Here is a 72,089-nt window from a genome sequence, read left to right on the forward strand (position 1 = left end):
ATGGTGTCAAATTTCTTTTGCTTCCAATCTGATTTTGAATTTGAGCTCAGGCCATGAGAAGAAACAGGCTTGTAATTGAGGCTTAACAACATGCAATCTCAACAGAATAATTAAAACACGATAAGTAGAAATGATGCAAGCATCTCAAAGCATAAAGAGTAACAATTTTAACAGTAAAAGAGCACAAAATAAGATTGCTTTAATTTTCCTGCGACTTGCAAAGTAAAATGAAAGGCGTTACTTTCTTGTGATCTTTATGGAGAATGACTGCAAATGAAACGGAAAACCACCGTCCTGTTATGAGAATATATAGTGCTGTAGGTTTCCTTGACATTGTGTTGTTCAATGTAATAACACTTACCATGACCCCTATCATTTTGTCCAGCCTCATCAACACCAAGCCTTTTGGTGCCTGTCATCCTCCATTTACATCAATGGGGAACTGCATTCAGGGAGATATGACATAGCTGTAAAGCAATCTGCCTGACTGAAGGAATTAATTTGAAAAAGCTGTCCAATGAATCAAATTCAAATGTATACAGACGCATGTTCACATGCTTCATTGTATGTTGCCCCTGGCCTCCTTTAAAAGGTGGCATTTGAATTTAATGCTTCAGATGAGTTTTTGCACTCCAACCTTACATATGCAAAACACAGCGGATTTATTCATGGCCACAGACACATCAAGACACAATACAGGTTCTGCAATCAAAAATGTCATTTGCCTTGTAAGCTAGGGGCCTTTTCTCGTTTCATTTTCAGACATCAGGAATGTACAGTTGTGGACAGCAATTGCAGCATCTTCACAGAATATGCAAACTTCTGTCTTTTTTTAAAAAAATGTGTGTTTATTTTCATGTAGATTTTATCCAACTAAGAAGATACAAAAGGGAATGATCATCGGTTTTCAAAAACAAGGCCCAAGTAATAATTCTGCAAAATCTATTTTAAACACAAATGACTAGCATTTATTTTTTTCCCACACCAGCGCAGGTACTTGCTTGATTTGTACCTTCTTTTATAATAATGCAATTCCATTTACAAGTACAACCTTAAAAGTGCTGACATATTTTATCCAAATCAGAATTAATGAAATTAATGTACAAATGAAAGCCATCATCACTGTTTGAAAATGAGGCTCAAATTTGAATAGCATTAAACACTCTGTTCTCTAATCTACTTCTTTAGTATAATCAATTTCTTTATTTTTAAATTAATAATGTGTAGTTTTTTAATCTAGATACTTTTCATCCTCCATTTACTGTGGGAGAACATGGTCTTTGGAGCAAAATCAACTTGAAAATTTGTGATGTTCAATTCCTTAATGAATATAAGATGGATTGCAGATGTTTTAACATACTTAGTGTCCAGTGATTGGCTTTTTAAAAATTGTGTGTATGATGTATAAGTAAACACACCATACAGTCTTGATGAAGAATTATTTGTTGATAGGGGGATAATGGTTTTGTTTAATACTAAAAAGAGTTTGCATAACAGTTAATAAAACAGGCCTTGATGTAAAAAGAAATATATTTATTTTTTAAGGATCTTGTGCAGTAAAATGCCGCTTGACCTTCGTAGTTTTTTCATTAAACATCTTGTATGGACCAAACACAAGTTATTTCACCAGTCAGAGGCAAAAACCTAAAGGCTTCAAGATCAGGTAGGGCAGATCTTCCTCCCCGGAGAAAGGTATTGTCATGTTAATAGAGACATGAAAAAGAACAGCCTTTATTTGCCTCCTGCGCCCTTCGTTGGAGGGTTCATCGACATTGCTCCTTGGGAGTTTTTACTTCTTTTCTTTAGAAAATGAAAGCCTCACAAAGTGCTCCAGGACTCTATTTACAGCATCTACCATGGTCCCTTCTTAGCCTTCTGAACGTTAAGTGTTCTGATGCAGGAGCTGCTCTGCATTTATAAAAAATGTACTTGGAAATAAAAGAGACAAAAGAGCACAGACACAGTCAAATTGAGACGTACCACAGGACAGATGGGTCCTGCTGTTTATTGTAACTTGGTCTATTCATACATTCCTTCCTTTCTTGTGGAGGCGAAGAAGGAGATATAGCTTGTTCTGAAATTATTTTTTTATTGACTCACGTTTTATATGCATCATCCTTTTGTTTTCATTGAGCACTTTTATTTATCAGGAATGCTGTTAGTGTAATTACTATTTATGATTTTGCATGTGCTCAACTAATATAAAAAACACAACAAAATACTTAAATAAAAAGTACAACAAAAACATAACAATTGCCTGCCAAGACGTGTTATTTTTATGAATACATTACTTTAGAGTGACATTTAATTAAGTAAAAAGAACCATGATTTTGCCCTGGTTGTTTAGATTTACATCTTTAGATTTATTGAATAGTCAGCTCAATACTATAGTATTCATAATGGGATTTACGATAGATAAAAATGTACAAAGAATTAATAAAGTTAAAATACTGTAGGAAGATGACTTTCAGGTCAAAGGACAACTTTCAGATTGGTTTTCTCTGTTGATAGCAATATTATCAATAATATCTTGTAACCTAATATTGTCAGATATTGGAATCTAAACAGTGGTACCCCTGCTCTGCACAGAAGATGACCTTTAAGGATAATGGGGTTGCTACAATAAGTGGTGATGGTGCGCCAGTAGGTGGCAGTCTTTTTTGTGCCAGAATTTCCAAATCTACAGTATGCTTCAGTAAAGTGAAAGGGGACGCCACGACGTATAAGACTCCTCTTCAGATGAGATGTTAAACCAAAGGTTTGTTGATTTGGCCCTCTGGAGCTGGTTGTTACAATAGAGGGTATGTAGCTTATGACAGAACCACAACCATTACACAGAATTACATCCAAGCATCCACTAGAGATTGCTAAAGACCTCTAATTCCTGTAAATAGTCACATTACAGGTGAAGTTGGCAATCAGTTAATTGGTAGTTAATTGAAACAAAAAGTGATGGTGCAGTAGTTAGCATTGCTGCCTTGCAGAGCCAGGGCCAGGGGTTCAATTTCAGACTTGCTGTGCTATTTGCAAGGAGTTTGTTTGTTCTCCCAGTGTTCACATGTGTTTCCTCTGGGTGCCCCGGGTTTCCCTCCATAGGTCAAAGACGTACTGGTATTTTAATTGGGGGTGTGTGTTGGGGTCTGAGGAAGAATTTTAGCATTTATTAAGTATACATGATAGTAACTATTATTCTTCGCTAACATGCCTTTTTACCTAACAACAGTATGAAAGAATTATTGCAGGCACATTATTTGATCTTTTGATGCTAATGCTATAACCACAGAATGTTTACACACCTTCTTTTTCACCTTCCTTTTCACCAAATAAAAGATGAATTTATTTCTTAAGAATACAGTGGTCATTCACAAAGAAGTATTTGTAGAGAAAAACAACTCCTAATATGGAAATTTAGAATGAGCTACTGTATGTGACACTTAGTCTGCTGTATAAAACCCATTACCTTTGCTATCATCATTGAGAGGCTGCTTTCAGATCTGTATGATTGTATCCTCTCCATGCACATGAATAAAGGACTCTGCTGAACCACACCTAACCTGAGTGAAGACTTTTCTTCGACAAGTCTCATCCAGGGTGGATCCTGCTATGTGCCCGTTGCTTGCCAAGTCACTTGTGTAGGAAATAGTTTTTATATCAGAGTTTTAGAGTAAAAGCTGTTTGTCAGAAAAATACGAAATAGTTTTGTCAGTAATTTTAAAATTTTCAGAAGAATACAATATATTTTGAATTGTTTAACCCTTCTTAAACATACATGACGAAACCCTCACTTAAGTGTAGATTTTTTATTTCAGTGTCTTCTACCCAGTGAAAAACCAATTACAGGGTTTGTAATTTTCAGTTTCTGAATGAGCGAGAGTATTAGTTTAATCTTAAACACAGAGATAAGGCGGTGGATGCAGATTAGGAAGAGCTCCTAATTAATTTGGAAAAATAGACATCAAATGTGCATCAAATTAATATTTATTTTACATTATAAGGCTAGTACGTGACTATTTCACTAAATTGGCAACACCAAAATTGTCAAGTCAAATGGTAACAAAGTAATCCTTTGGTAAACTTTATACATTCACAAGCCTACATATAGTAATGTTTTCACTTATGTTAAGATCTACATTTGGCCATGGAAGAGCATTCTACTGATGAGTTTATAAATCAAACAGGCAAAGAAATGTTTTCTGAAACTTTTTTAAAAGTCTTTTTTGGTATCTTTTGCCCATTATATTACAAAGTGAGAGAAATATCTCAATTCTGCTTCTGTGGAAAAGCAAATGATTCCAGAGTCACAATAGTTTCAAACAAAATTCACACTGAAAAATATGCAAATGGAATCTCAGTTGATTAATTGCATGGCTATTTAATTACAACATTGTAGTTCAAAGCAACTTGAAAGGCACTTTATCTTGTTTATTGTCAGAAGCCTCATCAGTCTGCCATTTGTGTGACACTTTTCTTCTTTTTTAATTAGGCAAAATCTGTCAACTCTCTGCTGCTCAGTGGTAGAACCTGATATTTAAACACAGTGCACTTATGCATCTGGGACCCATGTGGTTTTATATTCAATGCACACTACTCAAGAGTAGGACCTGAAGCACTATTGATGTAGCATCCACAAGCAGCACACAGAGATGCTGAAAGACCTAAAAACAGCCAGTGCTAAGAAGCATATGCAGGACTTTACAGCTCTTTTCTTTCCTTCTTTCACTTTGACTGATTTCCGTATTTCTTGCAAGATGAAAAACTGTTCATTTTCAGTATGAATGAATACAAAAGAATATCATGCACTTAGGGCCTAATTTTCTTAAGTCAAGCAAGAGCTTGCTAATGAGCAAGGAAGGTAATATGCTCATAAAAATTGCCTGAAAATTGAAATTAAAAGCTTTTAAAAGCAATGAGCACATTCACTGAAGTGTGTAATCTTTCTAAAGAAACACAAAATTAATTTAGTCTGGTAATGATTGTAAAATATAATTTATCTTTGAAGGCTGCATAAGACGAGCATCTGACTCATTTTTAAAATGTATATTAAATTATTTTTTATGATTAATACATTAATTAAAAGAAAAAAAGCAAAATACCACCAATATGCAGTCATTTTGCATTGTTCATGACATGTTTAATGTTGACTGTAATGCCATGCACATTGCATCTACAGTGCATTGTGTGGATATAGAACATGCAAATCTACAACATTGTCTTCGTACTGTATGACAAAATCTCTGATCTTCTTGTTATCTTGTCATTAAAATTGTATGTTTATCCAGATAATGTTGATCCAGGCTCTGGGTTCAACAACCCAGAAATCAGTAAACACACTTTATAACATCTGTCACAGAAGAAATGTTGATGTACATTGTTAAGCATCATCCTAAAATGTTTTCATGGTGTCCTGCAAGGAAGATTGTAATGGCTTATAAACAAAAGAACATTTTCAGTTTATCTCAATATTTAGACCTATAGAAACAAAATATATCAACTGTAAAATTAACAGGACTAGTTTCAAATTTCCACTTTTCTAATGTTGAAGAGTTTATTTTTTGTTATATCTATGCTTCCTCTTGCTAGAATTTATTTATTGCAGTTGATGTTATAACATGGGAAGGATGTATTTTTTATTGAATAAAAAGCAATTTGAATATACCAGCACAATGAATGATTTGGTGATACAACTATAATTTAGATCTAATGATACCTTTTAACATAATTATAAAAGCAAAGAACTAATCTTATATATTGACTTACCTGCTCGTCACCAGATATTACATTCTCAAGCTCAATCTGCTAATTAAACAGATTTCAATGTTATACATTAATTTATGCTTTGATTTTTTATATTGCATTAAGATGATTTGAACATTTGAACAAGTATCCATTGTTGTATTGTATTTTTTTATTATATATATGTGTAGTATTGTATTTTTGGTGTGTGTTACCTGTTGTGAATCTTGTGCCAGTCTTGTGCCTGTCTGTTCAGGTTACAGAGCTTGTGAACCGACCCCTCTAAAATGGAGGTTAACCTATCCATCAAGAGGACCAGAGGTAGGGGATATGGTATATAGTCTGGCCTAGATGGCATAGCAGGATTTTGTTTTGAGTCTTGTCCTTTTTTTATTTACACATTTATTAAATCCACACTTATTTGGCTCCTTATTTGATGATATACTGTAGTCTTTTTATGACTTGGCTGACTACTTCTGATGGGTAGCCGGTCATGCAGCTATTGATTCTGGCTGTGGTAAAAATAAGATACTGTATGTGATGTGCAATGCCATTTTCCTGCTCTATTACAGATTATACTGTACAGTTGTCATGGCTATTTCAAGTACTTCTCTCTTGGCTATAAGAGAATTAAAGTATTTGTATTTTCCTCGTTTTATAATTTTTTCATGAGATTGTGAAGGGGAGAGTTTCTAACACATATTGCAAGGGGTTTCATTGTGTTCCTTTTAGGTGAAAAGGGGAGATTGGATAGAGCTACTGCAGGTACAGATCACTTTGCATTGGAGAGAAATAAAATAAATGATGTTAAGTTACACTGGGTTCACTACTTTTAATAGCAGATTGTGGGCTTTTAGTAGATGGACGGATGACGATTGCAGATGAAAGATGGATCAAGAGAAACAAAGCAAAGTTTAAGAAGATAAACAGATAATGGAGGTTAACAGTTGGGGAGAAAAAAAATCAGAACATTAACTGTGCTTTTACTTAGGTCGAGTGAAAGAAAGTCTATTGGCCTTTGTTTGATCTGTTCCTCACTCAAAATGATTAAATCTCAAAATTATGTGAAAACTATCCATCTTACAAATTAGGATTTTCTGATGCCCTCGGCAAACATTTTGGGTTAATTCAGACCTTTTTAATGGTTAGTCTAATTTCTAGCAATTTAATTTGAGTAGAGCAAGAAACAAATAGCATCCAACAAGCCAGTTAACCTACCACTATGCCTTTTGACTGTGGGAGGAAACCAGAGCACATGAAGGAAACCCAAATGAACACAGAGAGAACACACAAACTATACACAGATAGCACCCCAGGTCTGGAATTGAAACCAATGCCCCAGCACTGCAAGACTATGCAAGCAATGCTAACCACTTCACCACCATGCCACCCTGATGAACAGCAATGGAATTAAAAATATTTATCAGCAATAACAGGGTGCTGGCCAGATAGAAATACTCTCATTATTTGGTCTACTGGAGTGATAAAGGAGTGTTCATAGCAACAGGAACTTGTAGTTACAAATGGAAAGAGACCATTCAACCCATTTAACTTATTTGGTAGTTAGTACCTAATTGATCCAAGGACCTCATCCAGCCATTTAAACAGAAATTTCAATAATTCAGTATTGAGAATTTCAATAGAAGTAGAAACCCATTTCTCGATAGAAGCCAGGTGACCAGCTTCAGCAACATGGCTGGGCAGATTGTTCCATACTCCCACAACTCTAAATAAAAATAAATGTGTGATGGATATAATGACAATTATCCTAGTAATGTGTTACAATGTCCCCTTTTAGACTGATCAAGAATGAGAACTTTTTTTTGTCTGTTTTTTTATCACCCACCTTTTCTCTTCTAGTTTATTGATGAGCAGGTCTTCAGCTGATAGTAGCTAGTGACTACTGAATTTGTTTCATAAATTCAAGTAACTGAGATAGGAAAAAAACCCAAATTGAACACCATTAGATCTGCCGCCATCCTGAGACATTTTAAAATATTTCAGGTCATTACACTTCACTTGTTCCTCAAGAGAAAAACAAGATCTGTGTTTTCGTTTACACTCTTTGATACCAGCCTCATACTGTACCTCACCTGCTCCTCTGACTGCACCTGTAGATCCTGCTGTTCCTCTGTGTGCTCTCATGCCACACACGGCCACTGTGGTGCTTCTCTGGGCCTCCTACACCTGTGACAGCTCTGAACTGTACTCTGTGCTACTAGACATACATCACGTCTGTTACAGTACGTGCCATTTATTGTATCTGAACATTATTTTCTTTTATCTTCTGAAGTGCACTGTAGAATACTGAATTTTGAATCCTGCTATTCTGCTATGTTTTCATTCCATGTTCTGTTTACGAACAGCAAAGGCATGGATTTGAACTTAAAAAGGGATCTCGGCTTTGTTAATAAGGTCTTAACTTCCTGTAAAAAAAGGCAAATAAATTCTGGCAGCAGTGGCAATGAATCCTGTAGTGCCTATTACACAAACAACACAGCTGAATCTGAATGGAAAAAAACTCCCTTTAAAGGTATTGAGAGAAACTCCTTCAACAGCATGTGAATGAGTGGTGTGTCAGATTGGTGACAGTGCATTGCAGTTAAGAGCCCTATCACACATAAAAAATTAATACTGTGTACGAATCAGTTCTGCTTTATTAAGTCCCATCAGCAGAGCTATAAAGGAGTGCAGGCAACAGTGGGGGGTGGTGAGGGAGGTCTGTCCACCCATCTGGCAATTATTCACTCTTCAGTGCATTTACTCCTAAACTACAAATCATGTCAACATGCAATGTGGTGGTATGTCATGCTAAAGACAGTAATTAAGTGAAAAGGATATAAGCTGAATTTTAAACTTTAAGGTACCAGTTGTCTCTTTCATGAGTCTGGGAAGTGTTTTTAAAGCTGCCGAGAGACAATATACATTCTGAGTTTGAAACTACTCTGTCAGTGTGATGCTGATGTTCAAAGATTATAGGCTTTTTATACATATACCATGGTGATTAAAATTAAATGAACACAACTAAGAGAGGAAGAAAAACCATCAATATTGATTTGTAGGTCAATTTATAAATTGGGTTAAAAGGAAATGGGCATATTTTGCTATCATTCTGCTGCTAACATTTCTCATCAACGTAACTCCCTTGTTGGCTTTAGTATCAGCACAACCTCTGGGCCATGAGCCACACAACCTCATCTTTTACTGTTAACACATTGCTTACGTTGTTAAAAAATAACTCACTTGTGATCTTTCGACTTTGGTTTTTCGGCTCCCTGTAAGCTCATTATCTAGATTTTCAAAGAAGGACATTCTGGAGAGAACCAGGACAGCAGCTTCAAAACCTTTTCAGAAACAATTATTATTATATCATTTTACACCCACCTAATCTAAAATTGCCTATTGGTTTCTAATGTTAGTGACCCTCTTGGATTTACCCTGGGAAAATGAGTCAGACAAGCTCCTCTGACCTTCCAACTTGTAACAGCCATTCATTGTTTGACAAACTGAGAACAAACTCCTCAGTGCCTTACAGGAGTGTTAACACTGACTGAAAGAAAGTCCCATTTCACTCTGAGGTCATTGTAAGTCTGCAGGTACTCAGGAAATTGCAGGAGTCATTGTTGTGCTACTTTGCTAAAATAACCTAGAAAAGAACCTTGGCTGTTTAACCCCAGCCTTACCTCAGGCAACAGCTTAGGGAATTTTGGAACATGTTGGTCCAAAACATGACTTTGTCTCATATTTGGTGATGTCTGAACCACTACATTCCACTGTGCATGGAGCAAACAGTTTTTAGTCAGTGTCTTAGTGTGTTTTAGGGTCATCTACATAATGAAAAGCAAACACTGATCTTTTCGATTTTCTTTCCTAAGGGTGTCTCATAAAAACAAAGGAAAGGTTACGAATGAATGTTACAAATGTATTCAGTTGGTGGTACATTATTAACCCCTGGATCTCTTTAAACCATCTCTTGAAATAAAACAAATTATCAGCTTCAACGACATGGGCAGGTGGCTTGTTCCAGACACCTACAACCCTGTTTGTTAAAAAGTGTTTCCTTTTCTTAGACTTAGAAGAATATGATGGTACAGGTATATACAATGTACTGCACTGCTCCTACTACTCTGATTTCAACAAATGCAAATTTCTTACAGGTTTTCTCACAAAAAGTATATGATGCTTGAATTTTACATGGTGGTGATAAAAAACATAACAAATGTGGAAGATGATGAATTGCTTGTTTAAAATATATAAATTATTTACAGTATATATTTATTAATATAACATTTTCATTTCAGTTGTGATTCATGAGAAACATCATATAGAATCACCGCAATGTTTTTATTCCCATATAATTAGACACATTAAAAGATCTTGTCACAAACAGCTTTCAGCATAATGCTTAATTACCAGTGCTAATTGGAATACATCATTTGAATTATACTCATGAGTCATTTAGAGTAAAACATAACCCTTTTCTTGTGGAGTTTCAAACGAAACCATTCCTTTATCAAGTACATCTATGGGAAAAGATTACTTTTTACCTATAGAATATTCTGCTCATAAAAATGAAACCGGAAATTGCTCCACGGCTTTGTTAATAAGATCTCATTACTCTAATGAGTCAAATCAGCTACACATGAAATAATGTAGTTTGGTTTAATTTTGTTTTACTATAACACAGACAGGCCTTCCTCTGATCAGACCCCTTTTGATTTTTTTAATTTTCTTGCATTGTATCCAAAAACATTATGAGCAATGGAGATGAGAGACTTTACAATGGCACAGAATGATTCATCTGTATGCTTAAGCAAATCATTTGGCTTGTGTTGCTTTTATTTTGTCTGTATTATTGTCAACTAATGGAGCTATTTGGCTGATGGATAAGAATTCTTAAAACCATTATGGTAATTACATTGGGCTTTTCTTCCCCACAGGTGAAACTGGAGACAGATGTATCATTTTATGTTATTTTTTAGATCTTAAGGGTTAAAGTTTCCAGAAGCAGGCAAAAGGCAGGTTCATCCCAGATTTTCTTAAACCTCTTAATGGGGAAAAGTGTGATGCATGTTATAGACAGCCTCAAGACGTCTTGCAGGTGAAATACTGATAACACATTTCCCTAGCAAAAGCACAGCAAGCAAATAAAAAGCCTGAGGAAGAGGCAGAAAACAAGTTGCCTCGCTCTCTCTGCTGTTTCCTTTTCCTTGGTAAGAACTTTATTAAAGAAAAGGAAATAGAATTATGCTTTTTTATGTTTGACAGCTTAGAATTACAACGCAGGCCATTCAGGTTAAAAGGATCTATTTATTTATGCCACAGAAGTGACAGTCAGAGAATGGGGCAGAAAAAAAAGAGAAAAAACTCAAGGCCTTTGAATGGATGAGCAGAGAAACACTCACCCCAAGTACCCAGAGGGATAAACCCAGTGATAGCCCTTTTTCAGCTGCTTAGCAGATAATGCATGTGCTGTTGGGATGCTTGTAATGTGTTTTTTACTTCTTTTTATCTGGAGGAATGAATCAAATATAAGAAGAGCTGAAACAAGATTTTCGAGCCATTGCCTTTGATTAAGTGATTTAACATGCTGGTCCTGGGACCAGCAATAACACTAATGGAGTGGAAAGTAAAGGGTGAGAGAGAGGGGGGAAAATCTGTGGTCAGCCTTTCCCCAGCAACATTATCCCTGGTTAAGGGAGAAAGTGATTATAAACTTTAGAAAGCCCCCCTCTTAGCTCTCTGCAGAGGAAGTTTAGTCAGAGAATTATGTTTAAGCCCGCTTTACATTCACGCAAGAGCTTTCTTTTAACAGGAGCCATAAAAAAGCTTTTTCAAAGTAAATGAACTAGGACAAACAATGCACTTGCGTGTGGCAAAGTAGAAGCTAAAAAATCCTTTTTTCATCTTTATGTTAAATCATTCATTAATATTCATTGGACACGTAGCTTTAAAACATTGAGAACACAAAATCTGTGGCAAAGAAGGTTTTTAATCCTTAGAGTGTATTTCGTACAAATGCATTTGAAGATCTTTAAAAACGCTGTCTTCATTAAAAATATTACAGTATGTGATGCTCAGTCCAGACATAACATTGCAGGAAATCAGTGGCATTGCTGGAAAGGAACAAAGAAACACAACTGAAATGATCAAAGTGCAAATATTTTAAAGTGTTGATTGTTTAATTAAAAATAAAATATTAAATGTTATCATCAAAGAACCATGATTTCAGACAATATGGAAGATGATGCTTGTTGCTATCTTTTGTCGACATTCTTATTTTTTATTTCTCCAAATAGTATTAAATATCATTTCGGAATGACCAAGGATCAGTGAATGTATTTCTTCTATGTAAGGGCTTACCTCCTTTGACTACTATTAACTTATAATAAATTTATATAAAATTATACAAACACATGGTTTTGAAAACATACAATTTGTGATCATGCAGGGAAAAGAAAAAAAATGGTTGATACAAAATTAGGAGTTATAGTATTAACAGAATGATTTTAATGTTTTTTACATTGCTGTGTTTTTGTAAACTCCAGTTTTGTTTCCTTTATTTGTATTTGATTGAGTGATTTTATGTCATTATGATAGCTACGTGAGCAGATAACTTTATAAAAAGGAATTATTTTTATTTGTCTTTTAAAATTAAACACTAGATTTAAATGTTATGTCTTAAGTTGCTTTATAAATTTGATGAATAACAAGAAGATCCCTTTCCCCAGATGGTTATTACTACTTTTATCCCGATTAATTTCATTGCCCACCATATGTCGCTATTATATATATTATGCTCTCTGGATTAAATAATGAGCAGTAGAGTTGTGGGGCATCACAGACAGTGTTTTCAAACAGCTTTCTGATGTAAGATCCAGTTATAACATAAAGCATATGCAATGAAGGAAATGTTGATTTAATTCTTTAATGACTTTGTGGGTCCACAGTATTAGCACCTTCCACATGATTTTGTATAAAATTTTGGTTTCCAGTCTATTTGTCTTTGTTGTCCACTATGCACATACCCATATGTTATGCACATGTTATGTGAGGTTTCAGATGTGAATTGGGTAGAACAGAATTAAGTATAGCACAAGTGGGCAATTGCGTTTAAATGTTGCTCCCGAAAGCATAAAAATCTGGAAATATAATTTAGAACATGTATTATATAATTACAACAATAATACTACTAATAATAATTCTTAACAGTTATGTACAGTAATGCTTTTCTGGACACTCCACTCAAAGAGCATTACAGGTAACGGGGGCTCCCCTCCACCACCACCATTGTGCAGCATCCACCTGGTGGATGTACAGTATGTGACTGTGTGGCAGTATATTCGTTTTCCAAAATGACCATATAATGAGAAACAAAGGGTTTAAAACATACTATTCAAAGTCAGGTACTTTTTATTAGCAAAAACTATCCAAATTTGATAGAAATACAATATTAGGATTTACTATGAAAAGCTCGAGTGTTCCAGTGTTCTTGAAGAATGCCCCTTTCTGGTTTTGCAAAGAGTTTGGGTAGAGTCAGTTGTTGTTTTTTTTCTTTGGCACATGGATGTATAGTACCAGTCTGGTACAGTCATGCCTATTTACAGATATTCTTAACAAACATCATAGACCCCCTAGTGTGGATATCTAAAAGTATGTCTTCAATACAGCTGGATAGGTCTCCAAGTGGTAATGAAATGGACAGCAATGACAAATTACCCATGAACCTCAATCTCTGTATGCTTTGCTATTCCACCTCAGAACTTACCTGCTAAAATGGAACTTGTAGATAGTAAAATAAGATAAGATCACTTTATTAGCCATATACAATTTCGTGCATTAGGCATTTGTTTTTTCACATACCCCAGCTTGCTCTCCATGAGACACACAGGCAGGGAGAGAGAAGCTTGGGCTCAGAGTACAAAGTCAGCTATTTATATGGCACCCCTGGAGCAACTGAAGTTAAGGGCCTTGCTCAGGGGCTCAACATAGTAGGATTCCTCTGCCATCCACAGGATTTGAACCAGCAACCTTCCAGCCACAGGCTCAGATCCTTAGCCACAGTGCCACCACTCTGCCCCTCATTGGTCTTATTTCTTACCTTTTCTGGCTTGTATTGCTGCTATTGTTAGGAACTGACAGGTTGTTTCCGAGGATCCTGTACATAGCCATGAATTCTGTGGGATGCAAAGGCACTCAAACCAAAATCGTAATCCAGTAGTAAGGTCGACAGGAGAAGCTATAGATCAGATAACCTGATAGATCCGAGACAAACCAAGAAGACAATCCAAAAGGCTAAATCCAAGAGACAAGATCGAAGAGGAAAAAGTTAGGTCCAAAAAACTGGGAAATCCAACGAGACGAAAAAAGACGTGCACCAGAGAACTCTAATGGAGGCTTCTCAATAGTGAGCATGGGCCGGTGGGTGAGGGAACTTTAAATACTGAAGGGAGAAGGACGTGGTTGGATAATTGGTCCAGGAGTGAGGATTTGTGGAATCTGGTGCCTGTGAGAATGTGATGGGTTCAGTAGGAATGAGATCGGGAAACATTGGGTTCGGGAATGTAACGGCATTTGCAAGGGAGAGTGCGGGGCGTGACAGCGATCCCATTTAACTCCTCAAATTCACTGAGTCTAAATTCTGTGACAATTCTGTCATGCATGTTGCATAGTACAATTCAGTTCTTTTTACGCCATGTATAGTTCATCTGTCATAGAGATGGAGAATGGTTAGCCATACTGATCACTGATAGTTTCAGAGCACTAATTAAGCCATGTTTCATAGTATCCACTAAGTATAAGGGCTTGAACATCACACATTTCTCATGTTAGTCTCTACACAATAGGAGGCAGTGAGGAAAAGCACTTGTAGCTCCCTGGATGTGCCTTGGTGAGTATGCAGTTGTCTTAATTGCTTGAGGACAAGCTTTGCTTAATTGGAGGAAGCATGAAACTCCCCAGCAGAAGAGTAAAATGTAATGATATCAGTTGCTGAGGCTCAAAGGGCCTTGACTCGTTAATCTAAACTGATTTGATGATACTAAGTTCAATTTGTGCTTCAAAATAAGGCTGAACATGTTGAGGCAGTGATGAACCTCGTTTTAAGGCTATGAAATTCCTTGGCTTGAAATCACAAAGGTAGCTATACACAAAAGGAAATAATGCAGGAGACACACTGTGTATGTGTATTTGATTAAAACTAAAATTGTATCTATCTTATGAATTATAAATGATATTAATCCAATTACAAAAATCATATTTTATGTTGGAGGTTTCTGTTCTATCAGTGGCACTGTTTAAATTTCTCTAAGGAAAGAGAAAAGTAGATCTACTGTTACATCAGATTGAAGGTATAGAACTGTCACTCTAATTATATTCTTAATTAAATTAATTTAATTAAACTGGTACTGCAGAAGTATGTTAGACATGGATGGAATTTCAGTATAATAAATGTCTGAACATTTTGTCTTTTATTATTTGTTAACTGACTGAGTTTCTTTAGAGGCACTTTTAAAAATATTTAAAGCAGTGAAGAGAGCTCATTTTGACATCTTCTGGAATGCTCAAGAGGTCAGTAATGTCCAACTGTCCATCATCCATAACTGTTCCTTCATAAGGACGGTAACAGTGAGTTGGCAGATACAGGGCACAAAGCAGGACACCACACACACAACCACACGGGTGTGATTTAAATACACCAATTAACCCAGCCAGAATATCCCTTAATTCAAATTGTTTCTGAGCATTAACCATAAAACATTTTCCTTGTATTTGCCTATGGTAGAGTGTAAAGCTACCTACTTATCCCTAGCAAAAAAGAAAATATTGAATTGAGATTTAAATTAAAGTGTTTTGTCAATAGCCTTTGTTAGCCTCATGTAACTTGTATTAGACAACCATGTTGATACCTTCCAGATACATTGTTTTTCTACAGGCTATTATGTTATCGTGAAAGTGTCTTGAAAAGAACATTACCGGTAATTATAGCAGGCAATAACTGTAATGATCAAACAGGGACCATTAACACTTAGAGGAACAATTAGAAGTTAATCAACTAAAAGGGAGAGAATAATTATAAAGGCATCAAGAGGGGTTTTCTGGAATACTTTTATCATTTTGCATCCAGACCTCTCAAGCATTTCTACCCTGTATTACGACACTCAATTCTCAGTTTAATTTTGAAATTGTTTATCTGAGTTTCCCACAATGGTGAATGCTCAGACCAGTGGAAGTCTCTTTATCTCTTTTTTATCTAATAAATGAAAAGTTTCGTGATACTTTTCCTCTTGTCAGTCAACAAATTTGTCACCATAAGTTGGTGATCTGCCAAACTAATATACTAGTAGAGCACCAGAGCACCAACTTATAATATATGTTACTGTACATACTAACATATAATATATGTTAGTATCTAATACACAGTCTAATCTGTATTTTTATTGTGTTGTTACATTGAGACAAGGCATTAATGTTAATATAATGAAAGTTATTTAAAATACATGTATCTTCATGAAATAATATTGCATATATATTAGTCAATGTAGTACATATATATTAAAATAAAGGACTTTAATTGTAAAATGTTAGAAATATGCTTTGAAGAAAATACTATGGATGGTGTTATTGTGAGTACATATTTTGTCAGCAGATATTCATAATTTAAGTGATTATAAATGTTGTGTTTGCACCCACAGAGGTAATAATATGAAATATTTAATTGCACCGTGTGAAAAAACTATTTGCTTAATTAAGAAGAAATAATTTGCATTGCATTAAAAAGGAAGACCTCATCTATAATTAAAGAATAGGTTATGCAAAGTAGACAGTGCTCAGCTGGTTAATGAGGGCCTACCTGTTTTGTGCAAATCTTTGATTACATCCACTTCAAAGTCTGACAGAGAGGAAAATATTCCTTTAGGGAAGTAAAAGTCAGCAAGGCATACTATACAAGATACTGTATTTAATGAAATGGAAGTAAGCTGTCTACAGTATGTTAATCTATGTTAATAATCACAAACCATGATGTACAGAAGGAGAGGTGAAAGAATTCAAAACTCCCTTTGATCATTTTTCATTATTTACTCCATTCATACACCCAATGTAACAGAAAAAAAACTTAGAAACTCATGCTGAATAAGCTTGACCCTTCATGGCAAATGACCTAAGGGTACATTTCCACAAAACATGAAGAACTCATAGCACTTTTCTATTTCTAGGTGTGAATAGTTGCTATGGAAGACATTTACTGGTGAGCTACAGGATCTTCCGAGATTTTAACTGTTTGATGAATTAAAGTTTTTAAAGCTCACTGACTTGGAGTATCTGTAAAACTCTAAGCACTGGGATTGTCTTGGAACAGGGGAGAAGACAACTGCTTTGAAAAATGTAATTATTAGAACTACTATATATCTACTATTACTATATATAGAACTACTGTATATCATCTAAGCTCTGACCAATACTGCAGAGCAATTTTCAGATACATTATGGTATGGGTCTGAATGGCTCAGAACAGCTCAATAAATGGAACAGCAGTGCTTTGACAGCCCTTTGCAGACGGTTATCACCTATTGTGACTTTGATACCACCTGTAATTTCATACTGTACCACAGATTCATTTCAGAGCTCCTTATTGTATTATGTCATGTCATTTACCAAACTGCTTTATACCATACAGTGTCAATGGAAGCCAGAGCCTACCCGGCAAGCAACGAGTGCAAGGCAGGGTACACCCTGGATGGGGCACCAGTCCATCACAGGGCAAGTACAAGCCAATCATACATGGGGACAATTTGGAGGCCATAGTCAAGGCAGAGGGGGGTAATTTGGCCCAGACACTAGGATAACTCCCTACGCTTATTGAGAAATGCCCGGGGATCTTTAATGACCACTGAGAGTCAGGACCTTGGTTTAATGTCTCATCCAAAAGATGGTGTCCACTACAGTATACTGTCCCCACCACTATACTGGGGCATTAGGACCCACACAGACCATAAGTGGGCACCTTATGCTGGTACAACTAACACCACTTCCAGCAACAACAATAGCTTCCCAGGAGGTCTCTCATCCAGGTATTGACCAAGCTCAGCCCTGCTTAGCTTCAGTGGGTAGCCAGTTGGCTAATGATTTTATCTCAAATTAGATACATTTATACAGATTTATTCAGTCAGGCTTTCTACTGAAGGAGTTTGAGTGAAGTACTATAGCTTGCTCAAGGGTACAGCAGCACTGCCTCACTCAGAACATTAACCAAACAACTGTCTACAAGTGCAAAACCCTATCCACTACTCCCATATACTGTAGTGTCAATGTACTATTTCAATAAGTGGGATTACACCTTATGGCCTGTATTGCAGCTAATTGGAATCAGACACAAGATAAATTTTAAGAAAGGCTCCCTTTACACTTTTGTAATGAAACCCCCTCTAAAGACAAGTGGCTTTTGATCAACATCCTATGAACAAAAATCATTGTGTGATGTTTTAGAAAACAACTGTGTGGAGCAGATGTTGAAGGCATATTTAGGATACTGAACAATGAGTTGTCAAAACTCAGCATGCTCTTTGAACATAACTCTACAATGTAAGACAGCAACAAAACATGGTATATATTATATATATACAAGTAGAGTCTTTTTCTAAGATCAGATTCATGACAGAAGAGAAAGGAAAAACACATGCAGCCACTTTTGTGACATTACTAAATCCATCCATATAAGTAGTCAGGTTCTATAACTTCAAAAAAAAATCTGTCAAAAACAAAACTGATCAAAAAAAGAAACTCTGCCATTATAAAATGGTACTGTATAAGCAGCAGTCAAGGACTTTTTTATTATTCTTTCAGAGTTAAACTGTGTCTTCATTGTCTTCATTGTGTCTTCTTGCAGTTTGTGGAAGGACGAAACCAGCCATTGACCATTGTCTTTAATAAGCCAAACTCAATAACTGTGTCTACTGTTTGAGTGATCATTAACCACCTTGTTTGCATTGTGGTTAACAAAAAGAGGATGGACACTAATGGCATGTAGGCATAGGAAAGCAAGGCTGACAAGCATTCTGATTCTTGTCACACAAGGTGCTTTCCAGCCTCTGATCAATAGCAAATTGTCACCCCAGTTTTCAGGAGTACTTTTTTCCTCCTCTTACAACCCCTTTTAAAAGTAGTTTATGAGCCTGCTCCATGTGAGCTGCAGGCTGAGGCCTAATAAATCTGTCACCTGCTGTATTGACTGACATGCCAGCGTAAGTGATACATGTGATTCCGATTGACTCCCTAATTACTGCTGCTGTGATGTCTCTGAGACTGCAAGGGCAAGGGTTAATAGTCTTGATGTTCAGCTATTGCCGTCTCTGGAAGCCTGAGTTAAACTAGCTCCTCAGAAGTCGATATTTGAATCAAGTTCTCAAGGCTACAGCAGAAGCTGATCAATTAGGCTCTTGTTTCTCCTAGAGCTACCTGACAAGAGACTTGATGTGCAAGCCTGTGAGAAACTCAGCACTTAAGGTAGCACACTTTCCAAAGCACACAAGATGGACCTTGGTTTATCAGGCCGAATTGCTATTGTATGGTTAATAAAAAAGTAGGATACATTTTATTAAGTGAAACTGATTTTTTGTAAATGTATGGAGAAATGCCTACCACTGTATATACTGTGATCAGTCAGGGACAGTGTTTAAATAAATAAGAAAAATAAACATACCATTGTATGAATTAGTGTTTGAGATATAAACACTTTTTATATTGCAAAATTATTAATCCATATTTGAAGGCACCAATGGACTCTTGCAGGTTTTAAATCAGATAGACTATAATAATAAAAGATTAATCACCATCACTTATTTAAAAAAATGCTTTATATTCATAAACCCTCAGAATTCTATTGCCATGATGATGCCATACATAATCTTACTCCCTGAAAATAAAATATATCCTAATAAGGCTATATACCTTTCATGACACTGATAAACATTCAATATGCAGAAAAAGAAAACAAATATTCAGTATTTATTTGTAGCAATATTAGTAGCATCAGAAGACAGCAATTTCAAGAAAAATACTTGGTTTTCTAATTTCTGACAACTAAATAGTTGTAACTTATGAAACCTTTATAAGGCTTGTCAAGTTCTAACAATGGAGCACAGCAGAGGTCATGTTTCAGTTAATCCTAATAACACTTTAACATTAAAGCAGAGGTTATATGTTTTCTGAGAAAAAGAGAGAGAAAACAATGAAGAAACAGGTATTGAACCAACAGAAATGTTCTGAATCAAAAAGGGCAATTTTCTTTCAACAAAAAAACAAGAGACATATTGCCTGTGAGACACAATGTTTTGACCTTCAGCATGAGAATCATCTGTCAGAATTGTCTTGATTTTTTTTGCTCATAATTGAATGCCGGGCAAGAAATGATCTTAAAGGTTTATGTGCCAATCAAGACAAAAAAAACCCCGATGATGGCTGTATCTGAAGCAAATGGCTAATCATGTTCTCTTTTGACAGCCCAAGCCCTCTCACCCCTCTTCATTTGGAAGTTATTCTCCATTACCTTGTTTCCAGAATCAGTTTATACTGTGTTTGCAGCTTTGGATACAGGGTTTAATTTTCTTCTCTGGACAAACAGGCCATTTGATTTGTTTCCTGTGGTGAAGTCAGGATCCTACAGTTGGCCTGCAGTGGACAACCATAGTTGCACCAAGCACCATAGTTCTTCAAAATAGGATATGGCTACTGCTTTGTTTATTCCATGGAATAGTTCCTATTGATCTCTCATTTGTGACTATTTAGTTTGTGAGTGGAACATTATAATCAATAATAAAACACATAAATATATTTTAAACTGAATGGCATGTGGAGAAAGTGAAAATGCACAAAGAGGTACAAAAAGGTACCTGCTGGTGTGCAGAAATAAGTTGAAGTAGACTGCAATCATTTGCCCATCCAAAACACTGTCCTTTTTATAGCACATTAAATAATTGTGCAATTTGCCCACAGTTTGCTTAGCATGAAAACTGGGTTGAGAATCCTGCAAAGTGACAGTATAACAATGTATTAACTTTTCTTTTTACTTTTCTTATTACTCTTCTATCTTTCATCTCTTTACTGGTCCAGAAGTATTAATTACATTTATTGAAAACATAATTTCTCTGCAAACTTTGTGCAAATGTGCAGAGTACAACTCCATGTTAAATCTGCCTCTGCCTGCATTGTAGGTGTGATAATTTGGCATGTTACTTGACTTTAAGGATGAGTGTAAGGAATGTAATTAATGCAGTGCATTACAACTCTTGAAATCTTACATTTCCTCACTGTAGACCAACTTTGGGAATGTCTTCTTCAAGATTTCAAAGCAGCAAACATATTACCAAAAAAACTTATGAACATAAATCATCTGTTATTTATTCTATGTATTATCATATACTCCCTACCTCCTACTCTGTGTATGCTACAGTTAATAAAAGGTATTTTATGTAATAAAAACCATTATAAATCATTATATACTGTATATAATTTTTGCATAACATCTGAAGCTGCCAAACATTAAACATTTTGTTATGTCTATACTTTTTGCTTTACATTGATTTTTTTTATGCCAGGTATAATATTCATTCTTTCTTATGTCATGCAATTGTCTGTCTCTGCCTTCAAAGCTTGTGTTAACTTTCCAGCACTTGGATCTAATGCTAACCTGACTACACCCACCTGAAAAAAATCTAATAACACTTAGCAGATTTTGTCATACCAAGTAGGACTCTTATTAATAAATGAAAAATATTACAGAAACATATTGTATATGTAAGGAGATCCTTATTTTCTCTTATGTACTGTATATGGAACATGGATAAGCTATTACAAAATTAATCAGGATATGTCTTTTTCAAAGAAATTCTACATGCATGACCAGGAATCACTTTGTAGACTACAGTAAGCCAAGAGGGGAAAACCATTTTTTTGCCTTTTTTTTCAAACTTTACATATTTAAGAACTGAGTTCAGGAATGTGTATTAAATAGTGTATGGCCATATGGGTGATGTGCAAAGCTGCATTTGCTTTAGTGTTAATGAATGGGTGCCTGGTTATTGTTTGTAAAGTCTAAATATGTACGGATGTGCATTGAGAAGACACAGATGTTATCTGTAAGGGTTTGACATGAAACAAACACCAAACGAACACCCCCTTCATTAGGGGTAAGCCTCTTCACCCTAATCCAATTAACTTATTGTAAAGACCAAGTAATTGTTTTCAAAACTATATCTACAAAAAGGGTGTATTACCACTTCAAACTAGACATGGAAATTCCATAAGTCACACATACTGCTGTCCCCTTGACTTTGAGTCAGGTGTTTTGGTGAAACAGCATCGGGACCTTGCAAAAAAATAAATAAATAATTGATTCTAAGAAGAATCCAGACTCATTTTTGTTTTCGTTTAAGAAGGAGCCACTTTACACATTTCACTTGTCCATTAATCGAGATGCAAAAACTCCGAAAACAAAAAAAGACTTTTAACATTTTGGGCACAAGAAATTGTTATTAATCAATTTTCATTTGGTTTATTGGCAGCTCATTTATTGCTCTGGTGCACAGTGTATTTGAAAACTACAACACAGTAATTAGAAAAATTATATTTCATGTGTCAAATAACTTGCTTTCTAACAAAAAAGCACACATTGCACACATTGTAAATCGCTCAAAGCATTACTGTATGTTAACCTGAAATATACAACAAATACTTTCAGCTTCTGTTTAACTAAAAATAACAACAAATAATTCTATTTGGAGGATTTAAGGCTCAATCATTAGCCTTTGCATACTGTCTGTGCTGCATGTCAAAAAGCAACAGCTACATGGCTTATCATTTCCAATCTCTTAATATTTCAATATTTATTAATATTAATCTCTTAATATTGAATTTTGCAAGTAATCTATGAAATTTCTTCTGAAAGCAAGACATCTATTGTCTCATACAGATTCACATTTGTCATATTAATTGAAAGAGTGCTACTGTATAAAGGATTTATAGTTGAAACTGGAAGTTGAATTCCCTCGAGTTTTCTTGGCTCAAGGGAAGCTGTATCCATATTAGTCAGAAAGGACTGTCAAGCATTACAAAGAAAATGCCTGCATTGTCATAAAAGAAACAAACTATTCTTCTGTCACTGCACAAATAGAAAATGAGACACTGAACACTCAACAAAACATGAAAACAAGAACACAAGAAAGCCAAAATATGTTTGAAAGATTAGTTTCAGATTCTCATGGCAGTGGGTCTTGCTGCCTAATCTCATTTGGTCACTGCAATCTACCGCAAAACATATGGAGCAATATCCAGTGGAAGCTGTCTCTTTCATTTATAATATAAATGTCATATTAACATTATAATAAATATATGTAATTCAGCATAAAATATGAATATGTACTGTTAGTGTGAGGACAAAATGTGTTTCAGGTGACAAAATCAAATTCGCAACAAAATATAATAAGAAGCTCCAGCTACTTTTGTGCAGCATTTCTGATTCTGTTGTGTTTTCCTTTATTATTGCAGGAATTTGTGTTCTCCTTTCATTTCATTGAGTAACATTTCCTTCCTTCATGTGAATTCATCATTTAAATGTTTGATTTTCTTGAAGTGGTAATTGCAATTAAAAGAAAACAAACATGCGCACACAACACTTGCCTTCCTGTTAGGCAGATCTGAAATGTTTCTGGTGAGTGTAGCTCCTGTTTTGTGTGATTTATTGTAAGTGTGGCTGCCAGTTCCATGACCCCACGGTTGTGTGCAGCGGTTACCTCTCACTTTACTCGAACCACTGGCTCTCAGCAGCCCATCACACAGGAGGTTATGAGTTACCTTACCGCGAGGGCCCTTGTCCTTGGGTTTATAGGCAGGGAGTTGTCAAACACCACTTCCAGCATCTAAAATCAATTTCAATCAGCATGGAGTGTAATATTATCAAATGTCAACTGCTACAGCCGCACACTTTGAAAATTATCCTTGACAGCTTCTTGTCGACTTAATTAAGTGCTCAAAAAAGAACGAAAAAAATCAAAATATCTCAATCGCTTGCTCTTTTTCTGTGCTTCGTCGGTTCTATTGACATCTCATGGAATGATTGCCTTTGGGGCTTTTTTATTGATAGGTCTTGCCGGCCAGGCTAGCCTGATATTGAAATGATTCCTGGGCAGATAAATCACATTTAGATTTGTTTGTAATTGAGGAGAATTGATCTAGTTCTTGGGATGGTCTCGGTGGGAGGTTTCGCTACTCTAAGGAAGGTGGGGGTGGAACAGGAGATTCTGGCTAAAGAATCTGCTAGGGGGAGAAGGATGAAGAACTAATTGCTTTTATAACTATAGACACTTCAAGGAAGAGAACTCTGACGAGACTCTCTCATAGAAAACTGTGATGAGGAGGACCACCAACAACAGGGTTAAGGAAGCGATAGCTGCACTTGAAAATGACAAGTCATATCAAAGGAAGCATACCTAACAAGGAGGAGCTGCAGGCAGGGTTAATTGACTAGTTATCTGTCAGGAATTTTCATTATTAAAGTCTTGCAAGGTGTCAATGTCAAATAACTATTGGCAACATTCTAAAGGTTAAGTGCAAGTAAGTATAAACATAACAACATTCACATGTGATCAATTACTGACGATGAATGTTCAGACCATGTTTGATCTAAGCAGAACCCACAAATTAGCTAGTTTAGGACTGTGGTTGAAAGTATAGGGACTGCATCAATGAATTTTCATCAGCCTGGCTTTACTGCTGAAGGAGCATGATATGCTAAATTCAGATCTCCCACACATCTTGTAATTCGTGCAACACAAAGATAATTAACTTCATAAATCGTAAATGCAAGGTATTCACAGAAAGATCTGACTTTGTAACTGCTTTTGTAAATAGCAAAAGATGGGCTAGATTAAATTTCCCTCTGAGTGTACGTGGGATTCTCTATCTTGAGCTCATACATCAATTAATCAATTCCCAACGGGATTAATAAAGTATTATCTATCTATACTGTATACCATAGGTGATCTTGACTAAACACAAATGGTGGCTTCTAACGTGTTTGCAGTTTACTAATTCTTGTTGTCAGTCAACATACAAGTTGAAACATTCCTTTGTTGTCCAAGTTGTATCTCCTGCTGTATTATGAGTCCTTTGGGATTGGAATCACAATGTGGAAAAGTTAATGTTACATCAAGCACATACTGTAAAAGCTCACTATTTTCAATTGACCAGATGGCATTTGTGCTCATAGTATATTCATTTTTATGGAGTTCTTTGTAGTGAGCCAGCCACATTTTTATTCAATTATATATAATATGTTATTCAGATTGAGAGTCTCCATGCTAACACAGCCCAATTTAAAGAAATAAATAATGTTCTTTTAAAGTGGTAATTTGCTTAATTAGATCTTTTTGGTTGTTTCTTATCTCCTAAAAGCTGGTGATTTCAAGCTACTTATACAATTCACAGCAACCTTAAATTTTCCAAGTGTTCAAGAATAATTAAACACAAAAACAATAATAAAAGACCAATTGAACTGTTTTGCTTATTTAAAGTTTAAGGGTAACAGACTTTCTTTGGAAGGCAAATCTGCAAGTCCTGGATTAGATGTTGAAAACCCTTGACTTTGCATTGAGGAAAGTAATGGGCTATGGTGGACTGAGGTAACTTTTATTACCATAAAAACTATGGAATGTACATCTGTGCAACACATTTTTCTGTGTCATTCCTTCTCATTCAGTTTTTTTTTCAGAAACCATTGCTGGCAGTTGTCTGAGTAACATGGCTGTTGTCAAGGAGAGCACAATTATAGACACAAAAAAAGTAGTAAAAAGGGAGCCTGAATTACATTTGCCCCTACTGGTAGGAAGCAGAAGTGCAAGTAGGCAAGGTAATTAGGGGAAATCTTTCTACAGAGCTCGCAGATGAGACAGACCCTCTATGTTTGGAAAGCAGGATCTGACTCAAGAAAAGAATTTCTGCTCACTGCTATTCTTCTACCAATCATTCTCATTTACACAGAGTTACAATAGAAATAGAAACAAAAACATGAAGTATGACTCACGTAATAGAAAATACACAGTGCAACAGATGAAGAAACAGGACAAGTTCAAGTATATGTGCCGATTCTTGGAGGGTCTACAGTGTAATTCCACCCACATAATGAAATAAGTTGACACCTAAAGAAGTGATGTTTTTCTTCAACTGTTTAAAATATACGTAGTTCATAATTGTTATTTAATGACTGTTGTAAAACTGTGAAATTCCCCCACAGTTCTAGTGTCTGATTTAACTGTTCAGATAAGCAAAAAATGTTGTGAAATACAACTTTGTCTTATTGAAATTACATTGTAATTTCCAAGATAATAGTGAATCTGCTAGTTAGAATGAAAAGTAAATCATTAATTGCACATTATGTTTCTTATTTTTTCTCTGGTGGAGTTATCTAAATGTGAAATAAATAAACTAATTAAAAAGATGCACATTTGAAGACTAATCGCACATTTCTGGCAGAACAATTTGCATTCAAATTCTCTTATAAAATGTCATTGCCTATTTAAAAGACTCCCAAAATACTCTCTTTGGGTGATTACTTACTTTTCCATTTGATAATGCTAATCTAAAATTGAGCAATTTAGCAATTAAGAGGTTAGAGAGCTTCACAACTTCACTAATATTACTTTAAATTTAAAAAAATCTCTTGATGGTGTCGTAATGATGTGATAAGTAAGAATAGAAAAAGTTACAAAAGTGTGAAAAACATTTCTTCAGCAACACTGAAGGTCTTTTGAAATTGGTCCCATTATCTGAAGGATGGGTTTAATAACAAGTAATTATGGTTTGCCAAAATGGACATGTCTACTAAATATTAAGTAGCTTCTTGAAAGGCTTTGTTTGTAGCAGAATCAACTACCTGTTAACATTTTGATTGTGTATGTCCACAGCCTCATTATCATGACTCATACCAATCCAAGTCTGCTATTCAAATGGTCTGTCAATTCTCAGATCATGCACATTCTGTATGTTGATCACAGCAAAATCAGTTGCTTGCATGTTGGTATAAAAAATGTATGAGAATCAGTTTTAATAGGTACTTTATTCTGTACCAATCATATTGTACTGACCACATTAAGACTAAAGAATGTAGTTTAATGTATATTCAGCACATAAAAAACACAGACCCCCTAAGACTATGAAAATACAATATATAACTGTTCAACAGGTCAGCTTTGAATCACACTGACATTGCAGCTATTTCTCTTCATTAATTCTGGAGTCCATTCTCTAAACCCTATTAAAATGAAACACAGTAGTAAAACACCGGATTAAAACAATAAATTGATAGAAGGCTTCACAGCCATCAGAGACTATCTCTTTTTAAAAACTCTCACATTTGTTAATTGACTTTCCTTCCACTAGGAGCATAGGGATTATATTAAAGATTCATGGTAGAAAGGTCTCTGGTTTGTGTGCCTTTTTTATCATTACTTTTTTATATTAAGCAACAGCTGTGAATCAAACTCATTGAACATTTACAATTCAGTACATTTTGTGCCTACACTATCTCACATTCAGCTTAGGCTGTCCAGTGTACTGTATGTTTCCCCCTGAGAACATCCGGCACTTCTTTACACAAAGAGTTGCAAGAGGAAAAAACAAGTTGTCCAGTGATGTTATTCACCCTTACCCCCCTGAGATCATCAAGTCAATTAGGTACTAAAATCCAAACAAGTTTAATTTCTTGTGTTTTCTTAAATAATCCTATTAACATAATACTGTACATGTCTGATGTGACATATTGGTTCCTTTCAATAGTAATTATAATTTTTTCATGCATAACAAAACGCCAAACTTAGCTGAAACCGTGTGTGGATACTTGTGCCAGAAGCAAACTCAGAACTCCTATCACTCACTTTGCAAGAATGGCCGGTAGAAATTATGGATTTAACTATTTTATCTATTGCAATTTGTTTTGTAAAAAAAAACAACCAATCGGTTTAGGTCTGGTGTAACGATCTACTGAATGATGTGTTGGTGTTTTAATAAGTGATTAGCATTTTAATAATCTGTTACTGTTTCTTTAACGAAACAAAAGTCTAAATTAAAAAAAATGGAAAATTCATTGTTTTTTATATTTTGATGCAAAGATGTTGAGCAAATGTAACTTATTAACGCAAACAGTACAAGTTGGTATTTGTGGTTGTTGAGTTCAACTATTTTCCCTCTGTTGCATACATGAGCATTGAGGCTGAGGATAGCAAGGATACCAGGGATAACAAAGTAGTAGGTTCTATTTTAATGAAAGACTTTTTTAATTACTATTTTAATGTATATACCCAATAATTACTGCACATGCCCATTTTGGCAAACCCTAATTAAGGCAGAGAAGAGGAGTGATAGAAAAATTGAGTTTTACTGGGGTAAATAACATATTTACTGAGGAGAATGACAACCCATCTGTAAAGACTGGGCTGTCAGAACCTCCCATGTAACGAAGATGAGCCAGGATGGCACTGCAAGAGCAAAAATGGGGTGGAGAGAAGGATGTGTTAAAGAAACACACGAGCAAGTCACCAAGAAACATTTATACAGTACATACAGTAGGCAGCTGAAACTGGGTGAGATTAGTGTGTGACCTCCTCCGCAAAGTTTGTTTGAATCTCCATTTATTCGGTTAACATGTTGACCTTTGCTAGAAAAAAGCAGAATTCTGATAATGGTTGGATAGATGGATATCTTCTAACCCATGATACTCTACACATGAATAGGAGGTTAGTTCTCCCTTGGGGGCAATTTTCAGCGTCTTACAGCTGTGTGTATAGTAGGTACAATAGAAATCTGTTTAAATCAATGAGAGTGACAATTGGTGAAAATTTTAAACTCTCCACAATTTTATTTTCCTTCACCATTAAGTGATGTTGGTCCAGAGAATGACTTTTTACCGTTTTAAAGTCAAGCAGACCATTAACTAATAATTACTGCAAATAGAAATGCATAGTATGATGTATATATTCATTAACTGACAACTGACAAGCTGACCCAGTTTATGCCTTCTTTTAGTTAACTAAGAATGGTGCCACTGAACTGTGATTCAGCGTAGTCATTCCCGGGCAATCTTATTTCCTGGGAACAAGGTCATACGTACCCACATTGATAGTGTCGTCAGGTTTGACTGCTGCCTGCTGAGCTGACAAGATATCAATGAGAAGGGGTGAGTGCTTCTTCGTCTCACGGTCTGAAGCAGGAGTTTCTCATTGAAGTTACATAATCTCGTTCTCCCCACGCCCTGCTGAGGGAGACAGAGTCAGAAAGAGATCATTAGGACTCTCTGGTTCTTCTCTTGCCTTCACGGCACCACACAAACCCCAGTCCATCTGTATGCCGTGTACCTTTTTAAAAAAAAGTCAACTGGGTTTTTTTTTAATACAGGGACATTTCAAACAATAAATGTACTACAAAAGTCTTATACATTAGAGTGAATGTATTAAGTAAACATGTATGCTAAAAATAAATGTAAGCTTGCATATAATTTATGTCAGGTTGGACAGCTCCTTTATATGACCATAGGGATCAGGCAATAAATCCACATGCCTTATGCCTTATGCCTTATGATTTCAGAAATGTCCATTCTAATCATTGAAAGAATAGACAGGTTTTTCTGGTTTAGAGTAAGAATAAAATTATCCTTTGACATATACTGTACTGCACATAGGGTGTCCAACCCTGGTCTTGGAGAGCTCCAGTCTAGGAGGTTTTATGTCACTGTTTCTTAAGACCTGAAACAATCTCATTGCAATCAATCAAGCATGTGATCTGTTAAGTTATTAAGGAATCATCATGGATCACAATATAAACACACTTAATTTCTCAAGGACAAGAGTTCACTTAATTTAAGCAGGTTACTTACAGCTATTTCCAATCTTTATAAATATGTGACTTTATAACTTTAGAACACCTTAATAACATAGACCTGTTTTTCTAATTCAGTCCAATCAAACCCAATCAAGACTAACTTGATTGTGACTCACACAAGGTTGAAGACCAATTTCAATTTTGTGTGTGATTTGGAGATGGACATGATAAAAAAACAATAGCATATTCTTTTAGTGTTGTTTTTAGGTGTGGTGGAAGGTTTATCATTTTAAATGGCCTTTTCAATCTGTACCTCAGCTATAATAGACATGCAGACAAATCAAGGAAAGAATTTCAATATTAGAAATTCAATCTTACAAGTATAAGCTGTGGTTAAAACAATATCAATACCTTTTTATTTATGTTGCTGATATAATGTTGGTACATAGAATGGATGCAGACATGTTGGTAAACGTTAGGGAACTGGACAGCCTCGAATCAGAGCTGACAGGTACAGATATATACATTTGTGCATTTAGATTGCAGCAGCTATGAGCGCTATTTGAGCACCCTAATTGCTGAGGAGGTATTTGCATTGATTATCCAGGGAAGTTATCTTATTTAATTAACTGTTTGCAAAGACAATTTATCACAGCTGTTGTGTAACTAGAGTATTATTAAAAAAAAACAGAACCCTTGATTTTTTCAAATAAATTCTGTTTCATTATTACTATAATAGTGGCCACTGGAGGCAATCAAACACAGATCTTACTTGAAAATGGATGATACATATATAATATAACATATACAGTATGTATATACAGTATGTTTTACAAGGAATACTTTTCAAGGTAGAAAAGCAGAATTATGAGAATGTGAATATTTGTTAGTTCTAAATTTTTCACAATGCTATGAAGCAGAACCATCTAAACATACTTATAATTCTATCCATCTGAATAATTAATTTAACACTTTGATTAAATGCTTTGATTATATTAATATGTATACAACATTTGTAATTCAATAAAATAGGATATCATTTGATGGTAAATTATTTTGCAAAGCACTGCATGTGATGTTTTGTGTTCTTATTTTGTCAGAGATAAGAATAAATCTAGAAGGCTCTGTAGACATTTACATTTGAATGAATTGTGTATTTCTTATCTCTTTATACTGTATATTACTCATCTCTCCAAGGCTCTTTATATATTTACTGTGGTACTCCACTGTGTGTATGATTCCTAACTTCTAATTTCATACATAAGGTTTTGAGTGCTTATATTGGATGAGTACATACTATAACTTAAACTTCTACCTGTTATAGGAGCTCCTGAATTGCATGCTCAGAGCACGCACATCAGAGGCTCAAGCCATTGACATATTGACACATGAATGGCAGCAAGGCTTCCCCAAGTATCATCATATAGTTGCCCAGTGTCCGCCAGCCTCTGGAGGAGATTGGTGTTGGTGCCCTCAACTTTGGAAACTGGGACTTTGGAAATTGCTAGCACTGAACTTATTTAAAGCAAACTGATTATAAAAGGCTCCTAATGTGCGAGCTCCATTATCAGTGGACTACTAAAGAAAACAAGAAACAATGCAGATGAGAGGATGTGTTTCAGTCAGTTGTGATGTTAATTACTTGATGATGACATAACCTCATCAACCCTGTGCTCTATACATGTATATTGTAAATGCCCACAAGATGACTTGGCAGTTTGTTCCATTTACCTTCCTTCATTGAATAAATGGTTCCTTTGTTTTCGGTTCAATCTTTGTGCTCATCTGCTCCCATTTAACTTGCTACCATTCTATTTTACAGAAATTTCATTTCTACTCTTTTCACCTTTTATCCCTCTAAAACATCTCATAATGTATTAACCCCTCTAAGTATTAGCTTCTGATTTGTTTTCTTATTGTGTGTGAGGGTTGGGCTGGAGATCAATGCATTTTCTTGTTGGTCTGAAGTGGAACCAAAAGGCCAGATTTGAGAGCAGATCATTCTAAATGAAAAGCATGAAGGGAATCCTGGTAGATCATGTGAATGGCACTAGGAGTTTTCGTAACCCAGGGGTTGTCTGTGTAAATAAGCATGCTTGCTATCCCACAGGCAAAGAAGAACAAATATATATCATGCCCTGCTTTAGGTCATCGCAAGGGACAGAATTTACAGTTGCCTGTGTAGCCCATAGCTAGTAATTTAGTAAATGCTCTGCAGAGTGTTTTTCAAATGTGTAACAGTAGCCTGGACTACCCTGGGTTTTGACAAGACAAAACAGTTGCCATGAGTATACTATGAAAAGGTTTCTGAATTTGTTTCAACAGCATAAAACATGTTTTGCTTTCCCAACCATACTATGATTTCTGTTCCTTTATTTTTTATTTACTTTTCTTTGAGAAAAAAAGTTTGACTTAAAATGCAAGTACTGTAGAGTGAGCACATTTTATGGTTTTATATAAAATGAAGAGAAGGACATTTTTCATCATAAAGTAATGCGCATTAGGTTCAGAAAGAGGTAAACACAATAAATTCAGAGATGCACCAGAAAAGGAAAACAAAGTAAAGAGGATTTCTATAAAGAGCTGTTAATTCTGTCACCATTATAGGGGAATTCATTGCTGCTGGCAGTCCTAGGGGGTCGTGCCACCGTAACTGGCTCTTGAATGGACAGCAGCAGATTAGCACATGCAATATATACACACATTTCCAAAACTCTGAACATTTCTGCTGAATGACATCAAATTTATACAATGATAGTGCAAGTTCACGAGGGCCAAGTAAGCTGAGGAAGATCTTGTTAACCTCAATTAAGCTTCATCCTAACAGCTTTCAGCCAATTGTGTGCAAACCCTTTCAGAATTCCAGCTGCAGCCACTGAAAAAATGGTTTCTTAATTAAGTAAATAGATTGCGAACCTACGGTATACATAAACATTATTGCACTAATTTGCAAAGGTTGAACACAGTTGGTAAAATTAAGGCTTAGAAATAGTTTACAATGACCAGCAATTGAATGAATACCTTGTAAAAAAACTATTTTGCAGCCTAGGCAGATGTGCCATATACAAAAGTGTAAATGAATGAAATGAAAAAGTATTTTTCTTTTTTTTACTATTTCTAAAAGAATGTGCTCATATAATAGGAATTTTAAGATACAATAAAGTGCTTTTATCTTTGTTTTAAATTTCTTTTTTGTTCAATTCAGTCTCCATTGCTATTGAATTTTTTACACCCTTGGTAACTAGGAATTCTTATTCTAATTTGACCAGGCGTTTCATCTTTCAATTGACAGGAATTTAGACACTGAAATAAAAATAAGGTAACAGAGATAAGGTATTTGATGTTTTTGAAAATACTTTTAATAAAAACAACTAGTGTTCAACTACTGTACTCTGTAGAACTCTGAGAAAAAAGTCTGGGATTTCACATGAGTTCTACATTTATTCCTTCTAAAGTTAAGAAAACACAGCAATTTACTGTACTTCATTTGAAGTAAAATGCATAACCTTACTTGTTTTGTTATGAAATAAGTAATTACATCTAAAAGTGTCCAGGTTGCTCCTTTCACTAATGGTGTTGATGTATTTTGTATATGTGTCCTCTAAACACTTTTTACACATAGTGGGCTAGCAGTCTAATTGTTCTGTGGTCTTAGCTCATACAGTACGTTACCCGTTACCCACAGTGACATTTGCCCTCCATGTATTTCTCCAGACTCATTAGGATCGTTAGCCACTGGTTGCTTACTTTACTGTGCATCATCATAATCTCCATACAGCAACCTTTTCAAGTGTGAAATGGCCATCTTTCACTGACCCACACCCATGAAAGAAATCCCTCAGTGTCCACAGGCCTTCTGCTCACTGTGGGATTTTAGCACTTACAGCATCCATTTTAGCACCAGGGCTTTCAGTGCCTTGCCACTAATGGATTACTGTGCATTATCTCCTTCGTTTGTGCTTAAAAATTTATCAGGCCATTAGACAGGGGAAGGGGCAGCAGTCTTTTCCTTAGTGTGCAAAAGGGTTAATTACACATGGGGTAAATCTGTGATTTAAAGTTCTTAATTGTTGATTGTCTGATTAACAGGCCTCATATTACTGTCGTTAAAAGTATCTGTTAAGGGACAATTTTATATTGACAGGAAACATTCAAAAGACTGCACTTTATTTCTGTTGTATGCTTTCCTTTGCTTGTTTAATTCTATCCCATTAAAAGTGCAGGCTTCATTAAAGTAAACATCTATTGCTCGCATATCTGTGAGTGGTGCTCAGAAATGCATTTCTTTAAACAGATGCCATATTTATGGTAATGTGTTCATCATATTAATTGCTCCTATGGCCCTCCTTTTACAAATCCTTATTCGGTAAATGGATTCAATTTCCCACAGATATACATGAGCTGTATGTCATAATTTCATACAGGTATAGGGACATTTTATTCACCAAGCACTGCCCAGGAGCCCACAAAAGTCAATGACTTTGTCATGTCATGTGAAATGAATGCTTGCTATGTCTGTAACATGTACATTACTATTACATGATAATCACTTTGGGGTTTTCAGGAATCTGTCTTTTCGGAGGTCCTCTGGCCACTTTAGAGAAAAGTTAATGGTATAATTGCTTTGTGTGCAATTTAAAAATAACTTGATTTGCCATATTGCTTTTAACACTTTTAACATTGCTTTTAACACTTACATTTGCAAGCTAAACTAGGTAACATGAGAAATAACAATCAATCTAAATACCTTGCTACTGTATATTAACAAATTTGTGTCAGAGGAGTGAGTTGACCTTAAGTCAGATCACATTGTTTGCATTCCCTCATCCAATGGGTGTGAAATTCATGTGAATGTTTGTGTATGGTATGACATTAATGTTTGCCTATTAAAAAAGTGTAATAAGAAAGTTCCTATCATATGCTATGCTACCTAATAAAATATTGTGCTCTTGGGTGCAATTTTATATTTTTTTAAAATAATATAATTGTGTTTGTTTCACGAACTGCAATTAAAAGGATCACCACTGAGCAATGTCAGTCAATTGCTTAATGTCATGTCAGCTCTGGTCCTTACACTAGCTTGTCTGAGGGAGAACCTTTCTACAGCTTGAAGGGCACCAAGCAAAAACAAACAATAGTGCTGTCAGCATTTTACTGTGAGATGTGACTGTCATTGTTATTGTACTTCTCAAGAAAATGTATTCACATTTTACGAAATTAACACAGGATATGGAAGCAGGCACAGAAACCTGCAAAAATAATCCATGCATTTCTTTGTTAAAGTTTTTTTCTCCTCCTTTAAGTGATTAAGTGTTAAATCCACTTCTGAATCCTGAAACTAACTCTGTACAGTGAAATGCAGTTTGCTGTAACCTCTCTGTGAGCATCTTTGCAAACAAGTTGACTAATCTGACCATGTTTGAGGTTACATTCTCAATCTTTCATGTGCATTTAACGTTACTATAGCACTCATCTAAAATATAACTTGTCACAAATTCTTACTTGCTTTTCTAGAGCATAACATACAATTTGTGTATTATACTAAAGTCATCAGAAGATCTTTTTTTATAAATGTTTCCCAGTTTCTTTTTTGTATTCTTGTCAGGATTACATAATAGCAGTTTATCACATAAATCTGAACCCTCTGCCATTACTTCAATTTGTTTTTGAGTGCCACTGTTTAAATCAACTGACTGTGTAAATGATACGGTTAGTATTGTGCATGGTTGTGGGCTGTTTGTATTATGCATGCAACATTACATTTAAATGTCTGGTGACATGGTTACCTGAGGAATCTCAACAGAAATATTCTGGAATTTCTCTGTCTTGTATTGCATTGCTGAAAGAAACTTCTATATACTGTATATATCATGATCTCATAATATTTTTGAAAATTATTGACTTTTTAATTTTTGAACTTATTTAACCTATTTATAACTTGCAATATAAAGGATAAATGTGAGATTCACACCCTATCAATCCCACAAATAAGGACACCCTTGAATTACTAAATCCTGAAGATGTAGAATAGTTTTGACTACCTAAGTAAGAAATTTCTTTGAGCTTGTCTTTTACTTATTTGGAATAAAAACAGGAATAAGCAGGAATTTTTCAGGATAAGAATGGCAACTCCTAACATGGTCCTGAATTTTAAAATTAATCCAAAATTTAGCTTTGAGGTAAAGTTCTGGAAAATGATAATTGTGCTAAAAGTTCTCTGACAATGGATTTTAACACTGCAACTTTACATTATGTGATTTCCTCTCACAAGAATGTTTTACAGACTGTGTCACTTGATCTGGTCTGGGTTCACAAGGATATATAGTTTTATATATATATACTGTATATAGTAGTTAACGTATTTGTAAATGAAATGTATTTGTAGGTGAATGTACTTGCATTTATGTTTGGCAAGTACATCATACTGGATACAAAAAATCCTTACATGAAAACTGTTATCTGCTATCTGCTCTTTGCATGCTCTTCTGTTTACCTCTTCATTAGCATAACATTCTATGAGTACTATACATGTTCTACAATAATATCAAGTAAATGCAAATGCTTAATATAGTGCTTTTAAAAATCACATAATTTATGTTTCTCAGTGCTGATATGGCTAAATACAAACCTGGAGCAAGCAGTGACAACACTGTGTTTCACTACACTGGTTTTTCTTGCTTGTGCCAAATGCATCTGATTAGAAAATGGTCCTATTGTTCTATTTACACCAGAAAGCATTACTTAGAAGAAGCTTTTAAACAGCAACCCTGAGGTTTGTACACCATAAACACTCTGATTGTTTCTATCATGTTTAAATCTGTCGGAGACGTCAAGAGCTGCCTTCTTAAGTGGACTCCACTGTATTACAGGGGCTTCAGCGGTTAGACCAAGCAGAAGTCTATCTCCCTTTTATGTTCTTAAATATTCATAAGTAGCTTTGCAACATTAATATCTTAGATGGCTTACAAGAACACTTAAATAATATTCAGGCTCCCCTGTTTTTTTTTTTTCATTTGCGTAATGCATTTGGCCGTTTTAAAAATTGTTTGGGGATTAATTCGGTGGCTCTATAGTTTAGGCATACCGTGTGTAATTATTATTAAGAATGCTCTTATCTCACACTAATCCTGGCTGTTTCACAAGCAGAAATGATAAGATTGGTAAGACTGTGCACAGACATGGGGTTAATGCACAGGGATTTCTGCCCATGTAGGCCCCACTTCTCCACTGGGTCTGTCTTTGTCTTTTTACCATTTTTGCTGGGAATGTTTTGACATTAAGAGAGATTACTGGGGTTTTCTACTCTATAATATGCTTTATTTCAAAATAAACCTAACCTCAAATAGATTTTACATTTACAAGAAATATGAATACCCATATATATTTATTTCCATATGAAGATGTGATAGGGATTCCTTTGGGGCAACATAGACTGTACTTGTGTGTGTGACCTTTATTTTATGTACAGACTACACGTCAGAAAAATAGCAACATCCTTCATTTTTCCACTGAGTGACACATCAATCGGCCCTTTTGTGTCAAATTCTCAACACCTCCTTTTCAGTTTCCTTGTAAATCTTCATTCATGTACATGTTGAATACCCACATTTAGGTCAGTACCAGGCTTGAAGACACCTGTTTGTATTTTCTATAAAGCAGAGGTATACTGTAGACCAAAATATATAATAAAATATAATAAAAGTAACAAACAACGAGTAAGGTTTATCACTATTTATTGTTTTGTTGTTAGTTTGAATTACTAATTTTAATTAGATAAATTACAAAGATACCATCAGACCATGTTAAACTGCAAGGTGTAGCACATTTACAAGGGGGCAGAATGAAAACCTATGCTTTTTACATCAGTGATGCACTATTGAGGTGAAAATGTTTCTAATTGCAATTATTAGTTAAAATCTACTGTATGTCATATAATAAAATGTGGCCCATTTATAAAAGAAACAGTTGCAGTCATATTCGTCATCTGTATATCTTTTAAAGTTCATTTTCTTTTCATGGAAATACAATTCAGCCATGAGAAATTGATGGATTCGTTTTGTCACAGTAGATGGTACAGTTGCATGCCTAATCTGCCTAAACCAAGTTTCACATATTAACTGATATATATTCAGGCAATGTTAAAGATAGTCTTTATTATTTGTGTAATGTAGAACTAAATGACCCCCCAAAAACTTTATAAGGAAAAGCTTAAATAAGGCTACTGACTTTAAACTGACCCCATCACAAAAAAAGGACAGCACAGCACAACCACCCCACAAGCTCACATTTGTCTTATAATTCCACATACCCCACAAACGTAAGACCAAATAAGGGTAAAAAATCTGTTGAAACATCCATCAATATTAAATAATATGACCAAGAGAAATCTGCATTGTTTTGATCATTTAAGTAGATAAGGATGGATAAAATACAGTTGTTACAGGTATGTCACTAATTTAAAAGCTGTATATTTACTGTATGCATTGAACTGATGTGATTTTGAATGGAATGTGACTAAAATATAATTTGTTGCATGATGGTGAATAGCTTCCACTTTTTTAACTCTTGAATTGTGAAGGTCAAACCCTCACCAGGCCGTACAGTATGAACAGGTGTCTTTTGAGGTTGAGGTCACTATTTGTTAACAAGAATGCTGTCTCATCTTGTATCACATGACAAGAAGGAACGCTATGACACGATAAGATTTTTTTTACAATAAGCTGGAGTAGTGTGCATTAAAGCAGGTAATTAAGAGTGAATTGTTTCTTTGGGCAAATGCAGTACATCAAATTTAATATTAGTAAAAGCCTTTATTAGATACAATTAAGGGCAATTTTGTACAGTCAACAACAGCAGTTTAAAGACCACAGAGTTTAAGAAAAGAATAGAATAGTAATGTGTCCATTTCGAATCCTTATGTTGTGTTTCTTTTATTAAACTCTAATGTGTTTCAGTATTGCTTAATGGAACTAAAGAAAATATTTATTTTTCAGTAGAAGTACTCAGTATCAGTACATTTGTTTTAATATCAGCTCTATCACTAATTATAATGCACTTCAGTATATAATCCTACAAAATAAATAAATGCTATGTTTAAGATAAAGATTAAAGCACAAGTCTATTCTTTTTTACTCCTTATTTGCTCTAATTCTCCATGTGCCTTTGAATTAAGTACTGCACATTGTGTACTTCAACACAATAGGTCAATGCTACATCCTGCAGTTTGTAACTTCTGGCTATTATTATTATTATTATTATTATTATTATTATTATTATTTGTATCGTTTCTGAAAAAAGTACATCTAGACTAGGAATGTTACAAAACTAATAAATAATCATCAATTAAATTATTTTTAAGGTGCAGTTTTGATATAGTAATTGCTCTGGAACTTCCTCTTAAATGGTTTGCAAAGTAAGCTTTCTGTAGCAAATGCAAGTTGATCCTTTGATAATACTGAAGCCTAAATCTCCTTTTCTTTGGGAAGTAGAACAAGCTGTGAATATGAGTTTATAATACCCAGATTATAATATCTTCCTTGCATAGCTGCTGACACACTTCTTTGAGCGATTAGGCAATAATAACCCATATTTATTAGTTAAGAAGACAAAGACTTTCACTTGCTTGGTCGATAAAGCCATGAATCTCCACTGAATCTCCGCACAAGGTCAAACACTACTTATCCAGATTATTTCGAGTCTCGGAGCTAAAGCCCTCGCTGAAGATCACAACATCTTAATCACATCCTTCTTGCGTTCAATATGGGTACCAGAGCTTACATGATTTGAACTCTAAAAGGTTGAACTAAGCCAGCCTGGAGGCACCTTTAATGGCATTTTGTCTAAGTAGGGATATCAGTTGCTTATCTTACTTGGACATTAGTTGAAATAAGCAGTTTTTAGTAGCAAGAAATAATGCTCATTCAGTGACCAGCACTGATGACTACTATTCATCATTTTTATGATACGTTGTTATGATAATGAAAAGTACAGGGTTCTAATTCCAAACATCGTTTGTTATTTGTTTATTTTGATTAAAAGAAAAGCAGTTTTCTTTCAGTCTTGCATTAAAGATACATAGTAACTAGTAAATCTGTATTTTTTTTTAAGCAGGTTATTTAATGCTTTCAAGTTTTTACCTCTGCTCCTTGTCTAATTGTTCGTTGCTTCAGGGATGATTAAGGATTACCCAACAAGAAATTGAAGTAGATCCTGCTAATTTAGGCTTTGCATATCTCCCTCAAGAAATTAGAGAAATATGTTTTTTTATAGAAATTAATGTCTATTGTAAGGGATATAAAGCCCCAAACAAACAGAGCAAGGATATTGCAGAAGCTGTGATCTTGGAGATGTTTTTACATTATTACATTAAAAGGTGTACTCCCTTTAACATCTTACAGGAAAAATAAAGGTGAAAGTATAGGTGAAATATAATATGTACTTAGCTTCTCTTTTGCCCATAATGTCTTTAGTTGCACCTGCATCATTTTGTTTTATCAAAATATATAAATCTTCCTCTGCTACATACTGTGAATGAATGATCTGGATTTCCTATTAAAATTCCAGTCACATATTTATTTACAAATTTTAAATTTATTTTCTCTCTGCTTAAAGGAATGAATGGGGAAAGGGCTTGCCTGACCTTTCAGTCTCCCATTCACACTTAGTGGGTGAATCAGCTTTTTATGCTCTCGTAATAAGTCCGCATTCAGATTCATACATATCCCAATAAAGGATACAAACAAGCAGATCTACCCAACCCATCTTGCTTCCTTTGGCTACTAGTAGCTAATGGATTCTAGGACCTCATCCAGGTGTTTCATGAAACCAATGGAATCAGCTTCATCAGCGTGACCTGGATATTTGTTCTATACATCCACAATCCCTTGTGAGGGGGTATGCTCCTTGTTCTTACAAGCACCCCCTCTTGTCTGGATATACTGTAGTTGTATCTTCATTCTAGAAACCCTCTCATATCAAATGTCCATTTGCACTCAAGCCAGACAAAAGGCAGGCAAAAGTAAGATGGATATTAATACACAGTACAAATGGCTAAAGTTAGGTGTGTGCTGATAGATAATAATGGGTATGTAGATAATTAAATCCACTTTCAACTGTTTGCTTTTGAATGGGCGTACCAGAACTGTAGCTAAGCTGCTCATTGCATCTATTGTGCTGAGAAGCCACCAATATGCCGGAGTCATTTAAGCTGTATTTAAAATGTAACTTTATAACCTTTTGGCAAAGTGGTTTTAATGCACCTATTTTTAATTTTTTTATCTCAATCAGTGAAGGGAGCACAATGAGTTACAGTGCATCCCTGCTGAATAATTGATACACTTTAAGAAGCATATGAAGTGGCGATGACAGCGTTGTCAATTATAGTTTTATAACTATTATGGAACAGGGAGTTAAGTGAACTCTAGGCAAGGAGGGGGGCAATTATTAGAATGATATGTATTAGAGCGCAACTTCCTTCAATAAGACAAATTTGTGTTGGAGTGGCCATGCTTAGCTGGAGAAGCCAGATGGAAAAGAATGATAGGGCAGCCCCAGTGAGGTTCATCAAAGTCAGTCCTTTCAGCACAGCTCATTTTTCAGCAGCTGAGGGGATACGCACCTGGAGTACACCTGTAAGGTATATTGGACAAATTGAACGACAAGTCTCTCTATCATATTTCACACCTCAATGATTTAGCATGATGGTGGGGGTCTTTGGATGGTGTGTGTGGGGGGGTTGGACCCTTGTTTTCCAGATAAAAATACATTTACAATGGTGTTTTAACACACACCCCCCCTCCTTCCCCACCTCCTAATCTTTTATTTACTTTTGAGAGTATGTTCTTCCACATTGTACACAGCTCAATACAAGAGGAATCAATGCAAAGTTTTCTTAGATTTGCACTTGTTAATGCACCATTAAAAAATTTGGGTACAAAGTGGATAATATTGAGATACTGAGCCTCTTCTGGGTTTTTTAAACACCTTTGAAATGTGAGTAATGAGGCTTTCTCTTGCTACATTGAAGTGGTCACATTCTCAAGGGAAAGCGTTCAATAAAAGGACAGCATCCACAGAAAGCCAATCTTTCTACATCACTCAATTCAATTTTGTACAGATTTAGTACAAATTAAGGATACACAAAGAACTTGTTGCAATTATGGTACAGGCATTTTTTTTCAGTTTCACAGTCGTGTTCTGTGACTTTAATCTATCTACAAACCATGCTTTGTGTTTTCATATGTAGACAAAATGCGTCAAAAAATGAGCATTAAGTGTCTATCTCACAGCTCTTGCTTCCTAGGTGCAGTTCTAGTCTTTCTTTTGGAATTTGCATGTTCTCTACATGTTTCTCTATTGTCTAAGTAGAACGAACAGTTGGGTGTGTTAATTTTTATTAATTGTGCTTCAAGATTGACTGGTGTCTTATCCGAAGACCAAGTGAGAACTACTCCCTATGTTTCCCTTTTACTGTATGGTTTGACCCTCCTCACTGAAAAGAACAAAACAAAAAGGAAAACCCTTGTAGAAACTGGTAATGTAAAAATAATCCAGCAAATGCAATACAGAAAGCTACATACAGCATTGATATTGTTGTCAGCTCAGCTGCTTTATAAAATTCATAAAATAAAAATAAAACAACGACTGAACATATTAAAAAGAGCCACTCTTTAGATAGGTTCACATTTTACAGACTGATAGACTGTACGGATCCATGGTGCTAACATTGATGAGCTTATATTAAAGAGCGGTCAATTTGTGCAAACCAATTTATTTCGAAAAATACTTCACCAGGAGTATTGCTTCCTGGGACCTTGCACTTCACCGTTAGTGCAACTGTAGATCCCAGAATTATTAAATGAAGGATTAGAAGGATTATATATTTCTATTCCATATCTAAACAGCTTCCATTTCACAAACATTTTTTGATATGAGACCCAAATAAAGAGTGGGCTATAATTACTCCACAAAAAGAACTTAGACCTGTCCTTATTTTGTGAGCTGAACCTCCACTTGTGCAGTTGTTCTTTTCAAAATTCGTATTTAACAAGGTTTGTTGACAGGAGCAATAATTACAGTGTTGCCAAAGTAACGACAATTAACGAAATCTATTATTTGTAAGAGTCACTCTCTGTCCCTCAGACTGTGACAGATCCCATACTGGGCTGCCATTCCTCATACAGGTCAAAAGCCTTTGCACCTTTTTTACCTTGAAGTCCCACCTCGGGCTGTTGGACTTATAGTTCCTCTCCCAACCAAAAGGAGATATCTATTGCTGCATTTGCTTCAGATCTACTTCTAGTTTTACTACTGTCAGAAAAGTATTCAGAAAAAGTACTGACTGGAAAAGCAGGCTCTACAGCAGCAGCATAGAAAGAAACAGTGAGGTTAAAGTCATGTTTATACCTCGCTTGTGAACAGTTTAAAGATAATGGGGAATTGACTGTCCATTAATTAATCAATACCCCTCCACTGGAGAGGAGGGGTGGGTTTCGAGGTTAATGATTATATGTCCTGAAATCAATTAGCTGCACCTCCTAACTTAATCACGCTGCTATAGAACTCTCTATTCCAGCTTGTGGTGGTGTTCACAGATGACGGGGGCTAAGCAGCATTTGGGAACTGGGAGCAAGCACTTTGGCAAAGATTCATGGTGTTTCTCACACCCATATGATTTTTCTACCACACTCACTTCTTAGCAAGATAGGTGTGGCAAGCAAACCAAATTAAACATTTAAGTTACAAACAAAATTGCTAATTTCCTTTTTTTATTTCATGACATAAAATTGTTCTAAAAATGATTCAAAATCCTCATTGAACACGGACTTTCCTGGTTGTTTTGTTTTTAATTTGTTGGCTATTAATTCCTTTGCAAACCTTTTAGATACAGAAGTAGTTATGGTATTTATAGTCTTGTAAAAAAAACAAAACAAAAACAAATGCAGTTCAACAGCTCAGATCATTATGTAGCAGGCTTATAAAAAGTTTAAGAGACATCCTCATTTAAGAGCAGATGAAGAGGAAATGGAACAAACAAGACACCCTGTTATATGGGCTCTGAAATTGGTATATCAATTGTTAATCCCTTGACCAAATCAAACAGGCCAAGTGTCCCATTTTTGAGCCTACAGAGGCTGGAATTGATTGGAATTTGGGCAGCGTTCACTTCTAGTAGCTTTATGACTGTTCATTCACAGTATTGAAAAAGCTCCTACAGTGTGTACCTTTTTCAATGTGTAAGCACAATGTTGCTCGTGTTACAAAAATAATTGGAAGCTAAACCAAGACTCTAAGAACATAAAATAGTAAACAATTTTCACATTTTGTATTGCATATATTGAAATATAAATCACTCGGAGCAAGGATTACAGCTGCAATTCTGAGAGAAAGAGCCAACAACCAAAATACAGAAAAAGCCAGAAGAAACCAGTGTTTTCTGCACCAATCCCCTTACTTTCTTCTCCCTTTTTCTTGTTGTTGCAAGGCTACAATTTAGGCCTCTGTCTGCAGAGAGACCATTATGTCTGCACATGCCACCTTAAGGAACGTCTGACATGTACAAACTGTTGCCTGCGGGTTGCTGTTTGTTTGATTTTCTGCAGCGTGAAGGTTGAGTTGAGTCATTTTGCACCCAATTACTTTGCAGTAAATTTGTCGGATGGCTCTTGTCGCGCTGTATTGATCCAGCATGTCACCTTGAACTTGTTTATTGACACATCAAAGCAGCCTGCTCAATTTACTGCTGCCCAATTATGGCATTTATATGATGTCACAGGAGCTGCTTGTCACTTTAGATTAGAACCATTTTTCCCCCCTCTCTCTTTCTCTCTCTCGATCACCTGAGACGTCGCTGCCATCGCAGGCTGACCTTTCCCAAGACGGATGGCACTTTGGAAAATACATCATTAGCACACATGTCATATTACCCTGCCTCGATTTTTTTTTAAGTGAAAGGTACTTGTTCAACAAATGGATTTTCAATTTGCTTGCCACAGACAGTTTGTCTAAACAGTTTTCCTTTGCGATGAGAAAAATTACTTTGAGCAAAAGAGATAGAGACATAGCTCTGCAGTCAAAGATACATTGATTTTTTTCCCCTCTTTTTAAAACTAAGGATTTCTTTCCATCCACATTAGAAAATATGGAATTTTTAGCATGTTATTGGCAAACGTGTAATAAATACTTCAAAATATGTGTGAGATTTGACATTAAAATAGAGGCAGGTGTATTTTCTCATTTGTTAAAAGGAGCTGTGTAAATCCATCCGTCCATTTTCTAACTGCTTTATCCTATAAAGGGTTTTGGGGGAGCCAGAACCTATCCTGGTAAGCAACAGGCACACCCAACAAGGTAGGGTATACCCTGGGCAGGACACCAGTCCATCACAGGGCACACGCAGATACGAACACACATTCACTACAGAGCCAAATTTCCCAGAAGCCAATGACCAATACGTCTCTAAACTGTGGAAGGAAACTCACACAAACATAGAAACATAGAAACTCCACACAGAACTCAGGGCCCCGGTAACAAACGGAACCACTGTGCCGCCCCAGTTGCATAAATGATTATCTTTAATACTGCACTATAACATGTTACAACACATTCTTCAATATCCAGGACCATTTTGATTAAAAAAGTGTAATATAAAAATATTAATAGTATATTGTCAATAATCCTCCAGTCATGCCAGAAATAACTTAAATAAAATAACTCTTTGAACAAAATTGCCAGTTGTGCAGATACTACACATCATATTCTCATATAACATAAATACCTTAACATGCCTTTACAGTATTATTTGGGATTACACTATACTTTGTTATACATCAAATCTGCAAGCCAAAAAAAACACGTATCTTAGTTTGACATGGTACATGCAGAGACAAAACATCTGTCTGAGTATACAGTAACTCATGCTTAAAGGGCAGTTTCCATTTTACCCTCTTGCCTAAGGCTGTCTGCTGGACAGACCTAGAGTTACTTTGAAGACCAGGCACCTCACAAATTTTGAAAAGACGGTACACACCGGGAGCTCTTCTCACTAAAGCAGGTTGTGTATTAGCTCATTCCACTGGAATAAGATGCAAGCTGCTTTCCCAGAAGTTGATGTGCAAGACTGTAGTTTCACAGGACTTTGTCTTACAGCTTACTGAATGCTTTGGGACGTGGTGACATTTTACAGAATTTTTTGGGGAGGTCAAATTATATTGTCTAATACTCCAGGGCTGCCTACACATCTTTGTCCAGAGCTCTCAGTTCCTCAGACAGGTGAGTGAACACCTGAAAGTAGTAAGTACACTATCCTCATATATTCATCAGCCTGTGCAGTTGTTATTAGAATTCAACCAAACCACTGAGTGTACATGTACATGTAAGTACACCAAACACAACTGGGAATTTGCTGTACATCAAAAGTTTCCAACTCCAATGTTTCTGGAGGAGCACAGGGCCTTTTCAGTCCCACCAAAGTCCTCTCTTGATTAATTGGTGTAATTAATTAGTTAAGTGGGGAGATTGAAACATCTTTCCAAGGCTGAATGTCTTAATGTTATTGTACATTGAATCAAGAGGGTATTGTAGTTCAGGTGGGTAGCTGCGTCAGCTGCCCCTTATAAGAAAGTCTCTCCCTTTTTGCAATATGTTGTTGTGTCCCTACTTAAAAGCTCTGTAAAATGTAGATAGAATGCTAATGAAAAAATCATAGTAAAATTGCATCAGACGCACTGGAATATTATGGTAAAGTAATATACCTAAAGCATTAGCTTTGGGAAAACATAGTAGATGACTTGCTATAGTGAAATTTTATAGGCTTATAGGCTTTGAGTGTTCAATCATTGATCATAGTACTGGCAAAGTCACACAATATTGTGCTCTACAGAACAAATTTACATACATTGCCATCTGAACTTTTGTGACCTTAACTTCTTGAATGTCTTGATCGTCATTATTCAGTTCCATTACCCACTGTCCATACTGTAGGAATGTACAGTAGGAATCTGTTGTTTCAGAATGAAGTGACAGCAACACTGTGCCAAAACCCTCTGGGGATACCAGCTTGTTCTGCTTCCTGTCCTTCACCAAAGTAAATGATGACAATTTAATTTTCTATTTAATTAGAGTTTAGGTATTTAAATTAAGCACTTCGTTAGAGAAAATTAGAGTACTGTCAGGTTGTCTGAGCTACTTTGCCTGATTTTCATTATGCTGAAAGCATACAACAGTGCCAAAATACACACTCTGCTTAAAAAAGTGAAAGTGTGGTGGTAGCTCCTCTTGCTAGAATGTAATCTTCTGCCCTTTCTGTAAATAATATCTACAGTAATCATCTTATCAGTTCTCATTTCTGTAATGGCATCACTTAAGGAAAGCTTACAATGTGTATAATCTGGAAAGTCTCATCAGGCTTATGGTTTTGTTTTATTAAAATCATGCAGAAGGGCCTTTTTCATTTTCTAACTTCATAACACAAGGTTTTATTTATTTTTGTAATATCGGACAATGGTAAGCAAAAATAACTTCATCTAATGTTTTAAGATTAAATACATTCCCGTTTGTATTTTCAATCTGAAGATGATGATTAGAAAACAGCATCAATCCAAAATGCATTTCAATCAAAAACCAAAGGAGAGAAAGCAGTGAGGAATATTATGGAATGAAATTTGTTGCAATACCTTCTTAATTCATCCCCATATTAAGTGCTACAGATAAAGTTAGTCACATTGTACCCATTTCACAGTTCTCCACACATTATAGTATTTTTAAATGCAAAAACAAATACAATAAAGATGACTGGCATCAACAGATAAAATAAAGGAGCTGGGTGTGCCAACTTCCATCGGTTGCTGTGGGGGCATGGAGTTGGATATTTTGGGGGTGTAAGTACTTCCTTTCTCCCCTCCCCATATAAATGAATACACACCCTTACATTTAACACGAACTTAAGGAAACTATTTAAATAGTTAATGAGAAAAGACTTGGAAAATATCTTAACTTTTATTGATTGAGTGAAATAATTGTTCTAATTAAGAAATTTCAAGGTTAGATGAGGAAAAAGCTTAATGGCATTAAAGCACCTCTAGGGTTGGTTCTCCACTATAAAGCCATTCACCTGGAGCTTAAATCACTGTCATCTCCGTAATATTGTGTGAAAGACTCTAAACTGAACAAAGCTCCACAGCCAAAATGTTGTGTTTATTTTCTTCTCTTCAGCATGGAACAAACCTTCACTTGTTCCTAAACTTAATTGTCTTCTTTTTCAGTGCCATAACATTATGCATTGTAATACAATGTTTGAATACAATTCTTTTAAAGTTGAAATGTGTGCATTAACAAATTTATTTTATGGTGAATTATTATCAGTAATCCTGTCATTATTACATTTTCAAATTATTTTATAATTTGTGTGAGGACATTTAGTAATTTCAGTAGGATTTCAGTGGTGTAGAGTTGTACTAAAAATGCGCTCATGCCTACCTTTTACCTTTTTATATAGTAAATGGGTAACATGACATCTAAGGTGAACAGAATTAAGTATAGATTAGAAGCAATGTAACCCTTTGCGTTATAAAAGACTGTGAAGAGTTCAGTAAATCCTGTTGGCTGGGGACTTTGCCAAGGTAGTGACACTTTAGCTTTCATTCTCTTTGCGCTGCATATTTAGTGTGAGCTGAAACACGATCATTGGAAATTACCCCGGAATTACCCTGGAAAATGATCCCTTTAACTCTGACACATGAAAGTAGAATTTAGAGTGAAAAGAATTACAACCTCCTTCAGTTGTCTCTTTACTAAGTAAGCTTTGAGAAAATAAGGAATTCATTTTTCCCCAAACAAAATAAAAATTGTGAACATTTCTCGGCTGCACAAGAAAACCAACAGACAAGGGTTAATGAATCTTGAGCGAAGAGTGCAGCTCTACTTGCTCCTACTGGGATGCAATCCCAGACTCATAACCAGATAACTCTGCCACACCGAAAAGACCACGTCTCCTGCCGCAGCAGAATTCTACATTGCCTAGATTACAGAGGGGAGTGACAGCATGTCTGTAACTAGCTTTGTGCATGAGTCCTGTAACTACATACAGTATCTTGCACACAGTACAGTTTTTTTTATAGATCTCTATCTGTGACTCTATTGGCCAACATTACACCACACATCAAAATAAGTAGACACAGGCATATTCTGTAAAGGTGTAAACATACTTTCTTGAACATTTTCAGAACACAAAAAGACGTTTGTCTGTGAACTCTGACAACTAGGACTCATAATCAAAAATGACAATGTTCCAAAAAGACTGGAGGGCATGTTAGTGTCTGTCTTGTCCTTCAAAGTCACAATTTGTTTGCTTGGCAGACACCCTCATCCAGGGTGATGATTGATGATTATGAGGTGAGACCCTCACAATTTTTGCACCATGCTTTTCTTACATTCTGACTTATTCCCTATGATGATGATGCTTGATGGTTGTTACTTTTGCAAACAACAGTTTGGGCTTACTTTCTTCAAACAGCCATCCATCAACTCCTACCCTATCACTGTTCCAAAATACAGTATGTTGGTTCTGTTGGCTTTGAGATTCCAGGATAAGGATGAAGGGTTGCTTTTCAGCTTCTCTTGAATGTATTAGCCTGTTAAGACTTGGCAGTAGCACATCTGAAGCTCATGCAATTTCCTACCAACTTCTGCCAGTGTCCCAGTGGTCAACTATGTGGTCACCTAATACACAGATTTTTTTTTACCTCGGTGGTCAGGGTTTCTCTGATGCTTCTCTACACTGATTGCAAGGAATCATACTGGAATAGCATAATGGAATCACAGAGGTGTTATCAGTTCACTTAGGATAATTTTGTGAAAATAGTATTAACAGTAGCAAACAACATGTATTCCTGTTAAAAAACAATCTTTACCTTGCATCTACCCTTAGTAACCAGAAGAATAATAGCAGATGGGAATTTATTTTTATTTACACACAATTACATGGTAAACATGCTCTGTTAAACTAGATTATTCCAATACTCTGAGAATGTCTCCCATTGGGCTCTATTAACTTTGATTACTGCTAATTATTTACTTACAGTGAAAGCCATATTATTGCTCCTTGAAAGAGCATTCCTGCATTCACAGAAGTACCATATTCCCTTTGCTATTTGGTTTACAAAACAAAAACAGTTTTAATATTTTCCACTCACATTTTCCAAAACCCCATAGATACTTATGATACTGTATAAAATGCTATATTTTACATATTTATTTAAGGATTATTTAAGGTGCATTTAGGATGAGCAAGTGAGCCTTGCTGTAAGAAGCCATTTTAGGATGTTATTGCAAAAGTGATATGTATATTATTTTACACTCTGATGAGATCTATTTTCTTTATTGATAGCTGTGAATAGTAATATCTGCTTTTTTTTCCTCAGAGTTCAGAAATAACATAGCAGCTAGACAAAGCACGTACAGTATAACCTCTATATAATGTCATGCCTAGTGGCTCTTTTCACTTTCACTTTCTATTTAAGATGCCACCAGATTTGTTACTTGGTTAATGGCTTAACAGTGCTATTATATTCCTTCAATCCAGAGGAAGTCTAAAGGTAGTTCTTTTGGTTCAGTTACTGTCTTGTCTTCCATTAAAAGGTTAATAGAAGCAAGATTGGCACTCTGCAGCGCAATAAAACTCCACCAAACTTTAATGGCAAATGTGTAACAGCAAGGAAAAAAAGCTGTAAGGCTTAATTTCATGACATTGTCCCTTGCCTAATTGCACAATTTCCTTTTTTCTGCTCGCTTCCTTATGCTCCCAGCTAAAACAGCGAGTCTAATTTCATTTCGGTTTGTCTTAGGACAACCCTTTAGATGTTTAATTCAATCCCAATTTTTGTGTAATCAGGGAAAAGGTTTCCCCTGAGGTTAGGCCGAGCATGTCAAACCAGCAGCTTAGAATTTGCAAATGTAATTCGTCCGCCCTTTTTACGTTTCTTTTTTTTATTTGGAACTGCACCACTGGAATTATTAAACAATATCACTTTTTAATCTTTTTGTCCTTTTTATTTTTTATTTTGATGGCCTGCTGTTCAAACACCCCCTCCTACCGAAAAAAAAAAACAACAACATCATCTTTATTACCTCAAGGCGGCCGTGTCGTTATTGTAATTTCATATTTCTGAATTTACAGCCGCTGGAAATTGAGTACAAAATCCATTATCATTTGTATATTTTAATTATGCAAATTAGGCTGCTCAGCTGGCTATCCGGAACCTGCAGGGATGCCTAACTTCATTTCGGGTGATTACAATTTATCCAGTCGAGTCACTTTAATTGTAACAAGCTAATTACCTTGTTTCATTTAGTTTTAACAATGCCAAAAGAAAATGGGAGCTGTGATAGCATGCTAACTCAGGAATAGCTGACAGCATTCAGAATTTCAAGGAAGGATCTCAGTCTAACTGGTTTAACTGCTTGTGTTCAAAAATGCTTTCTGCATTCTTCTATGTCTGTTTAAGAACATCGTCCAAAACATCAGCACACCTCCTTCCCTCTTGCTAAATCTATCAGAAGATAGTAGGCTAAGATAATAGAAAAAAAAGATCAGTTTCTAATAAGAAACGGAGCCAAAAAAAAAGCTATGTGGCTCTGAATCAAAGTTCCTCAACATGAACCCCCAAGTCTGCAAGGTTTTCTTGTTTCGGTGTACCTAACCTCATAACTGGCCACATCCACTCACTGATTATGTTAAAATATAAATGTTGAATAAGTGTGTTTTAAAAACTTCAGTGTATTTCAGACACAGTATGTCAGGTATCTGTAACTGATTGCTTATCATGCTTATCATCGATGTTACTACAGAGTGGTGGCACTGTGGCTAAGGATCTGTGCCTATAGCTGGAAGGTTGCTGGTTCACATCCCACAGCTGGTAGAGGAATCCTACTCTGTAGGGCCCCTGAGCAAGGCCCCTAACCCCAACTGCTCCAGGGGTGCTGTATAATGGCTAACCCTGTGCTCTGACCCCAAGCTTCTCTCCCTGTCTGTGTCTCATGGAAAGCAAGCTGGGGTATGTGAGAAGATGAATTTCTAATGCAAGAAATTGTATACTGTATGGCTAATAAAGTGATCTTACCAGTTATCAAGTGTCTGAGCCACTTAGATCATTAGAACAGATTTTCTCTTTGAAATAAATAGTAGTTAGATTATTAATTCCTTTAAATGCTCCTGCAATGAAAGCGTTCACAAACATTCATTTGTCATTCATGTTCCCTGCTTTGCATATTGGTTTGAGCTGTGCTTGTAAATGCTCTTCACTTCACAACATTGGGAAGCAACATGGCAAAAGTGATACAGAGGAACATCAAAAGACATTTTGTCAATGTTCAATAGCCATAGTAACACGATGTTACTATGTTTAAGATCAGTGTTGGTGGAACCTGGCATAAAGCAAGTGTAAGAAACCTTCTCCATTAAACACATTGAGTGGTTTCCTACTGCACTGTAATGTACCTATGAATTGCTGAAGTGAACAAACCAGTCTTTTTAATTCTTTACACTGATTGCAGTGACAACGCTGCTGCATATAGTTATATCTCCCATTACTGATGATTTATTAATGCTGATTTGTAAACAGAAGGTTAATTACTTGTCTGCAATTACAGTAAATTAGTAACAGTGCTATTGTATCATTTACGTTGGGCCCACTGGCATCTGTCAGAATTGAGACCTGTCTCTGTCTTGGGGAAATTCAAATTTAAGTTGGAGGTGCAGGAAGGAATGATCATGCAAACACCTTGATCATTAGTGCTCTGTGCTTCCCTGACTCACAATTACGAAGGAAATAATGCAGATTGCTTGAGAATTGTTTCTTCTGGGCTTTATAAAGTGGTACTATTTCATCTGATATGCAGCTGCTGCTCAAACAGCATTCACAGTTTATTAATGAATTTATTTATACTGTAAATAAAGCATAATGACCATTTGGTTTTTCTGACCACCAGTGCCTTACCTGCATCTCAGAAGAAACTACCTACATTTTGGTACATTTTTAGCATTTTAATTTTCCAAGCTATATTCTTGCATAATTCTTCAATTCTGCTAATACCTGCTTTCCCAGAGCCAGAGGGAGTAACTTAAAAGGTATTTGAAATTGTCTCCCTTAATAATTTCCATGATCCCTGGAGATATTTGAGGAAAGAGTGGAGACAGGACAAGTTAGGAAATTATACTCCAAGCAAGTCTCTTTGACAGGGCAAAATTGCACCATATTAATTATTCCAAGCAAGAAATATCTGAATACAGACATATACAAAATAACAATATGGGCATACATATTTTGCTTTTTATGATGAGTCCTTGGTCTGTGACATCAGATTTATTGCTGGTGGCAGAGTCTGTGAATTACAAACATCACTCTTGGTACTTTGTGAACTTTAACCCTTGTGTACATCTGGTAGTGGGCAGATTCCCATTCTGACTTTACAAATCTTGGCATAGGGAACAGCTCCACAGATTGAAATGTTCAATTCAGTGTCATGGGCAGATGCATACAAGGCATGTCACATCCTGACTAGCAGCCACTCCAATTTAATGGAGGGAATCCAAAAGTCTCAGTCAGAAGCTAACCCTGCATGAGCGGAAATCCTTCCGTGGAAACATCCTGGGTCTGAGCCAGCTGGCAGCTACATTTCTCACTTTCTCGCTGAAGCCTCCTCTTCCTCCTTAATACCCATCATTCTTTAAGATGCTAATAAACAGTAAAATAAAAACTGCAAAGCTTGATCTCATACAACAGCCTTTCAGGCCTTTTGTCAATGCAGCGCTAAAAATGAATCATCTTTTGTGACCAAGAGCTTTAAGCAGAAAAATACCACCTTTCTCAACACGAGTACATTACTTTTTTTTTTTACTTGCCTGAAGGATAGGAATAATTAAGCTAATTGTGTGGAGCACTTTGAATTTCAAGAGATAATTTAAAAGCTGAAAAATAAACTAAAAATAAAATGGCAAGACAATAAACAACTGAATGCGAGAAGGAGCTATAATGTACTAGACTAGGAGAGGAAGAAATTCCATCCAGCGTGTCCACTGCCTGTCATACAGAAGATGGAGTGCTATAAATAATTAAAGAGAATCATTTTTTAATGCACTGACCCTTTGAACTGTGCATCATTCACTCTGGTATAAAATAGTCTATAAAATCTTCTCCATCCAAGCAACCCTTTTGTTTTTTTTCTTTAAATCCATGCTTATTAAAGCCATGTTATAAGAAAGATCATGGGCTGTGTATTTTGTAACATAGCTCCACCAGATCATTCAATACTGTTGCCAAAACAGAGTGAATTGAGGAAAAATTCACGGTCTATGTAATGGTTTTCGCCATTCACTTACTGTATGTAAAACAAAACTCTTTTTCACTGAAGTTAATTTCAATGTCTGACAGTGCTACTTTCTCAAGACTGGAGAATTACATGATTGCGGTGGCAAACATTTACAGGTTTAATGAACATTAGTAGCAGTGGCCAGTGACTTTCATTATACAAAAGAGAAAGGTTATTAATACTGAATGAAAATGCCATCTACTGCATCATTTGAAATATTACCAAGAGACAGCAAAAGAGACTCTTAGCACTTCCACAATACATTTAAAAACATTTAAGGAGTTAGCAAAGAGTTAATAATAAATATTTATCAAGGATTCATGGTATCTGAAGCCAAAGTAATTTATGGTGACTTAGGGAATAGACACCACACCAACAACTACTGCTGTAAACCTATCATACAGTATGAATATTTTTACCGCTCATAGAGCTTGTAATGTATCAGTTGCTTAACTGGGTTTTGAACTACGAGTTTCTTTGCAACCATCTCGAATGGGCCACATAGCAAGAAATTGGTGTATTGGACAGTTGGGAAATCCACTGGAAAATTACAGAATAACCCTTCAAAATATTAAGTAACTTATTATAAATTAAATACACTGAAGTCCATGGGATGAGGAGTGGAAAACATTGGTTCTGATGGTCTGTGCTCCCCACTCAGGACTTGCTTGCTTGCTGGTTGATGTTCTTTTTTGCTTCTTTAGAAGTAACAGTGGTCCTCATGGTCTGCAATCCAGGGCAGTGATATTCACTACTAGTCCTGGAGAGCCACAGTCTTCCAGCATTTATAACGAACTTCAATGGCTATAGTCAGACTACTTATCTTGAAATCCTTCCAGTTTACTCCATTCTAATATGTTGTGATAATCAACTGCTAATCATTTAACTAAAAATCTGTATTTTATTTAAAATCAGTAAAAGGTGCTGGTTTTATCAAAATACAACAGTGGAAAGGCAGCCAGTGTAGTAACCCTGGTAAGAAGGTTTTATGAAAGCAAAGGTTTCTTAAACAATTTAAAGAAGTAATTGAATCTATTAAATTTATACCGATCTCAATTTTGTGTGCATTTCAGAGAAATTATTTTTTGGCTCTTTAGGACAATAAGTAAGTGTAACCTGTACAGCAGTTTTTCGGGGTCTCTTTATATCTTTATTTCTGTTCTGGGTAAAGAATTAAATACATGTGAAAAATACAGTGAAATAAATAATGAATTTTCTTTCATAGTGCTCAGGAATGAAAATCAGAAGACCACCAGGCCCAAGGGAAAGGAAGCAGAGCATGTGGCAGGTTTGTGCTGTTCTGAGCCATATGTTTCAAAAGCTTTCTATCTGCATATTTCTCTTTAAGACTATGGCAGCCACAGTTCAATTCACATTCTCTGTAAACACAAATATTTTGTTATGTACTGTACAGTTTCACACTCTTCATTAGCATATGGCTTGTCTAGAGACACTCTGCCCCTGTCCAAGGTCCTTAAGTCTCACTGATTGCTGAGCTGTTTTGAGAGATCACTTATTTTCTACTATGCAGTTGAGCTGGTAAAAAATGGGAGGTGACTTTTGAGAGGCTAAAATAAAATAATTGCTTGAACAATGTTTATTGTACTGTTGGTATTTTTTTCCCAAATTGTCACTTACCCTCTTACATAACACACAAAGTGAAAAACAAGAAAAGATCCTTTGATTCTTATGTCCAATAAAATATGCTTGAAGTATTAACCACTAAGAGTGCAAAACAAAAAGGTTTGATTGTATCAGTCTTATTGAGTTTCCATTTATTGTATGTTTACAATACAATCTTTGCTGAATAACATAATCTTGAAATAATAGTAATAGCTCATCTTTTCTTTCTTTAAAAAATTTTTTAGATACAGTCTAGCTTTCCTTGAGTCACCATCTTATAGGTCTACAGAATTTTATTAATAAACATATAAATAATGGATATGAAATCACATTACTCAGCTTGCCGACCATAAGAAGCCTGTGGGTATATTCCACGTTCACCATATGTATAATACAAAATATTCAATTGCTACCTTGCTCCCAGTGCAACACTGTCTTGACATGCTTGGGACTACAATAGCGAGAACAGAAAACTTGCATCAGCATAAGTGTTACTATTCTGATCTAAGCTTTCTGCTTAATATGAAAATATTGTTTGATTTTCAGCTTACAAAATGACCTACATACAAACCACAGATTCAGACTACAGCAATATAAAATAGTGTTAAATAGGCTGTTTGAATGTAATCTGTGATGTACCCCTCTGTAACAGTATCAGAAATGGTCAAACTATCAAACCATCTTAATTCATTGGTTTTAAATGCTTGTATATTGCGTGGGAAATCCTAACTAGTAACAGTCAAAAATAGTCCAGATGAGTTTTCGTTAGCACATGTTTTATGGACACTTGGGTGTTTAAAACCTCTAAAAAATCCTCATGAGAACTAGTTAACAAGTTCCCTGACTGTACCAGACATTGTGAGAGAGAAAAGGATGGGGGTCATGGGTGTGTTTGTGTGGAGGTAACTAAAGTCAGTTACCCGCGGCTAAATTAAAACCTGATCATTTTTCCTTAATTGAATTCTGTCCATGTTGTGTGATGGCAATCTGCAAAAGCACAGGAATGGTGTTCAGTTTGCCAGTTTTGATTGCTTTCATTCATTGGTTGGCATTATAATTGCATTCAGATGACCCTTGAGGGGGCCATTAAAAAACATTAGAGGTGTTTGCTGTTGGTGGAGAAGCCATTCCACTGGCAAATCAGCACAACCTCCGTAGTCAAGAATGTGTCAGCCTACCATATTTCTAAAGAGGACAAAAACACTAGTTGTTCTAATTAGAAAGAATTTGGCTAACAGCTTGTAAAGAAAGGCACTAAAATGGTATTACATCTAAAATATTCTGTCGATAAATGATTACACAAAGATGTACAGTATTTTCATCAGCTAATTGTTGTTAATAGTTATTTCTTACTACCTTGTAAAATCATTCATAGTTATTTGTTGAAGTGCATTGACGTAGGGCAATTTAAATTGTTAAGAACAGCGTAGACCTCAAACCACAAATAAGATGATTTCTAAAATTTTGGGCATACAGGTCCTTGAACATTAAAATATTTAGAATCTTACCATTTCTTTGATTTTGGTGCATCTAGTATGGAACCATACATTGTACAAATTGAATTGATTTGCACCCATATGAACAACATTTATTGATCTATATAATTATTTCTGCTCTGTGGTATGGCTGTTCCAATAGTGACCTAAGTAACTTAATACAAAGTCTTTCAGATACTGTTAATTAAATCTTACAGCATGAGTGATAAAAACCATTACATCTCTCAATGGACACACGACCACTCTTTTAAGTGATTCTGAAATACTTAAGACTCCTTTTATTAGATAATATGATTCTGCTTTCTTTTAATTTTCACTAAGTGTGATATATTTTGCTTATAGCATGCTATGCTGAAAGGAAATAGAAATAAACTGCATTTAGTAATTAATGGTGATCTCCTATTATCAAAATAACAACCAGAGCTCTTTTGATGAAGGAAGGATAATTTTCAGCTCAGCTGTAATCAGTTGGAAGAGAACAAAAAGAAACTTTTTATTTAATCAAATTAGAACTTTACTTAATCATTTGAAAGCTCCCCTGCTTGTGCATACAAAACAAATCCAACAGCATGCTCACTTTTCCTGTGTCTGAAAAAACACAAAAACAAATGATTAATGCACTTTGTCATATATTATTATTTTAAATGAGAAATTTGTATTTTCCAGTAGGGTGTGAATTTAAAGCTGAATTCAGTATTTCCTCTGCTCGCTCGCAACAGTTCCAGTGAAGGCTCATAATTTTCTACTGCTGTTTAATAACTGTCTTTCTTTTCTGCAAAACACAAGTGTAATTTGGCCATCGTTTGTGACACCAGGAGCTTAAAAAGATAACATCTGGATAAACATTAATGCAGCACATATGTTTTTGCTAAGTGAGTAAACATGTTTTTCCTTTCTACTTTGGTTAGGACTTATGGTATTCTCTTAGCCGCTACCACACATTTTGTACAGAAGTTGGATTCAGACTTTTCTAATCCAAATGCCAATTTATTTTAATGCAAATAAAAATGAAAAAAAGAAAAGGCTAAACATAAATGTGACAAAACATCTGTCCATTTAACACATGTTAAACAGCAGTACTATTGAGTGATGAAAACCTTTTGCTGGATATGCAAGGAAAAGGTTTTTTACCACCCATGATGTGTTTGTTTCCATTACCTTACATTCTGTAATGGATGGATTTGTTCTATAGTCTATGAAAACATGGCAGTGATGAAATAGATGAAATATGAGTTTCAGGATTATTGAGCAATTTAATATTGTAATAAAAATAAATGAGGGTACAGAGAATATGTTTGAAGGGGAAAGAGGTGATCTGTTCAACAATGTCAAGACATTATCAACCCAAAGGTCAGAGTAATGCATATCCACTTCAGCCCTCGCTCCTCTATTATTTATATGATGTGACTAAGCTTCTGATTTATAGCATGTGATGATTTTGTTGTGAGTAAATACAAATGCGACTAGCTGTGATAAGAAAAAGCAGATTTGGTCCTATAAACCCTTTCCTGCATGTTCAGAAAAAGTTAAATATCTTGGAAATGGTTGGTTCAAGTTCAGGGTGTTCCACTCATGTCTGTTGCTCTTAGAGGTGCTAAAGTAGTCTTACTTTTCCAAAACAAGGGAGAGTTCAGAAAACCATTTTTGTAACAGAGCAGTAGCACCTGTCACAGGCTAGCAATCATCAGACCTGTTCTGGAGGAAGTGTTGTCCTCCTAAAAGACAGGGTAAAAAAGCAAGCTTTCTATTGAAAAGATTGATAGGAGACCTGATCAAACAATTTGAAATGCCCAAAGGCATGGACAAAGTCACAGTCAAAATCAACAGTGAAGTATGGTTCAGAGGACTCAAGTAGAAATCAGGAGGAAGTGCATTTACAATTGACAGCAGGAATCACTCCTTCACACAAAGCATTGTGGGAGTCTGAAACAAACTGTACTGCCATTTTATTAAAACTGATACCCTATCTTCTTTCAAGAAAAGGCTGGATAAGATCCTTATATCAATTACCTTCTGGCAAGCCAATGAGCTATAAATGGTCCCTTCTAATTTGTAACTATGCTTATATTCCTAAAATTCACATTTTAAAAAGAAACTTAAGCAGCATCTTCACAGGGATGAATATCTATGTAGTGCAATAAAGTTATGCAAGTTGACCTCTTTATCCGTATGTACAGTATTAGTGTAGCTTTCGAATCTTCATCATCCAAGAGTGGTTGGTGGTTACAGTTGGCCTACATAGCAATTGATCACAACAATTTCATGGCATGGTGACTCAGCTCTCCAGGGCTGACACAAAGATTGACAGTGGTATGGGACCTCCACAGAGAGTCAACTAAAAATCACAGTTCAGTCAGTTTGGAGAGCTTGTTACTGAAGGAGATGGGATTGCTTAGATGCAGAATAGGATGGGTAAGGACAGAAGATAAAGTTAGATGAATAAGATTACAGTTAGGTTTGAGATTGTATATACTGTATAAATGTGAGAACACCCCTTGAAACATATTCCTGAGGAGTTTTTAAGTGAAAGAGTGACTCCCATTGGTCAAGCATCAGCTAGGCCAGGAGGTACCAGCTTGACTTGTATTTTTCCTCACTTTTGTACACTAAGCAACTGTTTCGGTTAAATTTAATGAGCAAATACTTACATACACAAACAGCAGTATTAGTGAGTACATTATAGTTTCGACCTCTGGAGTGAAGAAAGTGCAGATTATGGTGACAGTGGTACCTCCACATGGCCATTGTGACTTGCATCACAATTCAAGACAATATATTGTATGATGCTCATATGTTATACATTTTTATTGATTGTTTTCCAATCATATCAAAAAGAGTATAAATATTATTTTCAATGTGCTTGAAACTTTTAAATAAATTTCAAATATATTTGCTCTCCCAAAACCACACCCTCCAGAATGTAGACTTTAATACTTCTGAGCAGCACTAAATCCAACAGGTCACATATACTGTACAATACCCCTTGCACAATAAAGTAAGCATTGGTATCATTTATATATATATATTATACTGTATACTGTACATACACAGAGGAAACCTATTTGGTTTGTTGGCATAAGAATCTGCCTGTCAAATATTTCACATGGGCCTAAAAGAGCTAAATGTGCTTGTTTAAGAGAAATTTCACTAGGGACAACAACATCCAAGAATTAGAAGCTTTGTGAATGTTTGGAATATTTGGTGAGGTAGGTTTATCTTAACCCACTTGGTTAATGGGTAGCCTCCAGGCCATAGATGTGTAAGGAGCAGCTTCAAGGTGGAGATGGGGAGAGGAGAGATGTTTGAGATGAATGTGAAGGGAGGTGCTTGTATTTTATATACTTGAGAGCTAATTTCCGTAATGATGGTGATTAAATACAGCTGTGTATGATTGACTTGTCGTTGTTATCCCTCTCAAACTTCAGTTAATAACTTCCATTTAGAGAGCAAGCCATGTCAGGGGCATATTTTGAATGATATGTGATTTACTGCCACATTTTATGAATTGCGAATGTTAGAGAATAGATAAAGTATGCATAGGGGACATCTCTTATTCAATCATTTTATTAAAAATCTCAGTATTTTTTTAACTAGACAGTAATATCCATAAATATATTATAGTGCTGTTCTTTTGTTCACTTTGCAGAGAACACTACAGTATATATTTCAATAAACTAAAAAGTAATACCTCTTTCAGATAATGCATATGTGATATTTATTTTTATACAAACTTTTCTCTTTGCACATTCTTCTCTTTCATTCTTTTCTTTTTGGCAGGTTCAAAACCTGATTTTTATCTCACAACCGCATGCTTTTACAGGTTAGGCAATTCATTTAGTCTATTGCCACCTATTAATTAATCAAGTTTTAATTAGTGACTGATGCTGCCATGTATTTTCTGTCATCTGCACTTAATAAGGATGATTTAATGTAGGTGATTAAACAGAGTGAGAAAAAACAGAGCATCTTATTGGAATGAATGTGATTAATTAATGTGCAAACATTTACCTCATTGATTGTTGAGCAGTAGCTATTGATGAATACAGATCAGCAGACAAAATGGTTATTGTTAACAAAGACTAGCATCCAGACATCTGCAAGGGGATTCACTGGGTGCTTATGTATTTTAGCACAGGGCATGAGAACTGCTGGTTTTAAGTGCTGGGGTATGCTTGGTGTATAGCAATTGGTTAGGAGATTAAGAGCACACTGACCTGGTTGTTCACACATACTGTATACAGTAAGTGCAGATATAACAATGGGTTTTAAGATTAACACGGCTGAAGTGTATTCAAGAGAATGTATTGTCCATATGACCTCTGTGCTGCCAAACCCACAGAAAAATGGTGTTTGAAATACAACAGTCACAAAAGAAGTTATTGAGTCTTGTTCTGCATGGTTCCCATAACAAAAGAGTAAATTCAATTAAATTCAGTTTTTCCGTTTTAAAAAAAGCTGAAGGTCCAAGATCTCTCTTATTTAAATACAGTATCTTGTAAAAATTACTTACATTAATTATATATCATATATTTATGTAATGACTATCCCCTGTCAAAAATGCAATTAAAGCTACAGATCTTTATTTTAGGAGTACCTGACAAGGACTGCACTGCAACAGGTCTTTAACTGCCTTATACACACATTACAAATATAACTTTAAGGTATTTATTAATGCATTTATGATTCACAAACTTGGATTAATATGTGTTTTTCAATCATAAAGAAATAATATATACTGTACATGCTTCATACTGTATGAACACCTAAAACAAAGCATTTAACCAGTTCATGAGATTAGATTTAATTCAATGGTTTATGGCTCTTAGTCTTCTTCTAAATGGACCTCAAATTGCAGTTGTTTAACAAGCATAAATGAAGGCAGACAGAAGAGAAAATGTGGACAGTACACTTTTTTTGACAGACTCATGCCCTACCTCTTGTTAGACAAAGTTGCAACAAATCTGTCAGTTAATGCCTCACATAAGGATGATTACTTATTTCTGCCATTGGGTTGACAATTGAGGCTATAAAACAGTCCAGGTCATCATATTTAAAATCTAAAGTGAGATCTCTAATCTACTATAATCTGCCATTAAAGACAGTAAACATAATGCTTAATAGGATTTTTTTGTTTTTTGTTTTAAGAATGTTATGTTATGTCTGCTTGAGAGACCTGAATGTTATAATTCTCCACATTCAGAAATTAGTATATACTTCAAAATCAAATGAAACTTCCTGCATCAAAGATATTACATTGCTGGATGGTTTGTTTTTATATGTTGTAAAATTCTAGGTACAGGTATATGTATTTATTAGATTATGTGTATACAGTATGTACTGTATGTCACAGCTAATTACAAACACAGTGTTGACTTGTTACCTACACTTCCACATTCTTGCTAATAACACTTATGAAAAAATGAATGCCACAGTAATGTTTAAAGTTAAAATCATTTTGACGCTTTCAACAAACACAGAAACAGACATCACATGCAACGGTCGTGGATGGGGTCATACAATTTATACGTAACAGTTATGTTGTCAATCTCCCAAAACAGAAATATCAAAAGCAAAAGGTTCAAAGAAACAATTGGAGTAAACATGACCTGAAAGCAAATATGCAAAATTGTATAAGCAATTCTTACTTTTTTTCTTTTAGTAGACCAGTTCTAAAGTTAAATTTTAGTAGGCAAGTTTTACAGTTGTAGCAGTTTTAGTTTTAGTAGAAAATCCAACAATTATTAAGCCATTTAGCCATATAATGTTGATCAGTGCTTCCAACAGGAGTACAGTGGCCCCTTTCATGAATGCAGTTTCCTACATGTTAAGTACTTTTAGTTACTTTGTGGTTTTATATGACTGTTAGTCTCAGTCTTTGTTAAGTGCCAAGGACACCTCATGAGTTTTCTTCATGGAGCCAAAAGGACTGCCAGCAGCCATTTAAGTAAAGCCCTTGGTACAGTTCATTTAATAGTACTTTGAATGTCATAAAAAGAGTTTAATAGTTTTTCAATAAACCTTGATATTGGTCATCAATAATTTAGCTATCTGTACAATGTCTAAATATATACTATACATTATAATATGGGATTCATTTCTTACCACAGAATGAAAGATAACAATTCATTCACTTTTTTTCTGTCAAACATTGTTAAAAACATCACTTATGACTTTGTTTAATATCAATTAAACTTACCAGAAAAGAATTAATCAATTAATGTAAATTGAGGTTTTGGGGGGGAAACGGATTTGTGGATAGGACCCACTGTTTATAAGCCAGGAACATACAAAGTTAGCAATCTGTGCCACTGGTACAGTATATAAAATACTTTTCACCACATAGTCCTCATGAGAAGACTTCTGTTGTCCTTTCTAATACATTTTTAATACCCTATTTTTATTTTACGAGATGTTCTGAAGTTAAAATCCAAACTGTTTTTGTTTTTGTTTTGCTTTTTTGACCATACTTCCACCGATTAGTAAAAACCCTGGATTTCATCCTTAAGCAGCACATATGACCAGGAGGAATATGGCATATTTATGTTCTTGTCACATATCACTACCAAACACACTTAAGTCATATTAAGAGCAGATTAGTCTAATATGTTTGCTTCTGTTGCTGTGCAGACAAGAGTGCTAATGAGAACACACGACAATAAAAACAAGGCAAAGCTGCAATATTTCCCCAGGAATCTAGCAAATTTACTGAGTTAAATCCATCCTGTTTACTAGTGATCATCATGTACTTTTGTTTTTCTGCAGTACACAGCTTCTTATGCAATTCATATGGAATATTTCACAACCAAGATTTGGCTTAATGGTTTTTGTTTCATATTTGTATTCTTATTGCTGTTGTTGTTCATATTATTAACATTATTTGTTCTGATATTCTTATTAATTCTATATCTCTTCAGAGTCAATCTGAAAAACACTGATACATTACACACTGAAAACCAATAAATGTTTGTTTTGCGATTTTCAACACTTAATCTACTACTTATCATTGGAAAGTCATGCACCATTAAGAGTATAAAATATAGGCTCTGAACTATGAAAGAATTTGAGAAAGCCATTAAGTGTAAATACAAAATATGCAAGGCATAAAATAAGAATACAGACTGTTAGATCTTTAAAAATCACACAGCAAAAACATGTGTTTCTTTAGTACTTCAACTTGGTGTCCTTCAGTTTCTGCATTTCCCTAAAACCTAAAGAAATCATTATCAAGAGTTTTTTTAAAATACTACAAAAATCTTGCTAACTTTGAAATTAAAATGTTTCATCAAAAGAACCGTGTACTGAACAGGATGTCCAGATAAACCACTCAATTCAGATATATGTATTTACACTCTTGTCAGTGCTGAATGGAAGAGAACATTTTTGTTATTGTCTGTGCATTCTCTTAAATAGATGAGAAAGAAGGAACATGGTGAGGTGTATAAAAACAATGTATTTGGGATGGTATTGCTTATTTACTGGTGGTGTTTATGGGTAGCTACACATTAAAAATACTCAGTGTTTGGTTTTGTCTTGAGAACAATATGTGACCTGTAAACAGATTATCCTGTAACCCCTGTATTTTCTCTGTAACCTATACATTACAAGGGATTAAGCAGCAGATCATAGGATTACACAATTAATACTGGTCTGGGTGGCTCTGGGATGATTTCAGACATGACACTAAAATTCAGACCTCAAGCTGGCAGTAGAAAGGAGGGTCATTCAGACTAAAACTATGTATATCAGTTATGTCAGAAACAAGATTACATTAGCTAACAATAGGTACTGTAGAAATTAACCTTTTCCTAGTTTAAACCCAGAAGGAATCATTTTTCTTCTCAGTTAAATAAATAACTGATTAGAACATTGCAATAATATATATTGCACCAGTCGCGTACATTGGGTACCAGTCGCGTACATTTATTTTTTACTTTTCTTACATACATGCATTTACTGGAATTTATTTTTTGCAATTTTCTGAACTGGTTCCCAGCAATATCCAGAACATATGGTGTTAGTTAGCATCCCAATGTACCTATTCATGTGGCACTGCCTGTGCATATCCCAAAAGTCTAGAAAAACTAAAAGCACTTCTGAGTAGCACTATCAGTAAAGTTGGTTACTCAGAGAACAGGTCGAGATCTGTAGTCCAGATATCACCTGTTTAAGTTTTTCACAATATAAAAGCATGCTTCATATCCCTGCTACCTTCCTCTTTCTCCTTCACACCTGAAAAAGGCTCAATGGTCAAAATAATGTGTTACATCTTTGCACTTTTCAGCATGGAATGAACCTTGTTCTTTGTAATCAGCATCAGCTGATGCAGCTTCCCACTCCCACTTTAAACTTTTGCATGAAAATCTAAAACAATAAGAATTTATGAAATAGCTCAAATTGAGTTTAAATTCTTTAAAACACACAATGTGCAATTCTTCTACTAACAGACGTGTGATTAGTTTTGGCTTAATAATTAAATAATTAATAATTAAATAACTTATTTTTGTAGCAAATTCATATTTGTATGTAAATGTGCATGTAAAACTCATCAAATGGGCAGCTTCAAGTTCCTGGGCATTCACATCACCAACAATCTGGCCTGGTCCCATCACATAGACAAAGTAATCACGAGAGCACACCAGTGCCTCTACTTTCTCAGGAGACTCAGGAGATTTGGTATGTCTTCTCAAACACTCACAAATTTCTACAGTTGCTCAGCTCATGAACATAAAAAACTACTGAAGGTGGGGGAGACAGCTGAGGCCATCGCTGGTACAGAACTTCCTTCCATCCAGACCATTTTCACCACACGCTGCCTCAGAGCGGCAAATAATATAATTAAAGACCAAAACCAACCTGGGAATGCATTTCTCTCACTTCTTCCTTCTGACAGAAGATTTAGCCCAGCCTTCTATGTTCAAAGAAAGCATCCACCCCACAGCCATAAGACTCCTTAAATCCTCCCCCACTTACACCCCTCTGCTTTCAACTGAACTCAAAATATTGCCACTACTTGAATTTTGCACTGAATTCAAAATACTGTCCCTGCTGAATTTTGCACACTGTTGCTATCTAAATGGCGGTTAAAATTATAGCTGCTACCCTATTCCTGTATCCAAAAATTGTGATGACATTTGTTATATCTTTTTGTATATCAATGTTATGTCATCTTTTAAGTCATCTGTAATGTCTTTTCTTATGTGATGAAAACACGCTAGTAAGCATTTCATTTACTCAGGTACATTTGACAATAAACTTGAACTTGAACTCAAATGACTCACCTTCGTATATTACAATAACTTTGAAATCATTTTGCAATGCCACTCTATCAGAATAAACTCAGATAGCATCATTATTTAAATAACATAAATATAAAAGCTCTGCAATGGCAAAAGTTAGCTGTTTAAATGTACTCTTCAAAAACACTCACAAACACTGCAAAGACACAGGTTTGCAGTCTAATTTTTAGATACAGACAATGCACAATTGTATAAGTCTATTAAACAATTAAATACTGAAAAGAAGTTTCATTCATCAATATTATTTTACACAACTCAATGAAGTGGGTACATTTCAAATGGATTTCAAACCAAGCTAATATATTTACAGATATTTTCTGAGACGAACAACTGAAACAGGTAGAGTAAAAGTAACCCTTTCTCCTGGAAAATGTTCAAGTTTGCTATGCTATGACAAAAATATGCAAATTCACTTTTGCCATCTAGTCTGATTTCACCTCTGGCTGAAGTCAAGCTCTTTTGATTTAGCTATAAATTTAACTGTCTCGCTCACCATTATATTATTTTATATGGTCCATTAGATATCACAGTAGGTCCATCAGCGGTCAATAGTTCAGAGCTACAGCCTTCTAGTGTCACAACCCTTCTGTCCAGCTTTGTCCATTGTGTCTGACCACAGAGCCATTTCCACAAATCTCTGAAGAGGTGTTCATCACTAGTGCCCATAAAAAAACACTAAACAGTAAGAGGTTGTGCAGATATAATCATTACAACACTTTCTAAAATCAACACTGATCAATTTGATTACATGTACCAATATTCTATTAAACTAATTGCAATTTTTTTTTCATTCTATTTCTTTAATGAAAAGGATGAAATAAATAAACATGCAACATACACACCGCCTGGATACTTCAAAGAATCTGATGTATTCATAAGAGACATAGTGTAAAGTAATAGATGCATTTTGAGTTGGCAATATAAAAGCAAAAATGAAAATGTGGTTAGGCTGTTACAGGACACCAGTATGAATGTATACCACTGAACAGGTTAAAAATCTAAATAACACTTAAAAGGAGTAATACTGTAATACCATTGGTTTCAAGACACATACAGTATGATACAATGGACAAAGACTTACAATAAATATAAACATGTCATTACAGACACACAACTAATGAGTTTAGTGTCCTGTAACTTTAATGAAGTATGTACTGTACTTGTCTCATTCCTTAATCAAATCTTCACCAGCTTTGGAAAACTAAGCCCTGAGCACACATCTGCCCAAAGCAGTTAACTGGGAAGATCTGTGCTCAGGGTTTGCTTCTGCTTTGTTTTTGCTTCATTGTGTATCTTTCTTAATGTAGGAGACAGTGTATCATCCAGTGAGACTGAGCCCACTCACACTGCATCTGACCGTGGAAGGGAAGTATCATTAGTTTTTTTTCTCTATAAATGTGCAATGGGAAATGTCCCCGGTTTTGCTTAATAACAGAATATAGAGTTTATTGTTTATGCTATGTGTATTTGTGAAGCCCAAAAAATCTAAATTCAGAATTGACTCGCTAAATATATAGTCTATTATGGATATAATAACTGACCAAATTCCCTTAAAACTTTATCAGCCTTTAAGAGGTTTGAAAACGTATAATAATTTACTCAGAGGAGCCATAAGAAATGTTACAAAAATTAAGAAACAGGTTTTTCAGATAAAAGTCTATATATCTTTTGTGTAATTATAGTCTATTATCCATTAACAAATTAATATCCCCCTGGACTAACATGAAAAATGTTGCATCTCATGAGCTTATAATACACAACAAAATTCTAGATAAAATCATTAGTGTGAACTTAGAAAAGCAAAGCTGTAAATGTTTTGGAGGAAAGAAGTAACATTATTTTAAACTACCCTTTAAATCTATAGTCTATGGGAGGATGGCATTCACTTACAGTTTAACTGAAGAAAAGGGAACAGATTTGGTGTGGCTTACGAAATTGCCTTACGAAATTGTATTCAGTTTATAATAAAAAACAGTCTATGTGCACCAATAACTGAGAATTATCATACCAAAATTCAAACATTCCTCCTGCTTTTTTCACACTATTCTTCTTGATCAATTATCCAGTTTGTTCATTTTATTTAAATACACTAACACAGTTTTCAAAGTCATTGAATGAAAAAGACAACACTGACAGGAATCTGGCTGGGAACAGGTCACCTCTGACATGACAGCCTTGTGCCTAACCTCCAGGTCACATGCTCCCATTAAGGAAAACATCAGCAGCTGGCCAGATACAGTAGCACATATTGATATGGCTAAAACCCAATTTCCAGGTTTACAAGACATGTTAGGGCCACATTTTGGCAGCAAAGCCTAATTTAAGCCATTCCAGTAACTTGAGGGGAGTGGAAGTGGGAGGTCTTTGATTTGGGCTAAAACATATCCTACCCAAAACAAAGACCAACTGCCCTTAAATTATCAGTAAGGCTGCTCTCTTAACAAGAAGCTTCCGCTGAACAAATTTCATTTGTCCCCCACTTCAGCATTAATCACGGCTTTAAAAGCGTTTATTAATGTCCTGTCAGTCATCCGTGGTAAAACAATGCTGTCAGACCCCTGCTAGCCAGCTATGTGCAAACAATGGTGATTAAGCAACAGATTAAACATTTTCATTAATAATTGAGGGGGCTGTTTTTGAAAGTTTCCTGTCCTTTTACACTAATAGCTCCATTAAAACCTGTTTACAAGCCAACAGCAAGAGTAACTGTGCGCACTTAAAAAACAGGAGTGCTCCCTTGGAGAAGCACTCCAGCAATGCACAGATGACATCAGATCAATAGGCTTCTTAAAGTAAGACTGTCTGTATAAACCCAATGGAAACTGCCTAATAATAAAGACATAAAGAACTGGCTCAGGCCCAACTTATTAATTAAGGAGGTACAAGTTAGGCGAGCACGCTTTATGGAGATCCAAATCAACCATGCCTATAACAGACAAGCTTTCCTTTTCCTTCAGACCAAAGCAATTAGATTGCTTCAACCTGTAGGGACAAAGTACAGACGTTTTGGGTGTCTTTTGTACAGCTAAGAATAATAGATTTACTTAGTCAAACCTAAGCAACTTTTACATATCAAATAATTTCAGTTTATTATTATCTCATTATTTGAATACAAAAGATATTTTCCTTTAACACCACCATGAACACAGCTATAAAGAAATGTCACAGCCAGAGCTTTATGTTTCCAGCAGTCCTGTGTGTAATAAACTTTTTGAAATTCAATTCAAGAGATCAACAGCTTCTAGTATGACTTTTGTGCAACTTGAGTGAAATAAGGCATGTGTTTCTTTGACTACATCATCTATGTCTCCCACATGGTTCACCATTAAAGATTAAGTTAATTCAAAGTTTGACAAATTCCCACACAAAACAATTTTTTAAATGATCTAATTAAAGCATTGATTGTCAGTATCAATATCATTTATATTAAAAGTCATGAGCATTATTTAGAGTACAAAATCACAAACATGCCTTTATTAGATTTTGTACATCCGGACACATAATGCAAGGATAGGGTTTTATTGATTTCACTTTATACTAAATAAGGTTTTTATTATATGTAAAGCAACCTCAAAACATAATATAGCTTACAGCCCCATGTTCCCCTTTATTCCCAGAAATGTCCTATTTGTTTTGCAAGAACAAACCCACAGTAGTCTTAATGTGGCAGGAAAATTATTTATTCATTTTTCTTGCACAATAAAAGGTGCTATATTTTAAGTAAGGCTTAATTGATTTGTAGAAGTGTTAGTAATTTATTCATCAAAGCTTTACACCTCCCTTGTTCAAGTAGTTACGATTCTTGTGAAAACTCTATAAATTGTCATTTCTGTCACAAGCCAATACATACAGTACATTCACTTGTTTGCATTCCTACAAGTGAGAAACTGGTTGTCCCTAGTTCGTAGTATACTTTTTCCTAGGTTCTATATAATATTTTCCTAGCTATTTTTTTACCTATCATAAACTAAGAGTGGCCTTTATATAGAGAAAAAAACTTTAATTAGTACTGTACTGAATATGCTGTGAAAAATGCATGATAGAGAGAGCCAGTCATCAACTTGCAACAACATGCATTAGGAGAGAGTACCCAATCTACACCAAACTTTGAGGTGCAAGTGTCAAATTAAAAAGTGAACTTTTACAATTTCAGTGCATTTAGCTAAGAATTTTTCAGAACCCAGCTTTCCTTGCAATATGCTATAGCCCTGACTGTAATTTTTTGCAGAACATAAAGATCAATATGTAGTACAGTATATTACATTAAGAAAATAAAACTTTCTAAATAAATGGTTAGACTTTTAACAACACAGACACGAGAAAAAAGCGTTTTCCAGAGTAAGAGTTTGTTTTATTCAACACGGAGGAAAATGCACTATACTGAATTTGTCAGGGAAACGGGCTACAGTACATTTCTTTTAGATTTTCCCTAATTTTCAGTTCAGCAAAGTTCCTTTTATGACATACAGTACTTGGTTTTCATGACTGAATACTTGGTTTTCACGTACATTGCAATACCGCGTTCATTCGTGTCACATTTCCGTAACCGAGCTCTATGCAATACTTTCTATGGAATCGCGGACAGTCAGCATCGCTCAACTTTAAGCCAGTACAGTTTTTAAACGCCCATTTTTAATGAGTAGACGTTATGCCACAGAATTCAATATTCCTGAATTTAGCACTGTTCTCACGGTATAGAACAACACTACCAAATGTTACAACGTTAATAGAGAACGTTGCAGCCATTTCTAGAAACTTCAGATATAGTACCTATGGTATCTAGTCCCAAAAACAGGAATACAATTAGAAATATAGACCAAACGCGTAACGATTTGCACAATTCTGTGGATACATACAATAACAAATGCTTAGGAGGGACACAATGTTTCACTATGATACAAAAATGTAGCCAAACAAGGGGTATAATCACTCTCGGTCATTTTGTTTCTGGCCCAAATTAAATGGTGGAGTACGAAATCGTGAACCTATTCTTAATTTGTTGTAGTTGTAGAAGGCAAAGTGGTTGTCAACAAGCGAAGCAAGAGTTGCAGGAGCGTCTTGTTTCCATTTGTGACCAGTCGCAACTTGTTTGTAAAATTATAATTCCTCAATATAAACGACATTTGCTTTGCCCAAAAGTCCCTTTTGTTGTATTTATAGGATAGACTACTGCAAATCACATTTTACACAATTATGGGTTTATTTACAGTACATCATATACTGAAGTGTCAGTCTATTTTTATGAATTGTGCAATGATCGGCGCAAGTGTATTACGAAAAACAATTTGCGATATCATTCATTTGATACCTATCTCTTGTGTTTCTTATTTAATGTATAGTACGTAGTAATTTAAGGCTACCACAAGAGTCAATTAGCCTACTCACAAAGAATGAGGGACTTTACAAAGGAGTTAGAGAAAACCATAAATTAAAAACTAGAACATTTGATGTGGCTTGAAAGCTCATAGTCTATGCTAAAAGTTACTAAACCATAAGAGAGATCTTTTTAGAAAACATAACGTTGTCATGATGCACTATGATCTCTCGTTTTCCTGGAGTTCAAAAGGATCGTCTCATAGTCCGATACTGCAATAGGGGGTATAACAGTAACCTGCAGTTCAAAGAGGCGTGACTTACAGTATGAAAGCTTTTTCGAGTTACATGTTCTGAGTTCTCTGACCTGCAGCAATTCTTATTCATTTATTCAATTATTGTA

Source organism: Atractosteus spatula, chromosome 3 (assembly GCF_055471065.1).
Source record: "Atractosteus spatula isolate fAtrSpa1 chromosome 3, fAtrSpa1.hap1, whole genome shotgun sequence".
Classification (NCBI taxonomy): Eukaryota; Metazoa; Chordata; class Actinopteri; order Semionotiformes; family Lepisosteidae; genus Atractosteus; species Atractosteus spatula.